General features: G+C 38.2%; 1 protein-coding gene and 1 pseudogene across 1 annotated transcript; one reads left to right on the top strand and one right to left on the bottom strand.

The window, feature by feature from the left end:
• Window positions 1–14,852: 14,852 nt before the first annotated feature.
• On the top strand, window positions 14,853–14,953 carry LOC111762528 (U6 spliceosomal RNA; annotated as a pseudogene).
• A 4,325-nt stretch (window positions 14,954–19,278) lies between these two features.
• LOC101440654 (killer cell lectin-like receptor subfamily G member 1) lies at window positions 19,279–34,495 on the bottom strand. The gene is made up of 5 exons (XM_058282751.2): window positions 33,839–34,495; window positions 30,153–30,254; window positions 28,287–28,456; window positions 20,871–20,968; window positions 19,279–20,011 (listed from the first exon to the last, which is right to left on the bottom strand). Exons 1-5 carry the CDS (start codon window positions 33,918–33,920, stop codon window positions 19,900–19,902), a joined length of 564 nt encoding a protein of 187 aa, XP_058138734.1. The 5' UTR covers window positions 33,921–34,495; the 3' UTR covers window positions 19,279–19,899.
• Window positions 34,496–72,089: the final 37,594 nt, after the last annotated feature.

Here is a 72,089-nt window from a genome sequence, read left to right as displayed (position 1 = left end):
TGGAAGAGACTTTTCTCATGGCTGAAGGCAGTCTCCTTCATTGACTTCCGATGTAATCAGCCATAGATGCAATCAACTGATTGATGATTTAAATCCAGGAAATATCCTCACAATAACTATCAGGTCAGTGCTTTCTTGACCAAACAACTGGACACCATAACCTGGCCAAGTTGACACATAAACATAATCATAACACAGAGATATACCACTTCTTCACTCCCATAATAATAACAGTAGTGATGATGGTGATGATGCTTAGCCAAAATTTACAATACTGAGAAGGGGGAGGGCCAGCATTCTCATCCATTGCTAGGGTGTGCATTGCTTCAGTCTTTTCGAAAAGTCATCTGGTAGTATCTATTACAATTTTAATTAGGAATACATTTTGTCCCATGATCCCCACTTTTAGGAATCTATTATACAGAAATATGTACAAGAATATTCACTGTAACCTTTTTTCCTACAACATTGCTCCCAAATCTTCTCCTAGCAAGCATGTTCCCTTATGTCAGGGCCCCACTCATCAACCGGATTTTCTCACATCTCTTTCCTTACCCAGAAACCACCCAGCAAACTCTCTACCATTTGATTTCTCTGTTATTACAACTACTCTGATGTGGCAGCTGCCAAAAATCATGCAATGTTGCAGACTGAAGTTACTAAAAATGTAAAAAGTATGGCCACCCACCTCACCTGAGTTCTCAATATTCCCCATCAATGTTGTGCCTATAGACAGACGTCTCTCTTTGTGATTGTTCCAAATTGTCACAAAATTCCATCTCTCATGGGTCTCCAAATCCATCACTTTCTCTCATTCTTAGCACATGACCTTGTCTTATTTTATTGAGAATATGGCGTTTACAACACCAGGATACACTACATATTCTTTCCCATCACTTACAAACATTAGACTCCTTATCCATCTTGCCCCGTGCCATTGGAAAGGGGACACACCTACCACCCAAGGTTATCTCTTCCAGTTGTTCTTTGGGTCTCATACTCATCTGTGGCCTCAAGGATCTTGGTCTCTTAAACATCCTCTCTCCAGCATGAATATTTTTAATTTCTCCCTTTCAACTGAATTTTTTCACCTCAAGTTATAAAATGTGCGACTGTATCCTATCTATATTTTTAAATGTAGTAAGAAAAAATAAAAATAAATATATATATATATAAATTGACAGGGAAAGGACATGATTCAAATGGTTGAGTGCCTGCTTTCCGCATGGGAGGTCCCAGTTTCAGTCTCCGGTGCCTCCTAAAAACAAATAAATAAATAAATAATAACAACTCAGGGGAGCCAATGTGCTCAGTGGTTGAGCACCAGCTTTCCACATATGAGGTCCAGGGTTCAATCACTTCTCTTAACCGTACCACAAAATAAAAAAAGAAAAACACTGAACCTACATATAACCTTTTTTACATAAGATTTATCACTTTCCTTCCTGTCATAACCAAACTCCTTAAAAGAACCTTTCTGAACTCATATTTTCCATTTCCTTACATCCTATTCGTCAGCTCACTGAAATTTCATATTTGCCACCAGCACACCAAGGAACCATAATGAATAAGACCTCCACATTGTCAATTTCATTGAATATTGACTTATTTTCTTATTATGTTACTTTTCATCTCCTTAGCATTTGATACTGATGCGTGATCCCTCCACCTTGAAAATCACTCTTTTCTCAGCTTTTATCAGAATCCTTTCGTACTCTCTCCTGTGGGCCAAAACTGTTTTCTGTTTCCAATTCCCACTCCTTTCCTATCTCAGTATGAATATGAATATAAAGACTTGGTTGCCATCCAAGTTTTGCAATGAGAGGAGATCATTACTAACAAGAGAAATAGTTACCTCATCGATGTCCAATCTGAAGAGACTGAAAGTCCTCCTGAGGAAAAACTTACTACCCTTCCAGATGGAGCCAGGAGTGAAAGTCATCGTTAGCGTGAGGAATCGGTAGTTCACCTCAAAGATGAAATGATCATATCGATTTCCTGCTTACAACCCTTCAGTGACTTTTTGTTATGTTCAAAATAAAGATAAAATCTTTAGCATAGCTGACAGTGCCTTACATGGTATAGTCTCTGTGTCGCCCTCCAGTCTTGTCTCAGCTTTTTAAGTATATCTCTTCTCCTTGCCTCAGTGCATGTGAACAAGCTCTTCCTGTGCTTGCTACCGTCCTCACTTACCTACTTAGTTAATCCTAGTCATCTGGCAAATACCAGTTCCCATCACCCTTCTCCAAGGAGAACATACAGCCAAGCCAGGTCTTCTTGTTTAGACTCCCATTACAGCTGACAGTTTTCTTTCACAGCACATCACAATTTGGATTACTACAATCAATTGATTTAAGACACTTTTTTTTTCTCATTTAAACGTCTCTAAAATCAAGATGCACATTACTACTGATAACATTCTTAAATGTGATGAAATAAACAATATATTTTATGTGATTATTTGTTAAATGACTACCTTTCACACTAGATTATAAACTTCACCAAAGTGTCTGTTTTGCAAACCCTTATTTTCCCCATACCCACAACAGTCCTTGGCATATCGAAAATCCTCAAAAAATATTGGTAAACTATGAATGAAAGAATGAACCTTGTGAACAATCCTCCAGAGGGCTCCCCAATGCCACTATAAAATTGGCACGCTGACAAGTTGTTTCATGCAAGTGTCATGATGCTCAGGGTTATATTTTGTTGGTAATGCAAAAATCTTAAGCCATTCTTAGTTGAGTAAGAACAAATTCAGTAAATTTTTAAGTGAATTTAAAAAAAGGAATAATTAATAAATATTAGGACTTCTGTCAATAATGTGTCAGGTTACCAGCAAAGAATAACATATTCTTAATATCCCTTATAAACCCATTTGTGTACTTATAAAGTTAGAAAATTCAAAGCTGGTTAGAATATTGTACCCAAAAGGCATATTAAAAGATGAATGTCAAATTGAAAGGAGTCCTTTGGTGGAGTATGTCAGGATTCGGGATATGGTCCTATTTGATTTGTTCAAAATTTTGGAAGTGACTAAACACTCGGATGTCATGTTTATCAAACAATATTGTGTTGAGAGCAACAACTAATGAACTAAATGTTGGAATTTGAGGTTACAATTTGGAGCTTGAAAGATACCAAGACAAAACATGATAGTAACAGACTGAAAATCATGACTTGGATTCAAAAATCAATTGCACACGGATATGGCTCAATTGATAAGACATCAGCCTACCATATGGGAGGACCTGGGTTCCATCCTTAGAGCCTCATGGTGAAAAAGAAATGAAAGCATGCCCACATGGCAAGCCAGTGCCCATGTAGTGAGCCGAGTGCCCATGCAGTGAGCCAAGTGCCCACACAGTGAGCTGAGTGCCCATGCAGTGAGCCAAGTGCCCACGCAAGTGCCCGTGTGGCAAGCTGAGTGCCCACATGGTAAGCCGAGTGCCCATGTGGCAAGCCGAGTGCCCACGTGGTGAGCAGTACCCTTGCAAGTGAGTCATGCAGCAAAATGATGACGCAACATAAAGAGAGAGGAAGGAGAGAGTCAAGGTGAAGTGTAGCAGGGACCAGGAACTGAAAAGGCACAATTGACAGAGAACCTCTCCCCACATCAGAGGTTCCCAGAATCAAATCCTGCTGAATCATAGAGGAGAAAGACAAGAAGAGAAGACAGAAAGAGAAATAGATACAGATCACATAGCAAATGGACACAGATAGCAAAAATAGCAGGGCGGGGGCGTGGGAGGGGTAGGGAAAGAAAAAAAATTTTTTTAATCAATTGCACAAAAATAGGGCAAGGATCATTTTTGTGTGAAAATGTTAATCAAACCAGAGTGGTATTAGCAAATCATATAGGCTTAAATTCTGAAAACAAGAGGTTTAATTTTTTCTAACTCTAAAGATGTTAGAATCTCACTTTTAAAAAACTCTGAATTGTGGTGGTATATAGCTAAAAATGTTAGACTGTAACAAGCCAGTTTCGATTTTTTTTTTTTTGATTAGAGGTGGGGCAAGATGGTGGCTGAGTGAGTGCACCTTATAGTCTCTACTGCAAAGAAGCGGCTGGGCAGCGTTAGAAATTCTTCAGGACCAGGCTGTTTTGTGATTTTGCAGGGCAGGAGGTGTCTGGACATGGATTTGGTGGGAAGGTAACAGAGAAGATTCGTGTAAAAGATAAAATTGAGGCTCTCTTACGTGGAGTTAGGGGCTGCACGCAGGACGCTCCCCCCTGGGGCGTGCAGCACCGCGGCACCAGCACCATGGCAGCGATTCCTGGAGGCTCTGCGGTGCTGGGGAATTCATAAGCCCTGAGCGGGCTATTCACGGACTTACAGGGCAGGAGGCCTTCGGAAACTGATTTGGTGAGACAGACGGAGTATTTTGCGAGGCAGGGAATTTTTGATTTCTCACATGAATAATAGCACTTCTGGCTGGAGCCCCGCCCCCTGGGCCTGGCTGCCGATCTGCAGCGGCCTTGGATAGCTAGCAGTGAAGAGACGTCACCAGGAGGCTGTTTCGGGGGCTTGCAGGGTGGGAGGCGTGTGGAAGACGATTAGGGGAATCTTTTGCGAGGCATGAGATTTTCGGTTTCTAACACTGCTATCGGCGCTTCCAACTGGAGCCCCGCCCCCTGGGCCTGGCTGCTGATCTGCAGCATCCTTAAATTGGCTGCAGTGTAGAGGTGCCCCCGGCTGGCTGTTTCGGGGGCTTGCAGGGCGGGAGGTGTCCTGAAGTCGAATTGCTGATACAGCCACAGAAGAGACCCTAGTGAGAGGGGGAATTGCGGGTTTCTGACACATAGGTCAGAGTTTGCGGATGTGACCTACCCCATAGGGCTGGCACCCAGCTGCAGGGATCCCTGAAGGCTGTGTTGCACTGCGGTGCTCCCAGGCTCCCTGTTAACCGGATTTGAGGTTTCCAGGTCTGTGTCCCCAAAACCCTGGTGGCCCACACCCCAGAGACTCACACATCTTGAGTCTGCAATATCACAGACTTTCCATCCCTGAACTCACCACTCCCTGAGGTCCATCTGAAGTCCTTGATTGTCCTAGCCCTCAATGTTTGCGTTTTTGTAGTTGTTGTTGTTGTTGTTGTTGTTTTGTCCTGGTTGCTAATATTGCATTATCTCCTAGGCTTTTCTCCCAGTGTATCCCCCAAGGTCTTTTTTTTTTTCATTTATTTAGGGGTTTTTTGTTGTTGCTGTTGTTCTATATCTTCTTTTCTTTTCCTTACTTGTTCCCCTCCCTTTTCTTTACCCGCCCCTCTTTTTCTTTCTTTCTTTCTTCTCTTTTTTTTTTTTCTCTTGTCCCTCTTTTCTTCTTATTTTATTTTATCTTAATTATACAATAGGTGCTTCAGGGAACACCTCACACTTGCTGGGCTTCCTCATCCTCCGTTGCCTCATTTCTGTGTGAATTGATTTTGGCTACCTACACTATCCCCTTTCCCCCACATCTTGATATCCTCCATCATCTACTGTCTCTCCTATATTCCACCTCCCTTTCTTTGATCCCCAAATTGTCTAACTTTTAATTTCTAATACCTTTGTTTTGTTTTCTGTCTTTTATCCACTCTCAAAACTATTGTCTTTCTTTTCTCTTTCCCTCTCTCATGAAAACATTAGCTTTTTAGTTCATACCATATTCCTCCCATATTCAGTTGACTACTTCATTATAGGTACTCTACTTACTGCTATAACTCTACACAACTTACATGAATCTAATATCCATCCTCCCAGATCTCATGTTGTTGCTCTGTTAACATTTATTACCAATACTACTTTACACATTTCCCTTTCTTACACAATTGCCTTTCCCTGCCCCAAATACTTTCCTTCAAAGTGAACTCAGCCAGCAATAAGAAATTAGAATAAGAAGAACAAAGTGACAAAAAGAAGATATAACACTTATGCAAAAACAACAGCTAATTAATCCCCAAGACTAGACAAAGAAGATAAGGAAATGATTAAACCCGTCAAGATAAAATGATGACCAGACAGCAACAGAAAACTACAAACCAAACCAGTAATCAAGAAAACATGGCTGAATCCAATGAACAAACTAAAATCCAGGAAGGGGAGCAGAACTTCACACAAGCAATTAGAGATCTCAGAACATATATCAGAGACAAATTTAATGAAGTAAAGGAAGAGGTTAACAATATGAAGACAACACTTGGAGAGGAAATTGCAGACATACACAAAAAGATAACAGATATGATGGGAATGAACACCACAGTTCAAGAGATCAAAAATACACTCACAGCAAATAGCAGCAGATTAGAAGAGGCAGAGGAGAGAATTAGCGATGTGGAAGACAGTACATCAGAAATCAAACAGATAGTAGGATTGATCGATAAAAAGATTTAAAAAATCCAGCTAGGACTTAGGGACATGAATGACAATGCAAAAAGCACAAACATACATATTATAGGCATCCCAGAAGGAGAAGAGAAGGGAAAAGGGTCAGAAGGAGTTTTGCAGGAAATAATGGCTAAAAACTTCCTAAATCTACTGGAAGAGACAGATGTACATATCCAAGAAGCACAACACACCCCAAACATCATAAACTCCAATAAGCCCACCCCAAGACATATACTTGTCAAATTATCCAACGCTCAAGACAAAGAGAAAATTCTAAAAGCAGCAAGAGAAAAGAAAACCATCACATACAAGGGAAGCTCCATAAGATTAAGTGCTGATTTCTCATCTGAAACCATGGAGGCAAGAAGACAGTGGTATGACATAGTCAAGGTACTAAAGAAAAAAATTTCCAACCAAAAATACTCTATCCAGCTAAACTAGCATTCAAAAATGATGGAGAGTTCAAAATATTCACAGATAAACAGAAATTGAAAGAGTATGCCAACAAGAAACCCCCCTTCAAGAAATTCTAAAGGGAGTTCTGCAGGAAGAAAGGAAAAAACAGGAAAGGCAGAGTTGGAGGAGAGTGTAAGAGCAACAAAAAAGACAAAAATAGAAGAAGAAAAAAACAAACAAAATATGACAAACACAAGTCCAATCAAAATATGGCTAACATAAATAATTCCTTGAAAGTAATAACACTGAATGTCAATGGATTTAACTCACCTATCAAAAGATTCAGACTGGGACATTGGATAAGGAAATATGACCCATCTATATGCTGTCTACAAGAGACACATCTTAGACCCAGATATTCATGGAGGCTGAAAGTGAATGGTTGGAAAACAATCTTACAAGCATACAATAACTGAAAAAAGGCAGGAGTAGCTATATTAATATCAGACAAAATAGACTTTAAATGCGAAACAATTGTGAGAGACAAAGGAGGATACTACATGTTAGTGAAAGGGACACTCTCACAAGAGTGAATATTTATGCCCCTAACAAGGGCGCCTATAAATCATAACAACATAAATATTTATGCTCCTAACAAGGGCACCTCTAAATACGTGAGGCAAAAGCTGAAAAACTAAGTAAAAGAATAGATGCATCTACAATTATACTGGGGGATTTTAATACACCACTATCAACTCTGGACAGAACATCTCAAAAGAGAATCACTAAAGAAACAAAATATTTGAACAGTATATTAGAGGAGCTGGATCTAATAGACATATACAGATCATTACACCCAAACACAGCAGGATATACATTTTTCTCAAGTGCACATGGATCATTCTCCAAGATAGACCATATGCTAGGCCACAAAGAAAGGCTTAATGAATTCAGAAAGATCAAAATCATACAAAATAATATCTCTGACCACAGTGGAGTGAAGCTGGAAATCTGCATGGGCCAGAGGCCCAGATCTCACACCAAGTTATGGAAATCAAACAGCACACTCTTAGAAAAACAGTGGGTCAAAGAGGAAATCTCAAAAGAAATCAATGACTACCTTGAAACAAATGATAATGATAACACAACATACCAACATTTTTGGGATGCAGCAAAAGCAGTACTGAGAGGGAAATTTATAGCCATAAATTCATACATCCAAAAAGAAGAAAGAGCAAAAATTGAAGAACTAACTGCACATTTGGAAGAATTAGTAAAAAAACAACAAAGTAATCCCACAGGAAGAAGAAAGAAAGAAAGAACAAAGAAAGGAGCAGAACTAAATAAAATAGAAAATAAGAAAGCACTTGAAAAGATAAACGAGACCAAGAGCTGATTTTTTGAGAAGATCAATAAAATTGACAAAACTTTAGCAAGACTAACAAAGAAAAAAAGACAGAAGATGCAAATACACAAAATAAGAAATGAGAAAGGAGATATCACTACTGACCCCACAGAAATAAAGACTATCATATGAGGATATTTTGAAAAACTATATTCCAACAAAAATAACAATTCAGAAGAAATGGACAAATTCCTAGAAATACATAAGCAGCCTATATTGACGAAAAAAGAAATTGAAGATCTCAACAAACCAATCACAAGTAAAGAGATAGAATCAGTCATTAAAAACCTCCCAACTAAGAAGAGCCCAGGGCCAGGCGACTTCACAGGTGAATTCTACAAAACATTCTGGAAAGAACTAACACCAATCCTGCTGAAACTCTTCCAAAAATTGAAACAGAAGGAACATTGCCTAACTCATTCTATGATGCCAACATTACCCTAGTACCAAAGCCAAACAAAGACACCACAAGAAAGGAAAATTACAGACCAATTTCTCTAATGAACCTAGACACAAAAATACTTAACAAAATACTTGCTAATTGTATTCAACAGCACATTAAATGAATTATACAACCAAGTGGGATTCATTCCAGGTATGCAAGGATGTTTCAACATAAGAAAATCAATCAATGTAATACACCATATAAACAGATTGAAGGAAAAAAATCACATGATTATATCTATAGATGCAGAAAAAGCATTTGACAAAATACAGCACCATTTCTTGATAAAAACACTCCAAAAGATTGGAATACAAGGAAATTTTTTGAACATGATAAAAAGTATATATGAAAAACCCACAGCCAACATCGTTTACAATGGAGAAATCATAAAATCCTTCCCTCTAAAGTCAGGAACAAGACAAGGATGCCCACTCTCTCCCCTTCTATTTAACATTGTCTTAGAAGTACTTGCTCGAGCACTGAGGCAAGAACCAGATATAAAAGTCATTCGAATTGGAAAGGAAGAAGTCAAAATTTCATTATTTGCAGATGACATGATCCTATACATAGAAAACCCTGAGAGGTCTACAACAAAGCTTCTAGAACTCATAAATGAGTTTAGTAAAGTCACAGGTTATAAGATCAATGCGCAAAAATCAGTAGCATTTCTGTACACCAATAATGAGCAACATCAGGAGGAAATCAAGAAACAAATACCATTCACAATAGTAGATAAAAAAAGCAAATAATTAGGAATAAATTTAACTAAAGATGTAAAAAACTTATACACAGAGAACTATACAAGACTGTTCAAGGAAATCAAAGAAGACCTAAATAAATGGAAGAAGATTCCCTGTTCATGGATAGGAAGACTAAATATTATTAAGATATCTATCCTACCAAAACTGATCTATACATTCAATGCAATCCTAATAAAAATCAACACAGCCTTCTTTAAGGAACTAGAAAAACTAACTATGAAATTTGTTTGGAAAGGAAAGAGGCCCCGAATAGCCAAAGACATATTGAAAAAGAAAAACAAAATTGGAGGAATCACACTACCTGACTTCAAAACATACTATAAAGCTACAGTAGTGAAAACAGCATGGTATTAGCATAAGGAGAGACACACAGAACAATGGAATCAAATTGAAAGTTCTGATATAGAACCTCATATAGATAGCCATATAATATAATATTCAGTAAAGCCACCAAACCCTCTCAGCTGGGAGAGAATGGCCTATTCAACAAATGGTGCCTGGAGAACTGGATATCCATATGTAGAAGAATGAAAGAGGATTACCATCTCACACCTTATACAAAGATCAACTCAAGATGGATCAAAGACCTAAATATAAGAGCCAAGACCATAAAGACCTTGGGAAGCACTGTAGGGAAACATCTACAAGACCTTGTAATAGGAAATGGCTTCATGAACATCACACCAAAAGCACGAGCAGCAAAAGAACAAATAGATAAATGGGACTTCCTCAAAATTAAAGCCTTCTGCACCTCAAAGGAGTTTGGCAAGAAAGTAAAAAGGGAGCCTACACAATGGGAGAAAATATTTGGCACCCATATATCCAATAAGAGACTTATAACTTGCATATATAAAGAACTCCTATATCTTAAAAATAAAAAGATAAACAACCCATTTAAAAAATGGGAAAAAGATTTAAGCAGACACTTCTCCAAAGAAGAAATACAAATGGCTAAAAAGCACATGAAAAAATGCTCCAAATCTTTAGCTATCAGGGAAATGCAAATCAAAACTACAATGAGATACCATCTTACTCCCATAAGATCGGCAGCTATGAAAAAAACAGAAGAATACAAATGCTGGAGAGGATATGAAGAAATGGGAACACTCATCCACTGCTGGTGGGAATACAGAAGGATCCAACCATTCTGGAGGACAGTTTGGCGGTTTCTCAAAAAATTAACCATAGATATGCCATATGACCCAGCAATTCCACTGCTGGGTATATACCCAGCAGAACTGAAAACAAGGACACAAACCGATATATGCACACCAAGTTCATAGCAGCATTGTTCACTATTGCCAAAAGTTGGAATCAACCCAAATGAGTGGATCAATAAAATGTGGTATATACATACAATGGAATACTACTTGGCTTTAAGAACAAATACACTACAAACACACATGATAACATGGATGAATCTTGAGAACCTTATGTTGATTGAAGCAACCCAGGCATTGAAGGACAAATACTACATGACCTCAATGATATGAAATAAGCAACCTGCCTCAGAGAGCTAGAGACTGGAAGATAGGCTTACAGGAAATTGGGGGGTAGAGGAAAGATGTAAGCTGACATCTACATGGGTGAAATCTATGATAAGCTGGAGGTAAGTATGTGTAAAAGGAAGGGATAAAATGAGGGCGTAGGGTTACCTTTGGGTGGGGCTTTGCAGGTTTGAGGAGGGCTAGGGATGGGCAGATGGGTAATATTGCCCAAGAAATTGGGGGGATGGTGGGGCAACATACAAACATAGGAGATTGTCTGGTGTTGGTTGAGAGTATAATGCCGAGAAAATCTTTAAAAAAATATAATAAGGAAAGTTACCTGTTTAAGATACTTAAAGGGGATAATCTGATGCAGGGCAGACTCCTAGGGAATATGTGAATGCTCATCTTGCCTGAGTGGGTTATACCATTGGGTAGAGACCCATATAATGAGAGTGAAGGTAGACCCACATCCTGGGGAGGACTAATGCCATCAAATAGAGGGAACTATATCTCTCAAGAGAAATGGTGGCTCCCAGGGCATTAAGGCAGTTGAGCAAGTCAAGCCCTCAACACTTTTGCAAGTATCTCTGAACATGACTCCTCGAGAAATGAAGATTGACTGTCACTGTGGGCCCCAAGGGGAGGGGGAAATAGATATTGAATAGACGGAACCAACGTAACTGTGAGGGCAATAGAAGTGTTTCACAAGAGTACACAAGGATGGATATAAAACATGTAATATTACACCAAAAACATATAGGGGATGACAGACTAATAATGTAAACCATAATGTAAAACATAGGATAACTAAAAATTTAGAAAACTGTATAGCCTAAAGTATAAACCACAATGTAAACACAAATGTTACCTTGTTTGAAAGCTATTGTCTCAATATCTGTACATCAGTTTCAGTAAATATCATATGAATAAGTTAAAAGATTATCGCTGTGGAAGGGAAAAGGTTTTATACTGGATATGTGGGAGTACTATATATTGTATATATGAATTACTGTGATCTAGGGCTCTTGTGAAGAGAAGCAATAATTAGGAAAAAAAAAAGAAAAAGATAGGATGTAGAATTTTTCCAAATCAATATATATCCTATATCTAACCTTTAAACTCATCGCTATACTCCATTTTACTATTAAGGGAACCTGGCATTATATTGGGCTTCACTTTTCAGGAAGTTTTGGATCACAGAGTGTTTCAACAATGGCAGCGGAGGAATACTGATATGGGATGTTATTGACAGGGGACATATGGTTGACAGGGAGTTATACAGGGCATGTGTCCAGGGTGCATGGAAATGTTTGGATATACTCATAGTGGAAACAATTAAAAACAGCAGCTGGGGAGGGTACTGGGTTTCTGGTTGGTGGGGGAGGGCTCTATCATGGTCCCTAGGGGAGCAGCGGCAGTCCCCCGGGTGCAACGGCAGGGACCAGGAAGGAATGAGGGTCCAACAGTGAGCCCCTGATACTAATGACTATGCTTGTGAGCCTATACACCTGAAATAAGAACAAGGCCTAGAGCAGCACTGTGCCTAAGAGTTCCCTCCTGACAGCCTCTGTGTTACTCATATGTGGCCAATCTCGAAGCTAAACTCAGCATGTAAATGCACTGCCTTTCCCCCAGTGTGGGACATGACACCCGGGGATGAGCCTTCCTGGCACCAAGGGATCACTACCAAGTACCAGCTGATGACGTAACTAGAAAATGACCTTGAATTAAAGGTTCAACATGGACCAGCAGAATATCCCTGTCTACATATAATAACAGGAGTTAAAAATGCTGTTTGACCTAATGTAAGGGGGAAATGGAAAGGACAAATGAGTTTATATGGCTATAAGTCTCTAAAAAAGAGTCTGGAGGTTGTCAGAAGGATTGCCCTTATGCACACGTGAGCAGAGTCTCAGAGACAGATAAAGTAGATACAACCCTACGTATTGGTTCTTCTGAGGGCTAAAGAGACCCACAGGTTTTATGGCCATGGCAGATGGAGTTCACTGCCATGTCAGTTGGCCCTTCTTTGGAGTTGGTGTTTCTGCGTGATGGAGCTGGACTCAGATGTGATCTCTTTTCACAAGCCTTTCATGCTACTTTACTGGAATTATAGTTGGTGCTGGGGTTTAAGATTTATCTAGGGGATTTGAATCTCTGGACTGACAATATGATACCCAGGCCCTGAGCCTCAACGGACTTCAGCTCCTACACTCTGATTTATTGGACTTACCCGACTCAGCTAACATGGAGTTGAAGAATGTCAACCACCACACCATGGAGCCAAGAGTGCCTATAACTGAAATCAGGAGGATTGCATCCAGTATCCATGTGGAATCTAAGCCCCCTCTTGACATAGATGTGGAATGGACACAACCAAGCCAAGGTCCACAGGAAGGAGGAATACAGTAAGGATTAGAGTGGACTTAATGATATTCTATTCATGAACTGTTGTGGTTAATAATCGAGAAAATGTGGCATTGGTGTGGAAAAAAGTGGCCTTGGTGGCTGCTGGGTGCGGGGAATGGGAAGAAGAGATGAGATGTGGAGGCATTTCGGGACTTGCAGTTGTCCTGGGTGGTGCTGCAGGGACAATTGCCGGACATTGTATGTTCTCCCATGGCCCACTGGATGGAACGTGGGAGAGTGTGGGCTATGGTGTGGACCATTGGCCATGGGGTGCAGCAATGCCCAGAGATGTACTCACCAGATACAATGAATGTGTCATGATGATGGGGGAGAGTGTTACTGTGGGGGGAAGTGGTGGGGTGGGTGTGGTGGGGGTGAATGGGGACCTTATATTTTTTTAATGTAATATTTTTTTAAAAAATGAATCAATAAAAAAAAAAAAGCCAGCTTCATTGTCTCCATGTCAAATATCATTTTTTACAAAATACCTATTTTTTTTCCAAAATATTCTGAAAGCTAAAGCAAGGAAAAGTTAATCAATCTGACTTTAGTGTACATCAAGGAACCGTTTTATGAGTTTCTTGTAAACCTGAGTATTCATCTGTCTAATATTGGTTTCAGGCTTTTTCACAAAGCCAAACTTCTATTTTCTAATACATCTGTCCTCCCACCTATCAATGCCATCACACTAATACAAACAAGACTCCTCAAAAGTCTGATTCTGTTTTGAAAGACATTTGAATTCTATGCTTCCAAATATCTATTAGGCGATTTAATTATTCTAGAATATTAGAATTCTAGAACTACCAAAGATTACATTAATAACGTATCTAAAAATTAAGTGGATTGAAAGCATTGTTCACTTGAGACATTTTTTCAAAGGTATTTGCCTCTGTCAGTGAAATAATTGACCAAACTTTTCTTTAATCACAATCTAGAAGAGATATATAAGTGCATGTGATAAACTTAGGAAGAATTTAACTTCCATCTACAAACAAAAGAAAAGAGTCTGGGGAAGTGGATTTGGCTCAACTGATAGAACATCTGCCTACCACATGGGAGGTCCAGGGTTCAAACCCAGGGCCTCCTGACCCACGTGGTAAGCTAGCCCAGAGGCAGTGCTGAGGCACATAAGGAGTGCTGTGCCAAGCAGGGGTGTCCCCCACACTCAAGGAGTGCACCCCATAAAGAGAGCTGCCCCATGTGAAAAAAACTACAGCCTGCCCGGAGTAGTGCTGTACACAGAGAGCTGACATAGCAAGATGACACAACCAAAAGAGAACACAGACTCCCGGTGCCACTGACAAGAATACAAGCAGACAAAGAAGAAGAGATAGCGAATGCACAGAGAGAGCAGACAACTGAGGGCAGGGAGGAGGGGAAGGAAGGGGAGAGAAATAAATAAAAAATAAACCTTTGAAAAAAAAGAAAATAATCTGAAGAAGTACTAGGTTGGGAGTTTGGCTCTGACCTTGGGCAAAATATTTTATGGCTCTGAAATTTTCAGTTTTCATATTAGAAAGCTGTAATGATCATCTGCCTTATGACTTCATCTTGTGAGGATTACATAAGCTAGTGTATATGAAAGCATTTTTATACTATACAGGACTCTAATACAGAAGATTAGCATGGCTCCTGCACAAGGATGACACACAAATTTGTGAAGCATTCCATATTTAAATATATATATATGGGATTCCCATATACCCAACCTTCCCCACCCTCCATACTTTCCCACCTTAATAACATCTTTCATTAGTGTGGTATATTTGTTATAACTGATGAACACATATTGAAGCATTGCTACTAACTAAGTCTGTAGTTTATAGTTTACACTTTGTCCCGCACAATTTTAAAGGTTTTGGCAAAATGTATAACCTGTATCTGTCATTGCAATGTCATGGAGGACAATTCCAATGTCTCCAAAACGCCCCTAAGTTACACCCATTCTTCCCTCTCCCTCCCCTCACAAACTCTGATTGCCACCACCTTTATATCAATGATGTAAATTCTTCCATTGCTAGAACAATTTGTCTACTTTAGCCCATAGTTGCATTCCCCCTTATGTTTGTTCATTCCTCAATCTTGAGGATTTGGGGAAGGTAATGCCCACTCTGTTTCTGATTGACACGGGACTTAGATCCCTTGGGGCAGATGGATGGAACTTGCAGTTGTAGATGCTCTGTTTTGGGGGATGGTGTTGTCCATTATCATTTTTTTGTTAGTTGTTTTGGGCAAGTCCAGTGAACTGGAGAGTAGGTGTTGCAACTCTGCTGAGATTCAGGGCTCAACCAGCATATGAACAGACTGAAGATTTAAGTCCTTTGGGACATATATTTTAAAAGTATAGTGCTAATTACAGGTTCAAATTAAAGGGGTAGAAGAGCCATGTGTAAGGAAATTATGAATGAGTCTAATTCTGTTACACTGGGGAGAATCTATTCCCGGGCAGGGCCCACTGACAGGGTGCCAAATTCCTGAGATTGTCTGCCTTGCCTGTAGTGTCTAAATGTCTCTAGAGCCCTCAGGAGTCCCACTGTTTTAAGGCATTATTTACTGTGGCACTCAATGATATCCTGCTGAGACTTGCATAAGTGTAACCTCTGCAGGGACCTCTCTACTCACTGGGAAATCTCTTATCCATAAAAACTCATTGTCTTTAATATTTCCCCTTTTTGGTCAAGGTCTTTTTCCAGATGCATCACTAGTTAGGACTTGGTAATAATCCCTCAGTGTCAGGGAAGTTCATCCCAGGGAGTAATGTCCCACGCCAGGGGGAAGGTTGTATGCTGAGTTCGGCTTAGAGAGAGGCCACATTTGAGCAACAAGGAGGTTTACAAGCGGTAACTCTTAAGCAATAGGTATAAATAGACTAGTTTCAATTTTACAAGAATATGATTCACAGTTGCATGCATACATTGAGGGTTTGACATATTAGTCTGTTTCTTTTATTAGACATTGACTATGTACTAGAGAGATTCTTGCTTTATTTGAGAATGTAGCAGGATTCTTCAGCATCCTAGGATCTTTGGAATGGTAAATGAGCACTGGCTTAAATTTAAGGTCACCAGCTGCATTAGCCCCATCGAGAGAGTTAGCCTGTCCTCTGAAGCTTTGAAGCCAGGCATTGACTTCTTCTCTCTAGCTATCAAAGTCCTAGATGGCATCTTTTTCCAATATAAGGCTGTTTCATCTACTTTGAAAATCTGTTGTTTAGTGTAGCCATCTTCATCAGATAGATCTTCTAGATAACTTGCAGCAGCTTTTACATAAACACTTGCTGATTTTTACCTTGCATTTTTATACTATAGAAACAGCTTCTTTCCTTAAACTTTATGAACCAACACTTGTTAGCTTCAAACTTTTCTTCTGCAACTTCCTTACCTCTTTTAACCTTCATAGACTTGAAGAAAATTAAGGCCTTGCTCTAGATTACGTTATGGCTTAAAGGAATATTGTGATTGGTTTGCTCTTCTATTCAGAAAGCACTAAACTTTCTCCATATCAACAATAAGTCTTTTTTTTTTTTATCATGTGTTTACTGGAGTAAGAATTTTAATTTCCTTCAAAAACTTTTCTCTTGCATTCATAGTTTGGCTAACTTTTGGCACAAGAGGCCTAGCTTTCACTTTTAATATGTCTTCCTCATTAAGCTTAGTCATTTCTAGCAATTGACTCTTCCTTTCACTTGAACAATTAGAGACCATTGTACCATTATTATTTAGCCTATTTTCAATATTGTTGTGTCTCAAGGAGAAGAGAAGTCAAGGAGGGGGAGAAAGATTCGGAATGGCCAGTCAGTGGAAAAATCAGCACATACACAATATTTGTCAATTAAGTTCCCATCTTATATAAGCATGGTTCATGGTACCCCAAAACAATTACAAGAGTAAATCAAATATCATCGATCATAGGTCACAATAACAGATACAGGCATACCTAATTTTATTGCACTTTGCTTTATTGTACTTCACAGATATTGCATTTTTTATTAATTGAAGGTTTGTGGCAACCCTGTGTCAAGCATGTCTATTGGCACTTTTTTTCCAATAGTATGTGCTTGCTTTGAGTCTCTGTCACTTTTTGGTAATTCTCACAATATTTCAAACTTTTCCATTATTAATATATCTGCTACCTTACAAGGATTATGCGGTCCTATTTCTTTCATGTTTCCTACTGAGCCCTCATGTATCATGTGGACTTGACCTCTATGGAGGTTTTTACCTTCTCTGGATTCTCATTTTGTTAATGCTTTGTTATTAACGTTACTAAATATCTTACTTAAAATGCTGCATGTCTTAGATGAGCTTATTGTGTGTTAGAGGAATCAGCTGTGCAAACAGGTGTGCAGTTGATGATTATAAAGTATATAGTTTTTTGTTTTACCAAACTATTTCACTAGACAAGGTAAAATAATTATGAAAACTGATCCTAGCCCCTAACAAAAATGTCCAAGGAATAAATAAATGCCTCAGAAATAAGCTGCCATTTCTAATGTACCATCCTTATAGGAGACAAAGCAGTGGAGAACTAGACCCAATTCTGATGGCAGGTGGAGAAAATCCTTATAAGAGGACTGAACCCTGTTCAGAGTGGAGCTGCACATCATTTAAAAGCCTACTATATGTGGAGCAGGTGGAGCTCAGTGGTTGAGCACCTGCTTTGCATGTACAAGGTCCCAGGTTTAATCCCCATGTACCTCCTTAAAAAAAACTTAAGGAATATCTGAATAAAGCATGTACTCAAAAAAAAAAAAAAAAAAAGCCTACTGTACTCCTTGATTTCTCTTCAAATAAGTAAATGAGATTGTCCATCCTGTAACAGCCAAGATATGGCCCAAGAGAAACCACTATCATTACATCTTTAACCAACTGGGAGTCACCATCATCACCACCAAAGGATAACCCCAATCCTTCCCCTCCCACCACAATGTAAGAATATTTTACTACAGAGCCAAAGGTGAGATATGATAGAGAATGAGAACCTGTTTCCATTACTTTCTTCTATGAGCCTTACATCCAGATTGAACTGGTCCTTTGTCTTTTGACAATCAGTAATTGAGTGCTCATGCAGGTAGGTTAGGGAAAATTAGGATACACATTTTTCTTGCCCTTAATTCCTCTAAGCAACTTGAGCTAAGACAACCAGAGTAGGAATTTTAAAATTCTAAATTTTTGTTCATTCATTCATTTATCTACTATTCACTGAATGTAAGCACTATCATAGATGCTTGAGATATTGAGATATAGTGGTAGATAAGATAAAATCCGTGCCCTAAAAGAAATATGGAAGAAAAAGACAAATGATTAGATTACAACCCATTGTCACTAGCATTTCAGGATTATTGTCCCTCCATTACTACCTCCCAGACCCTTAAACATTACCTTTCCTCCTTGTCTACGTCCAATCTGTATTAAGGAGAAATAACAAAGCCATTCTCATTTTTCAGGCATCAGAACCTAAAATAATTTGAGGGCTGATTTAGTTTCCAACCTGCTTAAAGAAATGCCATACAATGGATGGGCTTAATAACAGGAATTTATTGGTTGGAAGACTAGACAGTTTGCTTCCTTCCAGGACAGAATGTTCTTGCTGGTCAGAAATGTTTGGGGTTCCTTGACTTTTCTGTCACATGGCAATGTACATGGAGATGTCTTCTTTCCCTTCTGGTTTCTGTTGACTTCCAGCTTCTGGCTGCTCCCTCTGACTTTTTCCTCTGTGTCTAATTTCCTTAGCTTATAAGGACTTCAGCCATATTGGATTAAGGCCCACCCTCATCCACCTTAACTGATAACATCTTCAAAGGCCTTATTTACAAATAGGTTCACACCCACTGGACCAGCGTTTGGCCTGAACATGACTTTTGTGGGGGACAGGATTCAGTACCCAACAGGGGCCCAACCATGTAAACTCCTTCTGTAAACTTTCCTCCATGAAAATGCTTTACAAGATTGACTACTGTGGTGGAACTAATAGGCAACCACACACTCACAACATGGAAAAAATATGCTCACACACTGGTTTATTCAACCATAATTACGCTTACTCAGAAAAAACAAATTCAGGTAAGGCCAGGTTTCTATGACATAAAGAGCTGAGAACTGGAAAGCACTTCCTTGCCCTCACTTCCATAATTTATATTCTCATTAGCATTATTCTTTAGAGTAAAGCTTTATCTGCAAAGAGCCACTGTATGAATTAAAATATATTATTTGGAAGAAGAAACAGGATAACCCAGTTGTACACATAAAAGTCATCTATTATATTAGCAATAGTAAATATTTGAACAGATTTCATCAGATTACTGGGATTATAACAGAAAGAGAACTTTTTGACAGAGATGGTGGGGGATAGTGATGAGGGAAATAATAAAAACAAACTTTCCTATTTCACAAATTTGCCTAGATATTGCCTTTAAATCATTAACATAATATCTAAATAATCTCAAAGAGAATCCAGCAGTAAAGCATCAATTCCTGGGAAGCTGCATCACTCTTACATCTAATACCATATCATGGAAGGTTCTGCATTCATACATACTTGGGCTGCCCCAACTCTCAGTGGCCAGCTCCCCTTTTTAGGGAGCTATATAACAGATTTGAAGATCAGGACAGAGTGGCCATCCATCACAGTCTGGCCTTCTTACAGATCCATTGTAAAGAAACTTCACAGCTCGAGGCTTGCAGATCTGTTTTGCTGATGACCCCACACATCTGTACCAAGCTGTTAGTAATAATCCTAGAAGAAACCAGAAGAGTTAATTGCTTAAGGTGGCATGCAGAGTGAAGAAGTTAAAAGCCAGGAAGGGATAAACTGAGCACATTCTTTCTCCTTCTTCAGGACCCTAGTTCTCTCAGCTCTCTAAACAGCAGACTAAGAGGAGCCAGTGTGGATGAGTGAGTGCCTGCTTCCCATGTAAGAGGTCCCAAGTTTGATCCCCGATACCTCCTAAAAACAACAACACAGCAGAATAAGAACTGTTCATCAGCCTTTCTTTAATATGTCATCCTTTTTTATCCCTTTCCCACTTTTTTTTTTAAAGATTTATTTTTATTTCTCTCCCCTTCCACACCCCCATTGTCTGCTCTCTGTGTCCATTCCCTGTGTGTTCTTCTGCGTCCATTTGTATTATCATGCAGCACTAGGAAACTGCGTTTCTTTTTTTGCGTCATCTTGCTGAATCAGCTCTCCGTGTGTGCAACACCACTCCTGAGGGGACTGCGCTTTTTTCAGGTGGGGGCAGCTCTCCTTGTGGGGCACTCTCCTTGCACATGGGTCTCCCCTATGTGGGAGACACCCCTGTGTGGCACGGCACTCCTTGCGCACGACAGCACTGTGCATGGGCCAGCTCACCACATGGGTCAGGAGGCCCTGGGTATTGAACCCTGGTCCCTCTATATGGTAGGCAGATGCTCTATCAGTTGAGCCATGTGTGCTTCCCCCCTTTCCCACTTCTCATTCTCTTCCTTGCTTCGTAATTCCTGTCCTTCTAACCTTTTCTCTCCTTTCCATCTGCTATCCTTGATCTATTTCCCCAGGTATATAATGTTTCATCCCTTTTTCCCCTTTTTTTATGCATTCCTTTGAAGCCCCTTACCTTGATTTTAGGGCTGATCCATCTTCCCACTTCCAACCAGAATTATTCCTCAGGCCAACCCAATAAAAGTCATTACTGAGAAACTTTTTGTGCAGGTTCTATGGGAGAGATTGAAGATGATGAAAAACAAAACAAAACCAAAAGCTAAGAAAGATACAGAAAACCAAAGCAGAGTCGCAGTATCAAGGTTAAATAATTATTCTTTACATCCTCCCTCATCACTACCACTCTGAAAAATTAATCCTTCTTTTAATTTCTAATTCTAGAGAGCTGTTGATTACAGAGTGGAGCAGTTTCCTAGAATGGAACTTATGTCTATAATTGCATGCTTGAAACTTGTCAGATAAGATATTACCTCTCCCTTCCATCCCAACTTCCTCCATGATTCAATGGAGTACGTGATAGATACACAGATCTTTTCAAAAAAAGAACTAAATACTGCTGAGGAAACAGTCATCTTTCTCATCATTACTGAATACATAGATAAGGATTGAACTGTAGCAATATACTTTGTTTTGTCCTACTTGTGGCAGTTTCATATTATTTATGAATTCCCAAAAGAGATAGACTATGCTTGAAAAATGGTCTGGGCATGAGACCCTTTGATTGTATTGGATTCAGCTGATTAAATTATGTTATGGTTAGGGCTTTGATTTGACCACATCATTAGGGCATGCAGGGTTAAGTCCCGCCCCTTTAGCGGGCTATATAAACAGACATTTACTCAAGGAGAACACAGAAGTGGATATGCGAAAAAAGAGAGTGAGCTCCATAGACACGGAGGAGGATCCAGAGGCCCTGAAGAGAGATGAATCCTATGTCAGGTTAGGGAAGACGATGAGAAGAGAAGAGATAGGAAGAAGCTGGGACCATTGAGCCTTAGAGGAAGAAGAAAGGTTGAGCCCTAACAGACACTGGCAACCATCTTTGGGGTGAGGGTTAAGGGGAGAGAAATAAATAAATCTTTAAAAATAAATAAATAAAATAAAATAAAATAAGCAGCTCAATATTTGTATATGTTTTAGAATATGAATGTATATTCAGAAGTATTCATATTTGTCTTAATACCAAAACCTATAGGTTACATATGGTAGGCAAGCATGTGTACAGTAGCATTCATATGTATTGATAGCTCATGTCTTTGTAAGTCCAGCAAATACTACATATGTAATTAATGAAATAGTTGTTTGACTTCCTTTCTGTTCTCTACTTCTTATTCTAATTCCTTGAAGTCACTGCAAACTCCTTGTGAAATAAAAAAGGAAGTATTCAGATTATTTGTTTGTTCTTCTATTTTGTTTCCAAGAAGCTTGTTTCTTTGTGGTTTTGTTTGGTTGATTGGTTGGGTTGGATTGGTTATCTCTGAATTAGAATTTGATCTGAACGTTTTAAAGAAAAAGAACCATACCTTGGCCCCATGATCATATATTCTCTGGTTGATCATCTGGCTCAAGCCTCCTTCCTGCATTAATGCTTTGAGATAATCTGCCATTTTATCTGGCTGCAGCCATCACATAGAGCATCACATTTTCAAATTTGATGAACTAGCTTTTACCTCTCTCATTCTTCGATAAATTTCTCTCCCTTGGAGAAATAGATATGCAAAAATGGCAGTGACATATGTTATTTCACTGTAACTTAATGGTAGGATTTAAGGATTTGTACTAGAACACAAGGCTTCCATCTACTGATTTAGTCCATCTTTCTGCAACCCACCTCTCTCTTTAAACTGCACCCTCAGTAGCCCTGAAGAAATGGCTGAGACTCCTAAGCTGTGCCAAGTAACATGATCATTCAGCAAGGGAAGAAACTGTACATTCTTTCTTGTGAAACAGATCAAGATGACAGCTTAAGCATCTACTATAATGTTAGATTCCAGTCAGTTTCTTTCGGGGGCCTCTGCATCATATGCTGTGATATGCTAACACATCTAGTTTTTCATTGTACCCCCGGTCAGATCCCTTAAACCTGGGAATTTTGTCAGAAGAGAAACGCTATTATGTCAGACTATTACTGAATTTCTTTTGTGTATTTTCATTTCCTATAAAGGGTTTTGAAAATCCAAGAGATTTATTTGCATCTAATTTGCAGGATAGATTGCAACCATTCATGTATTTCTTAACTTGCTTAAAAGGATTACTCATATATTAGGAAAAACAATAGGTTTTCTCATTTCTCCACTGGAATTAGTAGCAAAGCAGTTCATTTCTTTTTTTCTCCTCCTTTCAAGGAAAGGAATGGCAGCAAATAAAGAACAGAAATGGATAAATTTTTGCTCAATTAGAGTGTGAAGAACTGGGATTAAATAACCTTCCACTTAACAAAACCCAATCCTGCCCTCATTTATATTCTTAAGACCCATACCACTCTAAGTCACCAGATCACAACAGCTTACTGCCTCTCATTGGTAAGACTGAATATTGAAATTTTTACTTATGTCACTTTGACTCAAAAGCCTTCTGTTACATTTATTCACTTCTTTTTTTATTGGTGTATCCTCAACATGTACAAGTGAATCTGGCACAATTATTGGTTAACTCCTGAGGAAGGAGGGACAGACTTGGCTAAAGACTTCCTCTTCCCACCTCCCACATTCCACCTCCCACCCGGAAGACACCTTCAAAACGAGAGTGCATTAACCACGTCCCATGTGCACGTGTTCATGTATTTATGTATATAAATGAGTGTAGAAACAGCAAGAAAAGCATAAACAAGGGTGTTAACTCAGCCCTCCTGCCCCCAGAGGATGTGGACAGGAACACATGAAGTGCTATGTCACATCAGAGTTTGTAACATTTGGTTGCATTTTAGAAAGAAAAATGGAAAACCTAAGAACAAGGTAAAGACAGAACCCAAACAAACAAAATCTCTCACTTTTTTATTAATCAATATTTATACCATACACACCCCCATAAGTCTTTGAAGTAATTTTAAAATTATAATTAAAATTTTGTTAAGGCAAAATAACATGTTTTATAGCTAAATTACTCCTATCTACATGAAGAACAATTAACAATATTAGCAAAACTACTAAGCTACACATAATGGAATGACCCCAAAGAAAAATAATTCATATAAATATGATCATAGTTGCATAAAAATTGTAAAGAAGTGACATTTTGCCCAAGAATACGATTATAGTTAAGCAGTAATGGAATAATACAGAATTTTAAAATATAAATACCTAAAATAATTTGATGCTTGGAAAAGCAGGAATGAAATAATGCTACACTATAAAAACAGAACACAAAATACGGGGTGCAAAAAAAGTATAAGAATATAGGACGAATATAGTTTTAAACAGAATGTCTATTATATTTTTAAATAATATCATTTTCATGTTTTTCTTCAATCTGCAGACAACTTTCCAAGTAAATTAAAGAAATGGGTATGAATATTAATCTGAAAAAAATACAGTATAGAGTAACAACAAGGTCTAAAAATATGAGGAAAAATAATATATTTATTATACTTTTTTCAGATTAGTAATTAAATCCACTGCTTTAAACATAGAAGTACTTTGCCTGGAAAGGTGTCTGAGATTGAATAAAAATTACATTCAGCATATTACTTAAAAATAGAAGTAACATACTGTTTAGAAATAAGTTTATCCCATATTTCCAGATTTTTCAGATATCCTGTAGTGTGTACACATTGATCGCCATCATTTGGAAACATGCAGATATATTAAGAGATTACAAAGAAAAATTTGACAGACTACAATCTACTGGGGCTTAATGTTGTCAAGAATGTTCCCTATAAATTGCATAAATGCACAACACTAAAAGTAAAAAGGCCTTGCTCTGTAAACCACCATTTGCTTTTGTTTTTGAAAGACAAGAGACAGATATCCTAGCTTACCACACCTTGGTGTAAAGGCCATACTGGTTGTTTGATCTGATGGTGCAGGGAGGGACAAAAAACAGAGACATTACTAGAGCTCCACCATAAAGCAATTCTTCTACCATTTACCCTGACTTTCCAGGCATTTCTTTCAACCTCCTGACACATCCTCTCAGATTTCCTCATAAATAAAACATACAACTCAACAAGTCATAATTTATTTGTAATACTTATTGTACCAAAATGTCATGTCTTGGGAGACAGAAGAGAAAAATGAAAGTTATTTTTGACCCTGGGCTTTATTTTGAGCAGCCAGGAGAATTAGTTGAAGCCTCCCAGTATGTGCAAGAACTTTCACATAGTTTTTCTTATTCTACATTCATCACAATTCTGGAAAGTTTTATCTCCACTTAAGACATGAAGAAATTGAGAGCCAAAGAAGTTAAGAAAAGTGCTAAAGTTCACATAGCTAGTAAGTATAGTAAAAATAAATCATGACTGTCTGAAAGAACACAACATCTTACCATTACCCGATTCTGCTAAAAAATATGGGGGAAAGTGACCATGTTATCATAGTATTTGCATTGCAATATTCAAAGAAGGAAACCTTGGATATAATTAGATATAAATCCTAAACATAAGAATAGCTAATATCAAAATGTTCCGTGAAATACAGACAGTCCAAGGTTACAGACTCTAACAGGGAAGATGCTTTAAGGAGAATGAGAGTTTGTCAAAAAAATTAAGTTCTGACAATATAATCTCGAATGATGCTAATGAGGAAGAAGGATGCTTCAAGGATGAGGAGTGTCAGAACAGATTCAAAGAAACCAAAGTAGTTCCATGGGGAACTCTCTAGTGAATTTATGTACCAAAATAACACAAAAATAACCTAAGAATACAAGTGCTATAATCCAAAATGAACTGTGCCTTGTCAAAAAGTGACAAAAAAAATCAAGAGTTTGAATCAAAGAGCAAAAACAACAAACAGCAGATGCTAAATGTTAACAGGAAATATCTGAGCAACTCAATTTCAATTTTGTTTTTATTTTCTCTCTCAAGAATAACCTTTACTTGAAGTCCACTGAAAAAGGGATAATAAGTGAGCATCTTGCTATTTTAAATATATTGAAATCTAAAGTGTCAGATAATGTACATTCCATATTTCAAATTCAAATAATTTTTGAAACATTTATAGAAAAGAAAAGTCACTAGCAGACATTTAATAAGAGAAAGTTATTTGGTTTTTCAAAGTTCATGAGATGCATTCTGGAAGCTGTCAAATGTAATATATCTATAAATGGCTTTCAAGATAGTCTGAGGTAGAGTTTCAAACCTGGTTCTGCCGCTTAAAAGACATGGCACCTGGGACATGTCCATTAATTCCTGAATTCTATTATATACTCATCAATAAAATGGAGATGATGAACTCTGCTTTGTAGGATTGCTGTAAAGATTAAGAATAATAAATATAAAACACCCAGCACATAGGAGGTATTCAACACCTGGTAGTTTTTGCTGTAATTGTACACTTTGCTATCATCGATCTGAGATAGGAAAGTGACAATACTTATGTATCTTACTGAAATATGATTAACAATATGAGATGGGTACTTCTTGTAGCCTTGCAGCCTCTAGCATGAAGCAATCTAATTTTCTAGCAGAAATATTCTCCATTAGTAGAATGTCAGTTTGAGATACTTCACTTTTAATAGTTTGGTAACTGCTCAGACCCACGTATGACACTGGGAATATCACACACACTTCAAAAAGTATGTAACTCTTGCCTTGAGAAAGGAAGAATGACAAAAGTACGGGAGCTTGAGGAGATCAGATATGTCAAGTAGGTTCTGCACAATCTGACAAAAGCTGCAAGAAAAAGAATTAGGCCAGAGAATCAGGCAAGATTCCACAGCCATTTCAGAAGCAAAAATTATCTGTAGTTGCTATTAAAACTAGCAGGGATATTTTACCCTCTCCAATACTGACTTAAACCAAGGAACCTTAAGAGAAAATAAACCTGTTTTAGAAATGCAGCCAATTTAACTCTGTTCAGCTTAGACAACTTTAGAGGCATGATCCAGGGAAAGTAAGGGGGAAAAAAAGAAGTATAAAATCCTTCCAAATCTAGACCCTCTATGACTCCTCCCTTCTCTGGGTATCTCTCAGAAACAGAAATAGCCCCAACTCCCATATATTCTATGCCTTATTCCTTACCCTTCTATACCACTTCATCTCGCATTTTCATACTGTGTAATCTCTATTAACCACACCACAATTTTCTGGGGCCATGTCTTGTTTTATGACTCACTGCACCTGTTTGTCGGTATCTCCCCAGCTCTGTTTTGAGCTCTTTCCTTGCTTCTGCTATTGACTTCAGTCAGCTTCAGTCTCCAAAAGCAGCTGTATCGGGGTAAGAAGAGGAGTTGCTACAGTTCCAACTCCTACCATGACCACAGGCCATAAAAGTAAGATTTCATATGTCTACTGAATACACCTCAACATCCTACCATTCAGCTTAGGGAAGGCATAAAGGAAATTAAAATTCTATCCAGAATTTCAAAGGGAAGAGTATTCCTTTGACAGAAAACAAGAATCTCAATGCTTTAATCTCTTCTTAAAATAGGAAGGTAAATATTTAGGGACTAAATGTTCTCCTCAACTGCTTTGGAGTTATTTGGATTTCCCCAAGGTATGTTAATACAGCTGAGTTCCCAACAAATTGTTCTCCATAATTTTATTCTACCCAAAACAGAAAACAGAAAGCAACAGCAAATGTAAAAATCAGCATGATATTAGCATTAAAAAACCAAACTAGGATTTATGCAATTTACAGTGATGAATTAGTTTTATTTTTGTACCAGGCTAGCTCAGGATGTCAGCTTCTGTGTCACCTTGAGATGCTCTAGGACTAATAGAGAGCTTTATTCCACGAAACTGCTTGGTAGAGTGAAGTACCCAAGAGACCTGTAGGAAGTAGAGCCCCACCAGCTGGAGTTTAAGATCACACACACACAGAGTTTCCTTTCTTATTTCCTCCTCCTGTCCTCCCTCTTGCCCCCGTTGTCTAACGAAGGGAAAACATATTTTAAAAACTAAAAAACAAACAAAAAAAGAAGGCATTTAAGCCTTCACCAGAGTCCCTCTCCTAGTCTCCATGATCTCGCTCTTCCTTTCCTCCCAAGCCCCACGGACTCTTATATAGGAATGTGCTGCCTCCTTGTTGTTAGAGTGAGTTTCTGGACCTGATGTTTCTTTTCATTAGACCGGTATTGCAGGTCTAATTCTTCTCTCCAATCCTCACCATCCTTTCATGTCTAACACACACACACACACACAGGTCCTGAGAGCCGTTGGGGTAGGTAGGGAAAGGGTAAGAAGTGGAGTGAGAAGAAGACAAGAGTAGAATAAAGAGGAAAGAAGGGGGGAAAAAGGGGAAAGGGGGAAAGGGAAAGGAAACAACACAGTGTCGTCCAAATCAGATTCCTTTTGTTCCACAAAAGCAGATACATGTTATGATTTGTACAACATTCACCAACAAACCACCCCACATTTCTAAATGCTTGCACTTACCATTTCCTGGTCGTCCCTAAGCATGAGGAGCTGTGAGTCTTTAGATAAGCAGAATTCCATGCTAGAATTCCAGGTCTTTTTCTCCACTGACAAGTAGTAACAATGGTTACCATACCCCATCCAGAGATCTGGGCAGCTGGAGCAGTTGGTACAAGCAGAGTAGCTGCAGCCTAGAAAGGCACAGTACCTGGTTCACATCTTTCTTGACACTAAGTCTTGGAAATGAAATGGGAGATAGAATGGAATATGACAGTTCCAGTGTCTTTCAGCACACACACACAAACACACACACAAACACCAACAATGAATGGTCTCAATTTGAAGACCTCACAATGCCCAGCTCCATCACTTCTACTGCACATGCCATCAAGCAAGGATGTGACTACAATTGAAGGAGCAGGGAAGGAAATGGGGCACAATGCGGCTGAGGACTACAGAGAGAGGACATTACTCTTACTAGGGTTCTTCATGCACATGAGATTTTTACATGTCAGATAAAATAACTGTGCTTTTGCCTGTTATATAACAGTATACTGTCTGCATCTGCTCAATGCATAAGTTATTTAAAAGCATAATGCGCATTGCTTAAAATGAGCAGACTCTTTCAGAATTCCCTGCTGCAGCCTGATATCTCATGATGGTACATAAGGAAAGGAAAGAAACTAGTAAGAGCAATCTTAATTAAAATGAAAGCTTTTACCTTTTTATTATCACAGATGCAATCGTCTGTTACCATTGAGGATATGACAGAAAACTTAAATTTCAGCAAAAAGAATTTACTATTGATATTAAAATAAAGTTTCTGACAGAAAAGAGTTATCATATAGTAAAGTGGAGAGTGACAGAACCCCCCTTGCTTTCATTTTAAATATAGACAGATTCTCATTTCTTTAAAATGGTTTGATTACAGTTCCGTCAAGTGAAAGGGAAACATTGGAGACGTAATTAATGCCACTGAATTGTACACTTAAAATGGTTAAAATAGTAAATTTCATGTTATATAAATGGGATCACAATAAAAAAATAAAGTGGGATATGGAACTTTTATAATTTAATAAATGAATAGGGCTATAATATCGGCACCTTTAAGATTTTGGGTATTTTCCATACCACTGTGGCCTTACTCAGCATGCATCAGAAATTCCTGCCTTGCCTGGGAATCTCTTTCTTCAAGGATAGGACTTGGGTCTGAGATAGAGGTCCTGGGACTGCACCCTTAGAATACTAATGAATAAACTCTGTTTATACTGCTGCTAACAATAATCCCCAGAAAACGAAATCTCAGATTAGAATTCTGGATTGTGAAACAATGAACTGAGGGTCCACTGGGTCATCAGATTTAAGGGGCTAGAAGAAATAAACCTAGAAAAGTTAACCTTACAAAATGTGAATGACAAAAATAAATAAATTAGGGTATGTTTAATTAAATAATTATATATTCATTAGGTGAAGAGTTAAACACCATTAATATTACGATTGTAATTTTTTGTTTATCATGACAAATGTGGCAGTAAGCAGGAAAATGTTTATGACAATATAAAAATTCTTAAAACAAAATACAAAATCATGCATATACTATGATCTACATAAACTATAAGAACTATATCTAGTTTTGTTTTAAAAAGAAAAAAATAGTGTATGGAGGGGCGGGTTAAAGATTTGTTTGCAATTCTGTAAAGAAAATAAGTAAAATGCATGGCGCCAAATACAAGAATAACCTCAAACAAGAAATAGTTGCGTAGGAATAGAGGACGGCTTTTGTTTGCATTATTTTGCATTTTTCAATTTTCTGTTACATTATATTGCTTTCATAAAATACAAAATAGAAACAATCCAAGATTAAATTTGCTTTAAGGTAGCACTTACCCTGAAACAGAATCCATTGGTATAGCAGTAAACTCATGAGAATTACAGTGAGAAGTCCCAAACCTATTGCCACGTGGCAAGAAAGAGAGCGCCTGGAAGATGCTGCAAGAACAGAAATCAAAGCAAAAATCTCACATCAGAAGAAAAGCTGAGGGAAAAGAACAGGTCAGGGAAGGATCTACGGGATCTAAAAGAAATTTGACCCAGTGGGAACTGAGATCCAAACCCTAGAGTTTCCCTGTCTGATCTGTCAGTGATAATCTCTCGAGACCAGGGTAACTACCCATACCTTTATTGGGGACCATACTGTATTTATCAAGTTAAAGTTTTCCCTTTGAAATTGTGGCCTACACACTTTGCTGGTGGGAATGTAAATTTGCACAACTTCTTTGGAGGACAATTTGGCAATGTCTACCAAAAAAAGCAAAGGCATTTACCCTTTGACCCTGCAATTCTTTCTCTTTGGGATATTTTTTCTACATGTGCAAAATGGCATATTTATAAGGCAAAATTTGTGGAAGGGAAAAATTAAATGCAACGTTAAATGTCTATCGATAAAAGGCCCACAAATACATTTTGATACATCACATCTATAAAGTGGGATGATATGCAGCTTCTAACAAAGGAGTAAAGACATACTTTTCATGCTGGTAATGAAAGATTTTCTAGATATATGGTTAAAGGAAAGGAACACTGCAGAACGGTGTATGCCAATATTTCTGAAAGTATTACAAGAATCTAACGTTTGCCTCTGGGGAAAAGATTTGAGTCACTGAGGATAAAGATAAGAGAGCAGCTTTGCACCTTATTTTCTTTCTTACCTCTTGTATTTTGAACCACGTGAATGGATTGTCTATTCAAATTTAATGAAATTTAAATGAGAAGAAAAGACCTACTTATCTCAGAAATGCTTCATAAACTGTCCTTATTGGAAGAACATTGTTTAAGTTGATGTCATGCTTAAGATGGCCTGGTGTGGCATTCAACCTGTACCTAGGAAAGCTGAGTTTCTTGGATTTTTGGTAGTTTTTCTGATTTATTTTGTTTTTTAATTCAAATATTTTCCCAAACTTTTATTTCAGAATCATAGAGGTCTCATTGTCTAATAGTTCAGGAGTCATGAGTGCAGAGAAAAAAATCTGTTAAACTGGATATTTAAGTTCTGGTTTTGACACGTCCTTTACTTAGGAATCTTTAATTAAGAAAGTAATTTTGCCTATTTGGCCCTCATTTTCCTATTTAATTTTTAGATAAATTATCCTGTAGATATGTGTGTCACTATGAAACATTCTGTCTGTACATTTTAAAATAAAAGAAATCATACTGAGAAATGTCTTTTAAAAGAACTGATCTTGAACCTGTAGCAAACAAGTGAAAAGAGAATTCTGCATGATAAATATTTGGACTGATGAATCCAAAACACTAGGTTTCTAGTGACAATTTTTTTAAAAGTACAATTTTACCTTACAAGAATAATGAAATGGGAAAGGTTCACTATTAGGCTAAATGAAAGAAAAAAAAGCCATCAAAAATAACTGAATATTTGTAGCCACCATCCCATTCAGGCAATTCAGTAAAATAAGAAATATTTTTAAACTTAACTTTAAAATACATATATTAAAAGTTCCTTAGTAGAATATATGTGCTGAAGTGGGCATAGAAAGAAAGGCAAAAATGTATCAAAATAGTGATAATGAAGTACTCCATGTCATAGAATGAGTAGTGATTTTTACCCTCTTACTTTTGCTGTCATATTTTCCATATTTTCTATAATTAACATGACACAGTTTGCTAAAAAGATTTTTAATGTTACTTTTAAAGTTCTGAATCTATTTTCCCTTTCCCAAGTAGAGCACCCTGGGAGAAATGGCCATTCTGGCAATAAACAAGAATGTACAATGTGCACTATATATAAATAAAACACAACTGGCCTAAAAATCAAAATTATTATTTTCAGGTTTCAATTTATCATTAGCTCACCAGTTGTATGACCTTAAGCATATACTTTAAGATGTATATTCCTTTTGACTTAATATTTCTATTCTTTAAAAATTAGCACAGATATAATCCAAAAGAAGGGAAATATTATACAAATAAAGATACCCAATGCTGCTTTATTTATAGTAATATGTACATCTATCTTATTTAGGTTTAGCAAATTATATTAAAGCTTTCAAATGACAACATTAAAAACTGCAATAATAAGACTATGTAACAACAACAGAGAAACTTATGCAACTGAAAGATGATTACAAAATACATGTATAAAGTAACTATACAAAATCATGTGGGCATAAAAACCAAAAGTAAATGAAACATGGAAAAAAGAAAATAATTTAACTACTGGTGGTAGAAATTGGGACAATAGTTTTCATTTCCCTTGTTTTTTTAAGAAGTTTATAAAATAAACTTCATGAATCTTTCTGTTACACAAACTTTTTAAAAGGCAATGTCCCTAGTTTAGTGGAGCATATGAAAAAAGCAGGCCTTTGACTAGTTAATTGATTTTGAATAGACTGAAGATTGAGGAGGTAGAACTGGCATGGCAAATTAGCTTACATTTTGCTAAGTAGAACATTTACTAAAGGAGGGCAGAGTATATGAATACCTATTATGAGATTTGATCTCAGAAGGTCCTCCATCTACCTCCCAAGATAAAGTTTTCTATACTAGTATCTGAAAGTACATTCAGGAAACTTAAGTTAATAAACAAGGAAAGCTGCACTAGAAAAGTATGAGAGAAAACCAACCACAAATTTCACAAAAATTTATGCTGTCCTACTTACGTATAACTGGCATTTTATTGTTGTTTTAAATTTTTCCAACTAACAATACTATGATCTGAGAGTTGGAAGGAGTCTGCTAATTCACTTAATCAATTCTACTCTTCCGTAATCTATGATCAATATCCTATATCTATCTTTTTCTTTAAAGTGTTTTAGGAAAGCAAATTACAGAACTTCCATATATAACAATGTTTATTTTAACCTGGAGATTAAAGAATATATCTTCTGGAAGTCTCCTGCCTAATATATAAAATATATATATTAATTTTGGCATTTACACTATTATATGGCTGTCTCAGATAGTTTTTTTTTTTTAGGGAATCTCTACAAAAAACAGTTTTTAAATTCTCAAATCCCCATAGAGTCACAGGTACTACTTCTCTGCTGTATTCTTGATACCCTCTTCCTCTGCCTGTCACCATTCTGGTCCAAAACCTGGGGAGAAGACTGGGGGAATCTAGATATGTGAATCAGTTTCTTTCCAGACAAAAATCATAATCAGCCATTAACAAAATTATTGATTGTCTTCTCCTTGCTTCATGATCAGAAAAAAACAGATATTTACAATTTAAACAGTGGATCCAAGGTCATTCCAAGATGACTAAAAGGATAAAGTTCTTACAACAAAGTTCTTGCTTTAATTCAGGAACAAGAAAGAATAAGGCCATAGCCCTACCTTCATTTCACAGATGGGATATGATAGAATTGAATGTTTAGGAAAAAAGTTTACCTGAGACCTAATTTTCATATTTCAACTGTGGACTTCAAACTGAACCAAAAGAATTTCCTCAAATTATCCCAGAATTGTCTCCACCCTCAACTCCTGAGTTATTTTACCCCCATTCATTCTTAGCCTAAGGTCCGTATACACAGTTTTCCCCAGTAACTTGGTTAACTCACCTTTTTGCTGTCCTCTAAAGTCACTCTGGTCTCGGGATGCAGTAGAAAACTCTAATATAGAATAAATGGTATCGTCAGTCATCGCCTAATATCTTTCACACTCAATTGAGAGAGTAAAATTATAAAAGTGTGGGGAGACATGCATCAACAAAGAAAAAGACCAATCTCTAAACTGCTAGCAGGAAACTTGAAGGTTATTAAAAAAAAAAAGAAAAAAAATTGACACCTCTCTGATCCAGCATGACAAAAGCGGAAGTAATTTATTCAAGAAATGATTCAACTTCTGGGGCTGCTGATAGAAATTGATATTCTAAATTGTGATTTTTCTTTCTTTTCTTTTTTTGCCCCTGACACACTCTCTAGGTGCTCATTAAATTGATTCCCCATCCCATCAAATTTTATTGAGCAAGGAAAAATTGCTCTTAAGTCCAGCAATTTTGATTATGGAAAATAGAACGAAAATGAGAGTGCTTCCTTCCTAGAATTTATCTCAGATTTAGTCTCTGTTTTGTTTTCCTGAAGCAACAGATGATACCAAATGGGACTGATTTTATGGTATTTTGGACCTTTTGCTTAGTGATAAGTGACAAAGAAATGAACTGTTGGCTGCATGTATGTGGAATCCTTGGAGAAATGTACAAGTGCCCAGATGTATATTTTGTGACATGACATATCCTTGTCTTCCCCCAAACATTTTGCCAGTTGTGCCTTAATCTTTACCCTGTACAATGTCAGAGATTCCATTAAGTTTCTATCCTAGTTGTCTTATTTTTATATGCAAAGATAACTATACAGGGCAACAAATTTTACAAATGCATACTAAAATGCTAACAATTTATTTCTAGTGGTGAAAAGTTAGTAAAAAGTTAAGGAAAGGAAAACAGAAAGAAAAAAAATTGAAACTCTGAGAACAGATAAGGTCACCAAAACAGAGCATAGAGAGATAGAAGCAAGGGCAGAGAAGAGAAAGAGGGAGAATATTAAAAACAAAAAGCAAACAAAAAACCCTAATATAATTCTTGTCCTAGTTTGCCAGTATGCTATGACAAATACCACACTGGGATGGCTTAAGCAACGGGAATTAATTGTTTCATGGTCTCAGGGACTAGAAGACTTGCTTCCTCCTGGGTTCTGTAGCGTTCTGGTGCCAGCTTGCCACAATCCTTGGAGTTCCTTGGCATGAATCTCTTCCCTGGGTCCTCTCCTTTTTCATGTCTGCTCTTCTGGGTTCAGCCAACTTCTGGCTTCTAGCTCTTGATACAGCCTCCAGTGGTGCTGATTAAGACCTTCCCTCATTCAGTTGGGCTACACCTTAAACAAAAATAATATGTTCAACAGGTTCTATTTACAATGGTTCACACCCACAAGAATGTGGATTAAGACTTGAACATGGCTTTGCTGTAGTACTTGATTAATTCCCTAACAGTTCTGCTTCCAGCTGTGACAGACCAGACGTGCCCTCTAGCCAAAATACTATGCATGCCAAAATACACGAGAACAATATGCAGCACTGTGATCCTTCAGAAAATTGAAGCACACAAAGGTGAGTCCTATGATCACCCTGGCCTTCTACCTAGGGTTACTTTCTGAAAAAAAAAAAAAAAAACAGGAAAATTCATCATAAACAGAACAATAGTCTAAGATGAGGAGGCAAAGATCAGGGTGTTGAGCTGCTTATGTGGAAAGAATTTGCAGGACAGAAAAATGGAAAGAGAGCCTGCACAGAGAGAGGTACCCAGAATACTAGATGGGAATTCAACATGAGTCCTTGAATAAAAGCTGGCCTCACAGAAGTAGGAAAGGCTCTGTGAGTCTCTAGCTGAGATGGTCTCCTGCAGGTCTGAGAGCTGAGTAACAAGACTATACCATGCTGACCAGCCCTAACAAAGAACAAAGCAAATCCTGACGGAACCAAAAAAATCTACCAGGACTTTAACTGCCTACTAGAACAAATTTTGATGCCCTTCAAAAGAAGCTAACATCAGAACCAGGAGTTCAAGAAATGGCTAGTTTTAGGGCCAGCAAAGGAAAAATACAAGATGAGCCTGAAACATCTTGTAGTGCCGGAAATAAGGAAGAGATTTAAAAAAAAAAAAAAGGAGGATATGTCAAAAGGACACAGAAACCAACCTGAAAGGGCTCTTAATGGTCAAAGATGGAAGATGGAAATTTTGAGTAATAAAATAAATAACAGTATTGAGTTAACATCCAAAGAATTGCTTAAAAATCCAAGAGTTCATATTGATATAAATGGTTGAATAAATAAATAAATCAGGAAGAAAGGACAACTATTCCTTATAGAAGATTCAAAATAATGTATGTGAGAATTCCCCTTTCAGGATGCTCTCCCCTTGTGAGTGGGCAAGACTTGGCAACCTGATTCCAATAAAAGGGTTTAGATAGGGGGACACAGTTCTTTACAGTGAAGAAACCTGACAATCACCACATTAACCAAGTGAACAAGTTAATATCAACAGTGATAAGTCTTGCTGATATCATCTACACCCAAACATGATGCAATGAGAAGTGCACCTAAACACTATTGTATTTTCCCCCAAACCCATAATCCCTATCTAAACATGAGAAAACATCAGATAACCCTAAATTGAGGGATATACTACAAAATATCTGACCACTACTCTTAAAAAATATCAAGGTCATAAAAAACATGGAAACACTGAGAAATTGTTACAGACCAGAGGAGACTAAGGAAGATGAGAGCCAATGCAGTGTGATGTGCTGAATTAGACCCTGGTACAGAAAAAGAACATTAGCAAAAAACTAGTGAGATTTGAATAAAGTCTGGAGTTAAAATAATGTAGGAATACTAATTTCTTAGAGTTGACAAATATGATGATTAGGTAAGATCTTAACATTAGGAGAACCAGGTTGGAGGCCAAACAGTAATGTATTACCTTTGAAACTTGTCTATAAATCTAAAATTCTTCCCAAATAAAAATTTTATTTTAAAAAAGAAGACAATATAATGCAGACTCCCTATAATGTATGAAACTTAATGTCCAGTATACAATAAAAAGTTTAGAATGTAAAGAAATAAGAAAATGTGGACCATGATCCAAGAAAAATTAGTAAGTAGGTAGAAAGAAACCTTAAAATGAAAAAGATGTTGAAATTAGCATCATCTATGAAATTAAAGAACTTTAATATCTATATAAATATGTTCAAAGTCTTAAAGGAAAATATGGTTTTAATGAATGAAAAGATGAAGAATCTCAGCAGAGAAATGGAAACTACAGAAAAGAACCAAGTGAATATTCTAGAAGAGAAGACAGCAATATCTGAAATGTAAAAATAACCAGATGGTCCTAAGAGCAACTTGGAGAGGACAGAAGAAAACTGCTAGAAATTATCCAATATGAAGAACAGAGGGGAAAATAAGATGAACAGAACCTCAGTAACCTGTAGGACAATATCAGGTGATATAAGAAAAGTGTAACTGAAGTCCCAGCAATTCAGGAGAGAGATAAATAGAGCTGAAACAGAATTTAAAAAACTAATAGTCAAATATTTCCCAAACCTGGTGACAAACCTATAGCTATTAGAAACATAATGAATCCCAATCAGTATAAACATAAAGAAAATCACATCTAGGAATATCATATTGAAGCTGCTGAAAACCAAAGATAAAGAGAAAACATTGAAAGCAGACAAAGAGAAAAAAATCATGCATTAATAAAGGAGAACAATGGCAAGAATGATAGTTAATTCTTCATCAGAAACCAAGAAGGAAAAAATAATGGAATGCCATCTTTGAAATGGTAAAAGAGAAGGACTGCCAACCCAGAATTCAATTTCCAACAAAAACATTAATCAAAAATGTAGAGTAAATAAAGACATTTTCAGAGCAAAGGAAACAGAATTTTTCATAAGAAAACCAGTACTACAAGAAATACTAAAGGAAGTTCTTCACACTGAAAGGAAATATGACAGATGAAAACTTAGATCTACAGGAAAGAATAAAGAGCAACAGAAATGGTTAATATGCACAAGAAAAGATATTTGTTTTCTCTTCTCCTCTTAATCTCTTCAAAAGAAAGAAGAAAGGTAAATAAAATAGATAAGACAATCTTTTTTAAAATAGCAAAATGAAAGACTTAAGACAACCACATCAATAATTCAATTCATCAAAAATGGACTAAATGCATCCAAAAAAAAATGATAATGATTGTAAGACTAGAAGAAAAAGCAAGAACCAACTTGATGCTGCCTATAATATACTCACTTTAAATATAAAGGCAAAGATAGGTTCAAAGAAAAGGATGAAAAAGATACATCATGCAAATGCTAAGCATAAGAAACCTGGAGTGGTATATTAATATATTTGTGGTAACAAATTACTACAAACTAAATGCTTTAAAAAGACATAAATTTCCTCTCTTACAGTTCTGAAAATTAAGGTGTTGGATGTACTGTTTCCTGCTGCAGGCTTCAGGGGGAAATCTCTTTCCTTAACTTTTCCAGCTTTTAGAGATACCCTGCACTGCTTGGCTCATAGCCTCTTCCATCTTCAAAGCACATCACTCCAACTTCTGCTTCCATTGTTACATCTCCTTTTGCCAACTTTGACTCTACTGCCTCCATCTTATAAAGACCTTTGTGATTATGTCTGACTCTACCTGGATAATCCAGCAAAACCTTCCCATCTCAAAAATCCTAACTTAATCACATATGCAAAATCCACCAGAGAAGCACCCTAGAAAAGATAGTCTGGAACAAAAGGGTAACTGCTGCCTCAGTTCACAAGACATGAAGAAATGTGAGAGATCCATGCAGAATTGCTTCCCGCCATTCTAAAACCTTATACTTTCATATATATATAGGCTAATTACATTCACTACTGAGACAATTATCTTAAAATGCTACCTAAAGCACCATGTATTGGGAGATGTTTTCATCTTGATAGGTGGGAACACTATTCCCAGCCCTGTGTGAGCTCTAGGAATTGTTCTGACTACTCCTCTGCAGCGGTTCAGATCAGTACTCAGCAAAAGACTTGAGAGGATCCCTCTGTAGATATGTGGCACTCTCACTCTGTCCGGCTCTCTTCTCTCCAGTACTCAGATGCACAAATTGGAACCATCTTAGTCTTCCCATACTCAAACTCTCTCTCCTAAGCTCAGTGAAACTGCTGGGCTCTGTTTGGGCTTCCCTTTCCTACACTGCACCCTGGAAATTCTCTCCATGCAACAAGCAAAAGCTATTGTAGGGCTCACCTTATCTATTTTTCTTCTCTCAAAACTCACTGTCATGTACTATCTGTTGTCCAATATCTGAAAACCATTGTTGCATATATTTTGCTCAGTTTTCTCCTTATTTAAGATGGGACAATAAATCTAGTGCCAGATATACCATCATGACCAGAAGCAGAAGTCTGAAAGGAAGAAGTGACGTTAGCAGACTATTACTGTCTATGTATAAGATCTTAAAGCATCTACAAACAACTGCTAAAACTGATAGTTACATTTAGCAAGATTACAGGATACAGGGACAATATATAAAAATCTATTTTATTTCTTGATGCAGCCACTGTGGAAACAATTTGGTGGTTCCTTACAAAGTTGATGACAAAATTGCCATATGACCCAGCAATCTTACTTCTTGGTATATACACAAAATAATTGAAAGCAGGGACTCTAACAGATATTTGCACACTAATTTGTACACAGCATTATTCACAATATCCAAAAGGTGGAAGCAATCTAAATGTCACCTAAGGGATAAGAGATAAACCAAATGTAATATATATGTACTATGAAATATTATTCAACCATATAAAGGAATTAAGTTCTGATACATGTGACCACATAAGTAAACCTTGAAGACATCATATTAACTGAAATAAGCCAGACACAAAAAAGACAGCTATTGTATGATCTCATTTATATGAAACACCTAGAATAAGCAAACTAATAGAGACAGAAAGTAGATTACCATGGGCTATAAGGAAAGTAAGGGGAATAGGGTATTATTGCCTGATGGGTACAGAGTTTCTGCTTGAGGTGAAAGTTGGGGTAATGGATTTGGCAAGTAGCCCAATACCGTGAATGTAATTAACACCATAGAATTGTACACTTGAAGGTGGTTAAAACAGGAAATTGTGAGTTATACATAATACACTATTTAGAAGATTTTTAAAAACCAAGTAACTATTACCAATTACAATATGCCAGCAGAAAATATTTGAAAAACAATTTTTTCAAAATAATACCATTTATAATAGCATAAAAAAATAAAGTATTTGGGATAAATGTAACAACGGACATGTAAAACCTCTGCTCTGAAAACTACAAAATATTGCTGAAATAAATCAAAAAAGACTTAAGTAAGAGTAGGTGAAACTAATCTATTTGAAAAAAATCAGAGCAATGGCTGCCTTTAGCCTTAGGAGCAAATGGTTAGGAAAAAAGAGCACGAGGAAATTTTCCTGGTGATGAAACCTTCTAAATCTTCATTGCAGGGGTGTTACAGTTTTGATGCATATATTAAAACTCAGCGGATTGTATACATTGTGCATTTCACAATTTATAAATTTTACCTTAACAAGGAAAAAGAACTTTATACAAATATTGAACTGTAATTAGTAGGTTTTTTTTTCATAATGGTATGGTTTATTGGTTATAAAAACAATTCCCTGTGTTTTTTTATTAGTGAACAAATGTATAAATACATTGAGTATAATGACAGACTAGTTTCTCACTCTTTAGTGATATATATTTATAAGTAAATAAATATATATTTCCCCCCTAGCTCTGTCTACTTAGAGGGACTAGTTCTTAACCAGGGTCCATGAGCTTGAATGGAAAAAATCTACTTACTATCTTTATTTTCTCTGACCTCCAATGTTGAGTGTCATAAAACTATCTGCCTCTACATTCTGAGAAAGGGTCCCTGGTTTTCACCTGACTGGAAAAGAGTTGCGGAACTAAAAAAGGTTAAGAACCCCTGGACTAGATGCAGTAACACACAAGTGGCAATAAACACACCTCGTAAGCAAATCTCGGTTTCAAAATACCACTCTCCACTAAAAGGATCCCTTGGAAAAATGTCCTACTCTAGGCTAGGGTTGAGGAAGGAAAAGTAAAAAACAAACTTGGAACACTTCATGTCCCCAAAAGTAAAGACGTGCTCAAGAAACGATGGTGACATGTCAAAATGACAAAGAACCCACCCTAAAAAGGTTCCTGCTGGTGGTTCAACAGTGGGCCACACCCTCCCACAACTGGTCAGTCACTTTTGGGTGGATTGCAGGTTCCTGTGGCAGGAAGCACACCTTCTCCACAGAAGTGTGAATCTCTAGCACTGCAGTTGGGGGAGGGAGCGCATCCTCCGAGTTTCTAAATACCTTGGTTAACAATTCAGCCCTAGAGAAGTAGCTGCTTTTGGCAGTGAGTACTTCTGTGTAACTTAGAATTCTCTTTTACCCCTTTAATAATTGATCGTTTTTTACTAGTAAGTAATTCTTTACATTAAATTTTCCTCTTCACCTCACTGGTGTGGTATCTCTTTTCTGACTAGACTTTGACTGATTCTAGGACATATCATTTTTCTCACATCTCTCTGCATGACCTAAATATAAACATGAAGAAACATCTTGCAAACCCAAAATGAAAGAAATTCTTCAAAATAAGTGGTTTGTACTTCAAACTTTCAAATTCAAGTAAGATAAAGGAAAAATACAACTAATTCCAATGTGTGATTCTGGCTTGGCTCTTCTGGGAGAGGGAAAAGGAAATAGATATTAAAAAAAACTCTTATTAGGACAATCAATGGAATTTGAATATGGACTGTAATGAGATAATAATATTGTGTCAATGTTATAACTCCTAATTTTTATAATTATACTGTCTTTATGTGAAAGCACATCCTTGTTCTTAGGAAATACACACTAATATATTTAGTGGTAATGAAGAACTTACTTTGAAATTGTTCAAAATAAACATGTATGTGTAGTATGTGTATACAAGAGTTCTTTGTACTATTCTTACATCTTTTCTGTAAATGTTAAATTATATTAACATTGGAAGTTACCAAAAACAAAAGTGAAAAAAAATATAGTGCTTAAGGTGGTGGTAGGGGGAAGAGAATCTTGATTCCATTGGGAATTTAGGTTTCATAAAATAATTGGGAAAATAGTTTTTTCCTGTTCTGCTGAAGTTTATTCGTGAATACTGTATATCTTATAGTGAACAGTGTAGAAACTAATTTTATCCAAAGAAAAATACCTGTAAATTAACATAATCTAGGTAAAGGTATAAAAATAAAGCAAAACAAAACCATAGTCAATGATCTCTAAAAACAGCTCTAGGTAAAATACTCATAATGAGATTAGGATCTGGATTGTAAGCTCCGGTAGCACTCACACTTATTCCTGGGCTCTAGTCTCTAATTGTTATTTAAAAACAGAATTTTTAAGTGCCGATATGATACCTGGAACTCAGAGATAAAAGTTAGTTAGCTCTAAAGGAGCTATGACTACACACAAAGAGTGGCCATAGAGGTGGTGCATGGCTAAGGCACTGGGCATCCCTATCAGGTATTCTTACCTCGTTCATATCATGCAAGATTGTGACGCCTGTTCACAGCTCCGACAGCGTTCAGTGCCTTATGGCAATGGGCATGTGCACGAAACCAACATACCCTTAAGGGACTGGCAAACAGATCCGTGCATTGAGCCCAGGCCCCAGCTACCTTACACGGTGTCTCTCCATTTGAGTTATTGGCATGGGCAGTTAGTACGGACCCTAAAACAATTCAATACAGGAATTTGCTACATCACCTGGCCATGCCCCTGAAGTGGATGGAAACACGCTGCTGCCAAAGACTCCTTTACCAGCTGGTGATAGCTTTACCAGTTGGTGATGGTTGGGTCTGTTTAGCCCCCCAGTGGATATTACCTCCAGCCTGGCTCTGTTTCATAGTGCCGGAGGGGACTATGCCACAGGCTCATGGAACACTGGAGTCAACCTACCTGTCCTCATGTGACGGACAGTAATATAGTATATCAACGGTGTGAAAGACAATATTGCAGGGGCAATAATTGCCAGAGCAATGCAGGTAGAACCTAAAGAAACACAACTGGCATTCCTCTCCAGGGTCACGTGTGTGGCATTGTGCGCTCTAATCTCGCCCTGCTCTCAGCAAATGTCCTAGGGCCTATGAAAGAGTCACTGTTATTTTACTCACCAGAGAAAAACTCCCCCTCCAGGTGCCTACTAAACATTTGTGCCCTTAGGCTTCTCTTCCAGATTTACACAGCTTCAGTCTAAGATCTTCCTTGCCTAGGCTGCCTCAGTGGCAACAAACCACAATTGGACTGCTGCGTGTGCAGCTCCAGTCTCCCCTGGAATATCCTCCCCTTATCTTTGAGGAAATTGGCTAAAGACTGCAAATAAGAATATCCCTTCTAGGTGGCAACTCCCAGAGCCCATGAGCTCCTTGTTGGAGAAAAATGGTGCTTACTGGGACATGGAGACTGATATGGCTATAGACAAAGAAAGTTTATTGAGAAGCTCTCCCAATGGAGGGGGTTTCTACTGACTAGAAGATAGTGGGTTAGAGAGTTATGGTTTCTTGGAATGCTGCAGGAGCAGATGTTTCTTTGTTCTATAGGGATTTTATCTCCCTCTGATATGCAGGTAGGGAAGGTTTCCATTTCCCTTTACTTCCATCTCTATGTGGTTTCTTTGTTTAACCTGTAGGGAAGTGCTATGCCCTTAGGCACGTAGGCTTATGGGGGATGGGGTTAGCGTTTCCCCAGTGCACAAGTTCTGGAGCTCGGTGCACATCCAGATACTTGATGAGGGTGGAACCAAGAAAATGGCCATCCGGCAAGCCTGTGGAAAGGGTGGGTGCCCTAAATAAGGCCCCAAAGAGAAGAAACCATCTTAAGAATGACTCTCAGACTGAAATCAAATGGAGGATGCCTTGAAGGTTTACTGAGCTGTAGAGAACCCATCACTCATGTTTCCCTCCCAATTTCTCCTTATTGAAATGAAAATGTTTATCCTTTGTCTGTCCATTTGTGTATTGGAAACAAATTGTTTTTAACACTTTTTTTATTAAAGTAAATAGATCACAAAGAATATTACATTAAAAAACATAAGAGGTTCCCATATAACCCACTCCCCACCCCTCACCCCCCCACCCCCATCATTTTTGTAAATATTTATTTATTTATTTATATATATATCCCCCCCGCCCCCAGCCTTGTGGCTTGTTCCATTCTTAGCTGTCTCTTCTCTGTGTCCATTCACTGTGCGTTTTTTCTGTATCTCCTTGTATCCATTTATTGGGTCATCTTGCTGCACTAGCTCTCCACAGTGCAGAGGCCATCAGCTCTCCATGGCGCATGGGCCAGCTTGCCATCATAAGGAGGCCCTGGGATGTCAACCCAGGGCCTCCCATACGGTAAACAGGAGCCCAACTGATTGAGCCACAGCCACTTCCCTAAATTGTATTTTTTTGAAGATAGATACATCTCAAAAAATGTTACATTAAAAAACATAAGAAGTTCCCATATACCCCCCACCTACCCATCCCATTTCTCCCATACCAACAACCTCCCCCATCATTGTGGCACACTCATTTTACTCAGTGAACATATTTTGGAGCACTGCTGTACCACATGGATAATAGTTTACCCTGTAGTTCACACTCTCCCCCAGTACATTCAGTGAGTTATAGCAGGATATATAAAGTCCAGCATCTGACCCTGCACTATCATTTAGGACAACTCCAAGTCCCAAAAATGCCCCCACATCACATCTCTTCTTCCCTCTCCCTACCTCAGCAATTACTGTGGCCACTTTCTCCACCTCAATGCAACAATTTCTTCTATTACTAGTCACAATATTTTTATAGCAGAATATCAGTAAGTCCACTGTAATCCATATTTATTCCTCCATTCTATGGATCCTGGATTGGTGATGTCCCCTCCACCTCTAGATCAAGAGGGGGCTTAGATTCCACATGGATGATGGATGCAGTTCTTCTGCTTGCAGTTACAGGCACTCTTGATTCCCTGATGTGGTGGTTGACCATCTTCACCTCCCTGTTAGCTGACCTGGGTAAGTCCAACAAACCAGAAAGTAGGAATTACAACTCTGCTGAGGCTCTGGGCCTAGCTGGCACATGGGCAGTCCAGAGATTCAAGTCCCCTAGGTATACACCAACCCCAGAGCCAACCACAGGTTCAGTAAAACTGATGGAAGATGCATGTGTAGAAAGGTCACATCTGAGTCTAGCTCCATCACACTCAGGAGCACAAATTCCAAAGTAGAGCCCTCTGACATGGCACAGAACTCCAAATCCATCGCCATGACCATATACGCTGTGCGTCTCCATAGCCTTCAGGAGAACCAGTACCTAGGGTTGTATCTACTTTGGATTTTTCAGGGGCCTGCTGAGGCATGCATAAGCACAACCCCTCTGATGACCTCCCAACTCTTTTTTGAAGACTCTTAGCCATATAAACTCATTTGTATTTGCCATTTCCCCCTTTTATTCAAGGTCAAAAAGCAGTTTTTAACACATGATCCTACATGTAGGCTGAGATATTCTGCTGATCTGAGTTGACCCTCTAATTCAAGGTCTTTTTCTAGTTGCTTCACAAGCTAGTGATTAGATAAATTGTTTTGTAAGTTTCAGAGGCCTATAGCAGACAGGACTTTGCCCCAAGACAAACTATATTTCTTTAAATTGATTATGGTATGATTTAGTACTTGCATTGTTCTGATTTAAGCTTTATTCAAATATTGTAATGTCTTTTTGGAGTTCAGAGGGTGGAGTGTAGCAGTTTGAGATGGTTATGAATTCCAAAAATAGATATTGGATTATGTTTGTAATCTGGTCTGTACCTGGGCATGATTGAGTTATGATTAGAGCTTTGATTGGGTCCTCGGTGAGTGGGAACTCACAGCTAAAAGGAATGGCAAAAGACAGAGTCGAGGGTTTTTGATGTTGGAGTTTGATGCTGAAGTCTTAAGCTGGAGCCCCAGGAAGTAAGCACACAGAGGAAAGAGAAGCAAGCCCAGGAAGGGAGGAACTCAGGAAGCCTGAAACTTCACAGACGTCAGCGGCCATCTTGCTCCAACATGTGAAAATAGACTTTGATGAGGGAAGTAACTTATGGTTTATGGCCTGGTATCTGTAAGCTCCTACCCCAAATAAATACCCTTTATAAAATCCAACAGGCTTCTGGTATTTTACATCAGCACCCCTTTGGCTGACTATTACAGTATACTTTGTTGAAAAACAAGCTTTCATTGTGAAGCAAATTATTCAACTTTCCACCTAATTATTTCTGCTTTTTAACATCTTGTTAAAAAGTCCTAAATATATTTTTTAAAAATAAACAAATAAATAAATATATAGTCCTTCTCTGAAAAAAAAAATAGCAGCTTTGTATGGCAGGCAAGGCATAGAGAGTTTGAGAGGTGATGAGTTTTGTTTGTTTGTTTGTTTTTTATCATTAAGGGAATGATGAAAGTGCTCTGGAAATGATTGGACTGATTAATTCACAGATATGTGATTACACCAAATACCATTGATTGTACTCTTTGGATGGATTTATGCTTTATTAATATGTAACAATAAAATTGATTTGTTAAAAAAAAAGTTCTACCCCACACTTAAATCACAAATAATTTTTCCTATAAGTCCTGTATTAGCTTTCTATTTTATATGTGGAAGGGATCCAACTTTGCTATTCCAAAAGTGAGTTTTTCCATTGTCAATTAAGCAATACCCTTTCTACCCTGGTTTATGAGTCCACCTTTAACATATATCAAGTTTTAATAAATAGAGGTTTATTTCTGAGTTCTTCAGTCTATTCCATTGGTTTACTTGTCCATTACTGACTGTGCAGTGTATCATTAAATCTGATAGGGTATGTCCTCCATCATTCTTTTTAAAATGTCTCCTCTTTGTCTTTACCTTTTTGTGGACCTTTAATTTTCCAATGTATATTTTAGAATATGCTTGCTAAGATCTTCAAATTGCATGTCCAATAATGAATGCAGAATATCTTTCCATTTGTTTTCCTTTTTTTTTAAAGATTTATTTATTTCTCCCCCTTCCCCCACCCCAGTTGTCTCTTCTGTGTGTCTATTTGCTGCATGTGTCTCTTTGTCCGCTTCTCTTGTCAGTGGCACAGGAATCTGTGTTTCTTTTTGTTGTGTTAGCTCTCTGTGTGTGTGGCGCCCTTCTTGGGCAGGCTGCACTTTTTTGGGGGCTGGGCAGTTCTCATTATGGGGCGTATTCCTTGTGTGTGGGGCTCCTCCACACGAGGACACCCCTGCGTGGCAGGGCACTCCTTGCGCGCATCAGCACTGCGCGTGGGCCAGCTCCACACGGGTCAAGGAGGCCCGGGGTTTGAACCGCGGACCTCCCATGTGGTAGACGGACGCCCTAACCACTGCGCCAAGTCCACTTCATTCCATTAGTTTTCTTTTAGTGCTATAGTTCTTTAGTAAGTTCTTAAACTTTTCTCCATAAAGTTCCTATGCACTCTTTGTAAGGTTAATTCTTAGATATCTATAGTTAGGTTCCCCAGCCCCTCCCCCCCCATGAATGCTATATTTTTTTTATTACATGTTCTAGTTTGCTCTTCCTGATACAGAGAGAAAATCTTATTTTTATAAGATGCTCTGTATCTGTATTAGTTTCATTAGTTTCTATGTCAATTCTGATGGGTTTTCTATGTAGATCATCTGAAAAGATGACCATTGCTTATTTTCCAATCTTCATTTAGTATTTCTTTTTATTTCATGACATTGATCAATACCTCTAGTATTACAGTGGACCGTGATAGTGAATATTCTTATCTTTTTCTGAATCTTAAAAATATGTATCTACAGTTTCTTTGTTAAGCATATTTTCCATAGGATTTTGGGATATAGACTTGCAGCTATGTAGCTGCCTAGCTTCTTTAGATTCTTAACTTTGTGAGTTTTTTTTAAGCATATTTGCTAAACTTCATCAAAGGCTAATAATGCATTTATTAAAATAATCAACTTTAATTCCTTAATCCATTAATATGCTTAATTACATAGAAAGATTTTCTGATTTCAACCCATTGTTGCATTATTAACTTTGAACCTGTTTGACTAAGGTGCATCATGTAGTAATAAATTTTTTGGTTCAGCTAATATTTTTCTAGGATTTCTGCATTTTTGTTAGTATTTTGATTTCCAGGATGCTAAAATATATTTCCTATACTGGGTTGGCTTAACAACATTGTTAAGCCAAGGATTTATTGGCTTCTTTCTCCAGCAATCTTTGGAGTTATTCTGTCACGTGGCAATGCACAGGGCGTGTCTTCTTTTCCCCTTCCAAGTTCCCTTGACTTCCAGCTTCTGGCTGCACCCCAAGGCTTCTCCTTCTGGATCCAGTTTCCTTTTGCTTATAAGGCCCATCCTCATTCACTTTGGGCACACTTTAGCTGCTAATATCTTCAAAGATCCTATTTACAAATGGTTTCACACCCACAGGACCAGGGGTTGGGACCTGAGCATGCCTTTTGTGGGAACTGATTCAATCCCCAAGACCTAATAAGTGAATTTTCTCCAAAACCCATATCCAACTTTTGAATAAAGAATTATTTGGGGAGTTCTTTCTCTTTCTCTATTTCTGGACAACAAATAATATAGTAGTTACCTGTTCCTTGAAAGTGTGTAAGAAATCATCTGTAAAACTACTCAAACATATAGGTTTACTCTGAGGGAAGTGATGAGGCTAGGCAAGGTCTTTATCATTTTCATGTATTTCATGGAGTTTTTGTCTTATTTTCTATGTGTGTGTGTAATTTTTGGGTTTTGGTGCTTATAGTAAATACTATTATTACTCTTGCCACTTCATATTTTCATGTGATTGAGACTTTTCCATCACTTTATATATTGTGTCTTCATTTATCTGAACAACCCACAACTCCAGAGAAATCTCTAGGTCATAATGACAAATCTCTGTGAGTCTCCATCACACACCGGTGTTTTTGTAAACCTGGATTAAAGGAACAGTTATTCCCAACTTGAAATGAGGAAGCTATCTTTGTAGAGAATCTTTGTGTTGTGTAAGACATAACCTTAAGGGCCTTACCCCTCAAAAAGATGAATATATGGGAAATGGAGAGCAAACAAAGTTGAAAGGTGAAAAACATTCTCTCTCTCTCTCTCTCTCTCTCTCTTTCTCTACCTTCTCTCTTTCTCTCCCTCCTTCTAAATATCCCGATTTTCATATTTCCCTACTTCCTGAAGACAAAAAGTACTCTACCCTCTACCCTCTCTATGACTTTACTGACTGCTTCAGCAACTGTTTTTTAGCATTGCAATCATTAGCTTTGACCACAAGAGGGCAACTACATCCAAGAACGAGATTATTAGACATCTATATTTAAAGTGGTAGCAAAAGAGAAGAAATAAGGGAGGAGGAAATGGAATAGAAAAAATTTAAAATGTTTTTAAGAAAAAACATAAAATTATTCATGTGCAGAGACCAATTAAGTTCTTTGGGTCTGTTCCCTGTTTCTGTGTATACAAATTATTTCAGAAAAATAACTTTTTGAAGTTAACAGAGAAGAAAAATGCACAGTATCTCACTTTCCAGTATTTCACAATATATACAATATAAGCTGGTTTCCTTTTCTCCTGTTCTCAGTAAAAGCAAAGAATAGCCACTAAAAGAAACAAAAGAAAAAATACAGAGAAAAGATAGGGAAGTGAAGGAATAAGCCTTGAATATAATTAATATTCTATTCAGGGAAACAGATGTGACTCAAGCAATTGGGCTCCCATCTACCATATAGGAGGTCCAGGGTTCGATTCCCTGGGCTGCCTGGTGAAGGCAAACTGGTGCACATGGAGTGCTGGCCCGAGTGGAGTGCTGGCACAGCAAGATGATGCAACAAAAAGAGACACAGAGGAGAGACAATAAGAGACAAAGCAGACCAGGAAGTTGAGGTGGAACAAGAGATTGAGTGCCTCTCTCCTACTCCAGAAGGTCCCAGGATTGGTTCCCTGTACCACCCAAAAGAGAAGACAAGCAGACGCAGAAGAACACACAACAAATGGACAGAGTAGACAGCAAGCTCACAACAAGGGAGGGGGCATTAATAAATAAATCTTTTTTAAAATATTCTATTCAGCAATCATGTACTTTAGATGTGTTATATAGTTGAACTCATACATTGCAATCAGGGAAGAGCTTTATTTTCCCATCAAGTACCTCAAAACACTCTAGCAGATCTCCCCTCCTGCCCCTGGACAACATATCAGACAAATTCTTTAACTTTGCTAAAATAACTTCTGGCTAGTAAAACAATCTTATTTGACTACCTGAAAAAGTATCATCTAAATAAAAATGTCCTTCTTACAATTAATTAAAAGTTTCCCTGCACTGTTCTCAGTTTGCATTTTTGTTTCCATAGACCAGTAGTGGGAAATGAGGCAGTTCTCCAGCCTCAAGAGATAGAAGAATCATGGGGTTAAAATGGACAAAGTCTTGCTAGGTTGGCACAGTTGTTATCAGGCTATTATTCGGTGTGGAAGATTCGAGCCACATCCACTCCCTTGTGGTGGTTTTTTGACGTGTGAAGTAGTATAAGCAATAGTCCCCAACTAGTCAATCAAACACTAATCTAAATGTTGCCATGCAGGTATTTTGTAGGTATGATTAAAACCCACAATCAGTTGACTTTAAGTAAGGGAAATTGTCCTACATAGTGTAGATGAGACCAATTCAATTAGTTGAAAGTCTTACGAGCAGGACTGAGGCTTCCCTGATGAAGAAGAAATTCCATTTGTGGACTGCAGCTTCCACTGGAGAAATCCAGCCTGCCCTTCCTGACAACCTGCCCTGCAGGTTCAGCATTCACCTAGTCAGCACCCACTATTGCTTTAGTCAATTACTCATAATTAATCTCTTAAGCTATATCACATACTAGTTCTGCTTCTCTGATTGAACCCTTACTGACAAATATATGAATACTAGTTATCTCTCATGGACATTTCTGTGGGTTTTAAGAGATCCCACCCCTGAGAAATTTCTGTACTGCATCATTTCCTGGTACATGTGGCATGCTCTCTGGAAGTCCTCTTACAACTTTACCTTAGCCCCCAAACTCTAGTAAAACACCCTATGATATTTTACCAAAGCTGATTTAACAAAGTACCACAGACTACTGGCTTCAACACAGAAATTTATTGTCTTACAGTTCTGAAGGCAGCAAGTCTGAAATCAAGGTGTTGGCATAGCCGTGCTTCCTCTTAAGGGGGAGAATCCATCCCATTCCTCTCCCCTGGCTTCTAGCGGGTGGTGGGGATCCACGGCATTCCTTGGCTTGTGGCAGCATAACTCAATTTCAGTTTCTGTCAGATGGTCAACTCTCTCTGTGTCCAAATTTCCTCTTTAGAAGGACATCAGATCTACTGGATTAGGGCTCACTGTAATCTAGTTTGTCTTCATCTAAACTAATAAAATCTACAAAGATCCTACTCTTTACAAATAAGTTCACATTCACAGGACTGGGGATTAAGACTTGAACATGTCTTTTGGTGAGGGCACAGTTCAAACCATAATACATCCCACATGACTTCTTTCTTCTAGAATTCCCTCACCTGGTAGAGAGTTCTATTTGGATAAAGCCCTTTGTAGATAAGTCAAGCCCTGCTACCTCCTTTTGCTTCCACTCACCGAACAGTGAAAGTGCACTTGCACCCTCTACATTACTCTTCTTTGCTCTGTTATCAGAGGCAAATTCTACCAGCCTCTTACCATCACATTTCTCTAAGCAACAATTAGACAGAGTTTCTATGTCCTGCACATAAGGGGACTCAAGTCAAGTTCTTCCAAGCACTGCCTTTACTCCACTTAACCAAAGAACCAAGGAGTAAGACTCTGTCCACCTCCAGCAAGCAGCCCGCAAACTCTCCAAAATCCCTCTAGTCTCCTCTCTAATTTGGCTTGGGGTAGATGGGGAAATATCCCAGCGATCTCTCTGACCAGAAATTCCTTTAAAGAATTTACCTCTTCCATCCATTTCTATCTTTTCCTTATGTGCACTCTTGGTAATTGTCCCAGACAAATTTGGAAAATCTTGTGGGGTGTAACTAAGGATTCTTTTTGGAATGTGGGGTTTCTTGCACCCATTATTCTCCGGTTTGGGTTTCAGTCAAAATTCTGTTGACTACAAAAAAAAAAAAACCTTCTAATATTCTATTACATTCTCTCCTGGATAAGCTTTTGCTCAGAGGTGAGCATCCACAGACTGTTCTAATCTCTCAACAGTGTTTTCTGCTCATGGTTCCAATTTTGGTCTAGAAATATTTAATGAGCCCATCAAGTGATAGCTTAGTGCTGTACATTGGTTCTTAAACCTCCCAGATGTAAACACTACACTTATTTCAATGTTTTCACTGGCAGAACCCCAATTTTCCATCCTTCTTACCACACAAATTCCAGTTAGCCCATGATGCTTCTAACTGTGCCATTCATTAAAGGGCAATGTCTTACTACTCTCTTCCTTAACTAAGTTAAAAGTTGTGGAAATTCAGGGCTTATTTTTAGCTTCTTTACTAATATATCCCCAGCTCCTAGTAGAGTGCTTGCCAGCTACTTGGTACTAATAAACAGTTCAATGAATAGATGAATTTCTCAATTTTCAAGACTTTACCCATTCATTCTCAGAAGAAATGAATAGAGTTAGACACAGTCCTATCTTCTCCTGGTGCTAAACAGTTCTCCCAACTTGCATCCTACAACCTCAAGAGAAACAAACTAAAATAAAAGAATATCAAAAGTGGAGTGAAATACCAGAAGCCACCATTCCAAAAAGCAAGCAGGAAAAAGAAGCAGAAATGGTCCTAGAAGAGCAAGAGGAAAAATGTATATCTTATCAAAAGTTAAATGTTTTGGCTTTCTTTTCGGGGAGATTTTGGATTGCAGAAGGGTTACAACTGTTGCAGGAGAAGAGCAGTGGTGCAGGTGTCACTGATGGGGAGATATGTGGGGAGGGATGCACCTCGGGCATGCGTCTGTGGACTATGAATGTGTTCATATGGTCGTGGTGTGTTTTCTTGGTGCCTGGAGACTCACACAATAACCAAAAGAATATTGAATTCCCATTCTAGGAAGTCCTGCTACATTCTCTAATAGAGTGGCAAGAATTCCTCAAGAATACTAGGCAGTGCCTAGTGAAGGAGGACAGAGCCATACACCAGGCCCTTGATATTGATGCTTGTCCTTATGAATCGCATTCTTGTGAAATTGAAACTTAGACTAGTAATATATATTTCTTAAGAATTACCTCCTGAAAGCCTCCTTGTTACTGAAATGTGTACTCTCTCTGAGCCAAACTCAGCATATAAGTTCACTGTCTTTCCCCACCCCCACCCCCACCCCCATCCCCTGGTGTGGGACATGAATCCTGGGAATGAACCTCCCTGGCACTGAGGAATTACTACAAAGCACCAGCTAGCAATGCATTTGGGAAAAGACCTTGACTGAAAGGGGAAAATGGTAAATAAAATGAGTTTTTGTGGCTAAGAGATTTCAAAGTAAGTCAGGAGGTCATTCCAGAGGTTATGCATATGCACATCTCAGGAGGATCTCGCTGACTGCCACAGTAAATAGTGATTCAAATAAGGGAGCTCCTGAGGGCTCTAGAAATATCTTGACCCTATAAGCAGGGCAGATAAACCCAGGAAATCAGCACCCCAGTGGTGGGTTTTATCTTGGAATATATCATAACTTATCTCCCCAATGTATCAGAGTTAGACTCATTTATAATTTTCCTACAAGTGGTTCCTATGTCCCTTTTATTTGAACCTAATATTAGCACAATTCCCACTAAATATGTGTCCCAGAGACTTAAATCTTCCAGCTGTTCATATGCCGATTGAGCCCTGAATCTCAGCAGAGTTGCAGGCAATACCTACTCTCCAGTTCATCAGACTTGCCCAGGACAACTAACAAAAGGATGATGATGGACAACACCCATCCCAAAAAAACAGAGTATCTAAAAATGCAAGCAAGACAGTTCCACCCATCTGCCCCATAGGATCTAACTCCCCTCTCAACTGGAAGCAGAGTGGACATCACCACCCCAAAATCCTCAAGATTGAGGAATGAACAAACATTAAAATGAAATGCAGTTAATGGAGCAAAGTAGACTTATTACTATTCTACCAATGGAAGAACTTTTAATACTGATATGAAGACAGTGGTCACCAGAGGTTCCGAGGGGAGGGAGAGGGAAGAAAAGGTGTAACATGGGACATTTTAGGGGCATTGGAATTGTTCTGCATGATATTGCGTTGATGGAAACAGGCAATTATACATTTTGTCAAAACCTATAAAATTGCATAGTGCAGAGTAATATAAACTATAGACCATGGTTAGTAGCAATGCCTCAATGTATAGTCATTAATTGTAACAAATGTACCACACAAATGAAAGATGTTTTTAAAGGTTGGAAGTGTGGGAGGGGAAGAGGGTGAGGTATATGGGAATCTCCTATATTTTCAATGAAACATTTGTATAATCTAAAGCTTTAAAAATAAAGGGGAAAAATGTCAATTATTTTAAAATGGGGTTGAAGCGATCATAATTTTGTTGACCACATTCATGAATTATAGATGGAACATGTATTGGTAGAATTGTGTGATGGTCTTCTGTAATACTTTACTTTTACATATCCCAGTCTCTGTATGTATCTACAAAAACAAAAGAAAAATCAAACTTCTGCTGTGCTTTTATTGAAGGGTTTCCAGGACTGTGTGTCTGCTCCTGAGCTCTTGCTTGCATTTGATATTAAAAATAAGAACAAGAACACTTTATTGTTGAGCATATTGGTATTGTACCCTTAATTTTTTCTCTTCTTGAGACATATGAAGCAAGTTATTCTTTTTCTATACCTTCTTCTTTTGTAAACTTTTTGTTTTGTTTTGTTTTAAAATGGCTTTATAAAAGGAATTTTATAAAAACCCCAAAAAACGTTAATTATTTTTGTTAATAAAAATAATAAGGGAAGCGGATTTGGCTCAACTAATAGGGCATCCACCTACCATATTGAAGGTCCAGGGTTCAAACCCAGGGCCTCCTGATCCGAGTGGTGAGCTGGCCCACATGCAGTGCTAATGCTCACTAAGAGTGCCATGCCACACAGGGGTGTCCCCAACATAGGGGAGCCCCATGTGCAAGGAATGAGCCCCGTAAGGAGAGCTGCCCCACGCAAAATAAGTGCAGCCTGCCCAGGAGTGGTGCCACATACATGGAGAGCTGATACCACAAGATGACGCAACAAAAAAGTGACACAAACTCCCGGTGCTAATCACAAGCAAAGAGATAGAATCAGTCATTAAAAACCTCCCAACTAAGAAGAGCCCAGGGCCAGACGGCTTCACAGGTGAATTCTACAAAACATTCCAGAAAGAACTAACACCAATCCTGCTGAAACTATTCCAAAAAATCGAAACAGAAGGAACATTGCCTAACTCCTTCTATGATGCCAACATTACCCTAGTATCAAAGCCAAATAAAGACACCACAAGAAAGGAAAATTACAGACCAATTTCTCTAATGAACCTAGATGCAAAAATACTTAACAAAATACTTGCTAATCGTATTCAACAACACATTAAACGAATTATACACCGCAACCAAGTGGGATTTATTCCAGGTATGCAAGGATGGTTCAAAATAAGAAAATCAATCAATGTAATACACCATATAAACAGATTGAAGGAAAAAAATCACATGATTATATCTATAGATGCAGAAAAAGCATTTGACAAAATACAGCACCCTTTCTTGATAAAAACACTCCAAAAGATCGGAATACAAGGAAATTTTTTGAACATGATAAAGAGTATATATGAAAAACCTACAGCCAACATTGTTTACAATGGAGAAATCCTAAAATCCTTACCTCTAAACTCAGGAATAAGACAAGGATGCCCATTGTCTCCCCTTCTATTTAACATTGTCTTAGAAGTACTTGCTCAAGCACTGAGGCAAGAACCAAATATAAAAGACATTCAAATTGGAAAGGAAGAAGTCAAAATTTCATTATTTGCAGATGACATGATCCTATACATAGAAAACCCTAAGAGGTCTACAACAAAGCTTCTAGAACTCATAAATGAGTTTAGTAAAGTCACAGGTTATAAGATCAATGTGCAAAAAATCAGTAGCATTTCTGTACACAAATAATGAGCAAGATCAGGAGGAAATCAAGAAACAAATACCATTCACAATAGTAAAAAAAAAAATCAAATACTTAGGAATAAATTTAAATAAAGATGTAAAAAACTTATACACTGAGAACTATACAAGACTGTTCAAGGAAATCAAAGAAGACCTAAATAAATGGAAGAATATTTCTTGTTCATGGATAGGAAGACTGAATATTATTAAGATGTCTATCCTACCAAAACTGATCTACACATTCAATGCAACCCCAATAAAAATCAACACAGCCTTCTTTAAGGAACTAGAAAAACTAACTATGAAATTTATTTGGAAAGGAAAGAGGCCCCGAATAGCCAAAGACGTATTGAAAAAGAAAAACGAAATTGGAGGAATCACACTACCTGACTTCAAAACATACTACAAAGCTACAGTAGTGAAAACAGCATGGTATTGGCATAAGGAGAGACACACAGACCAATGGAATCGAATTGAAAGTTCTGATATAGAACCTCATATATATAGCCATATAATATTCAATAAAGCCACCAAACCCTGTTAACTGGGAGAGAATGGCCTATTCAACAAATGGTGCCTGGAGAACTGAATATCCATATGTAGAAGAATGAAAGAGGATTACCATCTCATACCTTATACAAAGATCAACTCAAGATGGATCAAAGACCTAAATATAAGAGCCAAGACCATAAAGACCTTGGAAAGCAGTGTAGGGAAACATCTACAGGACCTTGTAATAGGAAATGGCTTCATGAACTTCACACCAAAAGCACTAGCAGCAAAAGAACAAATAGATAAATGGGACTTCCTAAAAATTAAAGCCTTCTGCACCTCAATGGAGTTTGTCAAGAAAGTAAAATGGGAACCCACACAATGGGAGAAAATATTTGGAAACCATATATCTGATAAGAGACTTATAGCTTGCATATATAAAGAACTCATATATCTTGAAAATAAAAAGAGAAACAACCCATTTAAAAAATGGGAAAAATATTTAAACAGACACTTCTCCAAAGAAGAAATACAAACGGCTAAAAAGCACATGAAAAAATGCTCCAAATCTCTAGCTATCAGGGAAATGCAAATCAAAACTACAGTGAGATACCATCTTACTCCCATAAGATTGGCAGCTATGAAAAAAAAACAGAAGAATACAAATGCTGGAGAGGATGTGAAGAAATGGGAACCCTCATCCACTGCTGGTGGGAATGCAGAAGGATCCAACCATTCTGGAGGACAGTTTGGCGGTTTCTCAAAAAACTAACCACAGATTTGCCATATGACCCAGCAATACCACTGCTGGGTATATACCCAGCAGAACTGAAAACAAGAACACAAACCGATATATGTACACCAATGTTCATAGCAGCATTGTTCACTATCGCCAAAAGTTGGAATCAACCCAAATGCCCATCAACAGATGAGTGGATCAATAAAATGTGGTATATACACACAATGGAATACTACTCGGCTTTAAGAACAAATACACACAAACACACGTGATAACATGGATGAATCTTGAGAACCTTATGTTGAGTGAAGCAACCCAGGCATTGAAGGACAAATACTATATGACCTCAATGATATGAAATAAGCAAGCTGCCTCAGAGAGCTAGAGACTGGAAAATAGGCTTACAGGAAATCGGGGGGTGGAGGAAGGATATGAGCCGACGTCTGCAGGGGTGGAATCTATGATGAGCTGGCAGTAAGTATGAGCACAAAGAAGAGATAAAATGGGAGCAAGGGGTTGCTTTTGGGTGGGGCTTTGCGGGTTTGAGGGGGGCTGGGGATGGGCGGATGGGTAATATTGCCCAAAAAATTGGGGGGGGGGGGAAGGGGCAACATACAAACATAGGAGATTGTCAGGTGTTGGTTGAGAGTAAAATGCTGAGAAAACTGTATCAAAATATAATTAGGAGGGTTACCTGTTTAGGATGCTCAGAGGGGATGGTCTGATGCGGGACGGACTCCTGGGGAATGTCTGAATGCTCATTTTGCCAGGGTGGGTTGTACCATTGGGTAGAGACCCAAGTAGTGAGTGTTGGGGTGGACCCACATCCTGGGGAGGACTAATGCCATCAAATAGAGGGAACAGTATCTCTCGAGAGAAAGGGTGGTTCCCAGGGCATTAGGGCAGTTGAGCAAGTCAGGCCCTGAACACTGCTGCAAGTATCTCTGGACGTGGCTCCTCGGGAAATGGAGATTGGCTGTCGCTGTGGGCCCCAAGGGGAGGGGAAAATGGTTGTTGAATGGATGGAACCAAGGTAAATGTGGGGACAACAGAGGAGTTTTGCGAGAGTACATGAGGATCAATATAAAACATGTAATATTACATCAAAAACATATAGGGGACGACAGACTAATAATGTAAACCATAATGTAAAAATTAGGATAACTAAAAATTTAGAAAACTGTATATCCTAAAGTATGGACCACAATGTAAGCACAGATGTCACCTTGTTTGAAAGCTATTGTTTCGGAGTCTGTACATCAGTTTCAGTAAATATGATATGAATAAGTTAAAAGTTTATCGCTGTAGAAGGGAAAAGGTTTTATGGTGGATGTGTGGGAGTACCATATATTGTATATATGAATTACTGTGATCTAAGGCTCTTGTGAAGAGAAGCTCAATAACTAGGAAAAAAGAAAAGAAAAAAATAGGATGTAGAATTTTTCCAAATCAATACGTATTCTAGATCTAACCTTTAAACTCATCGCTATATTCCATTTTACTAGTAAGGGAACCTGACATTGTATTGGGCTTCGCTTTTCAGGAAGTTTTGGATCACAGACTGGTTCAACAATGGCGGTGGAGGAATACTGGTTTGGGATGTTATTGACAGGCTATATATGGTTGACAGGGAGTTATACAGGGCATATGTCTAGGGTGCATGGTAATGTTTGGATATACTCATAGTGGAAACAATTAAAAACAACAGCTGGGGGGGTACTGGGTTCCTGGCCGGGGGGTGCTCTGTCGTGGTCCCTAGGGAAGCAGCGGCAGTCCCCCAGGTGCAAAGGTAAGAACCAGGAAGGAAGGAGTGTCCAACAGTGGGCCCCTGATACTAAGGACTATGCTTGTGAGCATATATGCCTGAAATAAGAACAAGGCCTAGAGCAGCACTGTGCCTGGGAGTTTCCTCCTGACAGCCTTCATGTTACTCAAATGTGGCCAGTCTCGAAGCCAAACTCAGCATGTAGATGCAGTGCATTCCCCCCAGCATGGGACATGACACCCATGGATGAGCCTCCCTGGCACCGAGGGATCACTACCAAATACCAGCTGATGATGCAACTAGAAAATGACCTTGAATTAAAGGTTCAATACGGATCAGCAGAATATCCCTGTCTACATATAATAACAGGAGTTTAAAATGCTGTTTGACCTAAAGTAAGGGGGAAATGGAAAGGAGAAATGAGTTTATATGGCTATGAGTCTCTAAAAAAGAGTCTGGAGGTTGTCAGAAGGATTACCCTTATGCACACCTGAGCAGAGACTCAGAGACAGATAAAGTAGATACAACCCCAGGTATTGATTCTTTTGAGGGCTAAGGAGACCCATGGGTTCTATGGTCATGGCAGATGGGGTTTATTGCCATGTCAGTTGACCCTTCTTTGGAGCCTATGTTTCTGCATGATGGAACTGGACTCAGATGGGATTTCTTTGCACAAGACTTCCATGCTTCTTTACTGGAATTGTAATTGGTGCTGGGGTTTAAGATATATCTAGGGGATTTGAATCTCTGGACTGACAATATGATAGCCACACCCTGAACCTCAACAGACTTCAACTCCTACACTCTGATTTATTGGACTTATCCCATGCAGCTAACAGGGAGTTGAAGAATGTCAACCACCACACCATGGAGCCTAGAGTGCCTACAACTGAAAGCAGGAGGATTGCATCCAGTATCCATGTGGAATCTAAGCCCCCTCTTGACATAGATGTGCAATGGACACAACCAAGCCAATGTCCACAGAGAAAATGTGGTATTGGTGTGGGAAGGGTGGCCATGGTGGCTGCTGGGTGCAGGGAATGGGAGGAAGAGATGAGAAGTGGAGGCGTTTTCGGGACTTGGAGTTGTCCTGGGTGGTGCTTCATTGACAATTACGGGACATTGTAGATCCCCCCAGGGCCCACTGGATGGAACGTGGGAGAGTGTGGGCTATGATGGGGACCATTGACCATGAGGTGCAGCGATGCCCAGAGATGTACTTACCAAATGCAATGGATGTGTCATGATGATGGGAGAGAGTTTGCTGTGGGGGGCGTAGGGGGTGGGGGCGGTGGGATTGAATGGGACTTCATATTTTTTTAATGTAATATTTTTTAAAAAGTGAATAAAAAAAAAAAAAAAACTCCCGGTGCTGCTGATTGGATGCAAGCAGACACGGAGGAACACACAGCAAATGGACAAGAAGAGCAGACAACTGGGGGGGTGGGGGGGCAAGGGGTGAGAAATAAATAAAAAATAAATCTTTAAAAATAATAATAAGCCCACCCAAAAAATTCCCCAGTGTGCAATGAAACTTTATATTCATAATGATTTTTAAAACTTTCTTTCAAAAAAATGTAAAGCCAGGTGTAATAAACACAACAACCAAGTACAACGCATAAGGCTTGATTAAATCTTGATCAAACCATAAAAAAGAGCTACAAAGGACAAGTCGGGGGCAACAGAGAACATTTGTGTATGGACTGCATGGAGGAAGATACTGATTTAATGTGGATTTCTTAGGGCAACTGAAGGTCTTATGGTGATACATTTGGTAATGAAAGTTTGGGAGGTTTTTTTTTGCTAAAGTATTTAGAGGTGAAGTGAGAAGTGATGTTTGTAACCTACTGTCAGATGGTTTGGTAAAAGAGAAGTTTCATGAAAGAAGAGTGGAAGAAAAGGGGCAGAGGAAGGGAGAAAAGAGAAAGGCATAAGAGGTAAAAGATGAGAGAAGCAGTTGCATTACGTGAGGGGAAATCAGTATTTATTGATTGTTCTTTCAACTTATCTGTGGGTTTAAAGATTTTTTAAATGAATCCACTAGCTATTGTCATTACCATATATTGAGCTTCTATTAAGGGTCAAATATTTGGTAAGAAAATATATCCAATATATACTCTTGACAACTTTCTGAAATAGGTATTATTTATGAACTCTGTCATTCATTTATTCATTCAAATACTCAAGAGATTACTCTAAGACAAGCCTGCTGCTGGGAAATAAAGTTGTGAACAAGATAGACAAGATACATCCTAACATGAAATTTACATTCTAATAAAAGAAAGTGACAATGAAGGGGAGAGAAGATGTGGCTCAAGCAATTGAGCACTTGCTTTCTACATGGGAGGTCCCAGGTTTGGGCCGGGTGCCTCCTCAAGAACAAAAAAAAAGACAATGAAGAAATATAAGAATCAACTATCAACTAAGAATCAACTGAAAAACTACTCAAGTAATAAGAAAGGTCAGTTAGAGAGTTTATACAAAATTATTAATGAGAATCAAACATTTATGTATATAAACAAAAACAACTAAGAAATATAATTTTTAAATTACCCTATTGACAATAGCAACAATAAAGATAAAATACCTTCAAATCAAAGACATCATATTGAGTGAAATAGGCCAGACACAAAAGGACAAATATTGAATGATCTCACTGATATGAAATAATTAGAATAAGAAAACTCATAGAGTCACAATCTAGAATATAGGTTACCAGGGGATAGGGTGGGAATGGGGAATGGGAAATTGGGTTTAAAATAGACAGGATTCCTATTTGGAACAATGGAAATGTTTTGATAATGGATGGTAGTGATAGTAGCACATTGTGAACATAATTAACAACACTGAAATGTATATCTGAATATGAGTAAAAGGGAAAGTGTTAGGTTGTATATATGGTAAAAGGATAAAACATTTTAAAAATCCATTGAACTACACTACACGAACAGTGAACACCAAGTTAAACCATGTACATAGTTAAGAGAACAATTATAAAAATGTGCTATCATCAATTGTAACAAATGTATCCACATCAATGCACAGTATTTATAATAGGGTGGTATATGGAATCCTATATTTTATGCATAATTGTTCTATAAATGCACAACTTCTAATAAAAATAAAATTTTTTAAAGTACTTTCAAATAAACCTTAAAAATTGCGATACCTATATGAAAAATATTTTTAAAACACTCCTGGAAAACACAAAGAATAACATAAACAAATGGAAAGAAGTAGCAAGTCCTTGACTAGGAAGAATCAACATCATAAAGAGATCCATTCTACCTACTTGATTCCAGCATGTATATATAAAAACAAACAAAAAGATCTAAGAAATTTCTGAAAAAGAAAAATATTAAATAGTTCTATTGGGCATGAAAATGCATTATAAAGTGATAATTTGGGTCCATATATACTCAATTATTTAATGGAACACAATAGAAACAAAGAAATAAGTCTACATAACTACATCTCAAATTAGTACAAAAAAGGTGAATTATTAATGGCGTAATGACAGTGAATAATCATTAATGGAAAAATTAAATTGGCTCCTACATCATAGTTAACAAAATAAATTTCAAAAGTTTCAAATATTTAAATAAGAAAAATGAAACCATAAATGTACTAAAGGAAAACATGGCAGTTTTTCATATAATCTTAGACTACAGAAGGACTTTCAAATACCACAAAATCCGGAATTCATAAAAGAAAATACTGATAAATTTGAAAAGTAAAATCCAAAACTTCCTACTAGAAAAAAAAAATCCATTATACCCAAAGTTACAGGAAAAAAAACAGAATATCTTCAACACACTGAAATAGTACTTTATTTAGCATACAAAGAGCTCTTTTTTAACAAATTGTTAAGAAAAAGAACAATCACCCAATTTTTAAAAAAAGATGAGGGCTACGAACTGTAAGTTCACAGAAAAGGAAATATAAAAGGCCCTTAAACATGTGAAAAGAGCTCAGTATCATTCTTAAGAAGAGAGAAATGCAAAATAAAAGAACGAGAACCCCTTTTTCAACCTTTGCGATTGGCAAAGACCAAAACATTGATGAAAAACCATGTAGATGAAGATATAGGGTAAATACAACTTCCATACATTGCTGGAAGGCGTATAAATTCATAGATCTACATAAGGCAATTTGGCAATGTCTACAAACATTTAAAATGTACAAAATTATGTCTGTAGGTATATAGTCATTGCAGCATTGTTTGTAAAGACAAAAGATAGGAAACCGATAGGTGATTACCTAAATAAATTATTATATACATAAAATAGAATTATATCTAGCCATTAAAAAGAAGGACACAGGACTTGACCCAATGGATAGGGCATCCGCCTACCACATGGGAGGTCCAGCAGTTCAAATCCTGGGACCTCCTTGACCCGTGTGGAGCTGACCCATGCGCAGTGCTGATGTACACAAGAAGTGCCGTGCACGCAGGGGTATCCCCGGCGTAGGGAAGTCCCATGCTCAAGGAGTGCGCCCCGTAAAGAGAGCCGCCCAGCGCGAAAGAAAGTGCAGCCTGCCCCAGAATGGCACCGCACACACGGAGAGCTGACACAACAAGCTGATGCAACAAAAAAGAAACACAGATTCCCAGCGCCACTGATAAGGAGAGAAGCAGTCACAGAAGAACACACAGCAAATGGACATAGAGAGCAGACAACTGGGGGGGAGGGAGAGAAATTTTAAAAAAATAAATCTTTAAAAAAAAAGGGAGGCAACTCTAGTGCATATGAACATATAAATATTGAGGATAAATTGCTAATTGGGAAAAAATTAAATTTCAGAACAGTGTATATATTATAGTACAACCTGAGTTAAATGTGTGTGCTCTGAGTGTGTACACAAATGTTTGTTTCACAAATGTTTGATAGATTGTATTTGAAAAAGTACACGAAATGTCAACAATGTTTTTTCCAGAGGATAACACTTGGATGGGAAAATAGACTCTCTTTTCCCGTACACACCTCTTTTGAATTTTACACTGTGAGCTTGCACATCTTCAAAACGTCATACACAATAATTTGAACTAAGTAACACATAAAGAAGATAACTGTATACTGTTACAAAAGTTTTGAAGAGAATAAGAAGATTGGTTATTTTAGATAGAATCATCAAGTAGGATTGCTAAGCTTAGGCTAAGGAAAGCAAAGAATTTTACCTAATGTCACACAACAATTAATAGAATAAGGATTTGATTACAGACTTATCTGATTAACTGCAGTCTCAGTACTCATCCTGCTATGTGCTGACTTCTCTCAAGTACAGACAAGGCATTTTTAAGGAGAAAAAGAAAAGTATGTCTTACTAGGAACCAGTGTAACCGATAGGCTTCCGGAAAGCATTTTACATTCTACACTTGCTCACAGCCAGTAGCATTTAGTTGCATATAGTTGGTTGTGAGCCATGCAGGGGTTTGCAGCCAGAGAACATTAGGCCAAACATGGGAAGGACTGAGAAAAAACCTGTTAACTCTTATAGGAGTCTTACAGAGCACATTCTAACCAATTTGTGGGTGCAAATCATGTATTTAGGAATTCATGTGGGGCCAAACTGGTGAATTATCCACAAGCTGTAGAGGGGCCAGAGTGGTCCCCGGCTGTTTCGTTCATTTGGGACAGCAGAATAGACAGACACACCAAACTACGCCAGTAAGGAGAAGAGAGTTTATTTGCTGGTGGGAAACTGGAAATGTCCAATCTCAAATCAGCTTCCCCCATCTGCAGAGGAACCCAGGAAGCCTGAACCCTGGCAGATGTTGGCAGCCATCTTGCTCCAACATGTGCCAACAGACTTCAGTGAGGGAAGTAACCTATGCTTTATGGCCCAGGAACTGTAAGCTTCTACCCCAAATAAATACCTTTGTAAAAGCCAACAGATTTCTGGGGTTTTGCATCAGCACCCCTTTGGCTGACTAATACAGCATCCATTACAGAATTTGAAATGTGAGCAATGAGGTCACTGATCCTGTATCCAAGTGGCCAATGAAGTACAGCCTTTTAGAGAAGAAGCAGAATATGTCCTTAGAAGGCAAAAGAGAAAATGCAACCCTGAGAGTAGGAAAAATTAAAAGAAGGGAGAACAAGGTGTATTAAGCATGATAATCCAAAGCTCAAAGAGGCAATGCAATTATAATCTACGTTTTCAACCCGCACTCCAGGAAAGCAAACTGCTGTCCACCTGGGGCTGAACTCTGCAGAAGTCCAAAGCCCAAATGAACAGGCCATCTGAGCTCTGCCAAGCCCCAAAAATCTCCTCACCTACGTTCTAAATTGACAATAGGGTTGAAGAGCGCAGGTTGGGGATTATTGTCTATTATTATCATTTTTCCTGTTAATAGTGGTAAAAGATGAAAACTTTCCAATTAATGAAAGTTTGTTCTACAGAATAAAGGAGAAAAAAAGTTGAGGTGATTAATTTAATCATTTTCTTATTGATAAATACTTGAATTGTTTCTAACTTTTCACTATTGGAAAAGTATAATCAAGTTCTTTGTACATAAATCTTTGTGCACTTGTACAAGCGTGTCTCTAGAATCAATTCTTAGAAGAAAAGGTGTGTGTACATTGGTGAGGCCACAGGCAGAAGAGCCATTTGCCATTAGTCCGAGTCAACATGAAACACCCATGCCTACCCTGATAACTGCCCATACTCTTGTCCCAGTCCTGACTGGGGCCTCCACAATTCAACTCCCCAGCAATAAAGCTTCTTGGTTGTGCTCACTGTAATCACTGCAACATTGAACATTACCCTTTATGCAGAACATTCCCTACACCTTTGCCTTCACAGCAACCCAACTGTTTTTTTTAAAAACAGTCCTGAGGCAGGTTAATGTCGGGAAAGAGGGAAAACAGCTGGGATTGTCACAAGGTCCTGCCCAGAAACCCCTGAAGGGAAGGCTGCTACTAAAGAACAAAGCTGGAAAGATGCTGGCCATGAGGTCCCATTTGGAACTCTTTCCAGGGACAACGGGAAGCCCCAGGTAACTCCAAATACGCCTCCCATTGCTCCCTTGAAAGCTCACAGGCAGGGATCGTAAAGCAACCAATCAGAACAGCAAATAGCTAGGACCCCTCCCCAACATTAGGAAGGGGGAGGAAGAAAGGTCTGCAAAGGCCTAACCAGGGCCCAGGTGCCCATCTCACCCTGGAGCATGCCTGCAATCCATGTCTCCAGTTGTGTACTTAGCTCTTTTCTTAGTTCTTCATAAACTCGTGACTCCCTTGCCTTTCCCATGGCATGTCCTTAAATTCTTTTATATGACATAACTAAGAACCTAGAAGCCCAGAGCATTCTACTAACAGACCTTTCAAAATGAGGCTCCTACATGATGCCTGTTTGTTTGGTAAGTTCACAACTTCTACTATACACTTATTGCTTATGTATGTTCATTCATGAATGATATACTTCAATAATTTTTTTTAAATGAAAATAAAAATGAGGCTGCAACATTTCCCACAAGGCTGGAAGAGGAGTGGAAGAGGTGAGAAGAGGAGAGTCTACATTTTTGGTGGTGCTGGTGGTCCCCTTGTTGATTCCAGACTCTTATTTCATCATCATATCAAAATGGCTCTTTTGAGGCACATGTCACCTGCTCACACCATCCTCTACCTCTTCTTGTCACTGTTATCCTCAGTGGCCTGTTCCCTCTTCACAATGATCCAGGACTTTGACCCAGTGTTCAGTTTCCTTCTCTTTTCCTAGTTAGACCAACATTCACAACAGTAAAAAGTGAATTCCAAGTGGATTCAAGATTAAAATAGAAAACAAAATAAAACTAACACCATAAACTTATTAGAAAAAAATTGGAAAAATCTATGTGTAATCCAAGGTAGGGATTCCAGGTGAACTCCAGAAGCCACGATGGAAAAATAAGTGAGAGATTTGACTTCACTAAAATTTAAAATGCATGAATAGATAGAAAAAACCTTCCATAAAGTTTCAAAAAAAATTGTAATTGACATAAAATATTTGCAACACATGTGACTGAAAAGGGTTATTGCCCCTAATACATGAAGAGTGCCTTCAGATTCATAAGAAAATAGACAAATATTCTATAATGTTCAAAGGAAATAAACAGGTAATTCAGAGGAAATACAAATAACTGGTTAATTTGAAAAGACCCTCAAAGATACTAAAGAGTGTATTGGTCAGGATTCTCCAGGAAAACAGAACTGGCAGGAGACGTATATATATACAATGTAAATGTTGTGAGATTTACTATAGGAATTGGCTGACATGGCCATGGGAATTGGCAAATCGAAATTCTGTATGGAAGGCCACAAGCTGGGAACTCTGGTGGTTATAATGAATTCTCCAAGAGAAACTGGGTGGTGGGAGAAGAGACAGAAATTCTTCTTTCTGACTGCTGAAATCATCAATTCTCCCTTTAAGGACTTCAAAGGATTGGAAGAGACTTTTCTCATGGCTGAAGGCAATCTCCTTCATTGACTTCCGATGTAATCAGCCATAGATGCAATCAACTCATTGATGATTTAAATCCAGGAAATATCCTCACAATAACTATCAGGTCAGTGCTTTCTTGACCAAACAACTGGACACCATAACCTGGCCAAGTTGACACATAAACATAATCATAACACAGAGATATACCACTTCTTCACTCCCATAATAATAACAGTAGTGATGATGGTGATGATGCTTAGCCAAAACTTACAATACTGAGAAGGGGGAGGGCCAGCATTCTCATCCATTGCTAGGGTGTGCATTGCATCAGTCTTTTTGAAAAGTCATCTGGCAGTATCTATTACAATTTTAATTAGGAATACATTTTGGCCCATGACCCCCACTTTTAGGAATCTATTATACAGAAATATGTACAAGAATATTCACTGTAACCTTTTTTCCTACACCATTACTCCCAAATCTTCTCCTAGCAAGCATGTTCCCTTATGTCAGGGCCCCACTCATCAACCGGATTTTCTCACATCTCTTTCCTTACCCAGAAACCACCCAGCAAACTCTCTACCCTCATCATTCCTACCATTTGATTTCTCTGTTATTACAACTACTCTGATGTGGCAACTGCCGAAAATCATGCAATGTTGCAGACTGAAGTCACTAAAAATGTAAAAAATTATGGCCACCCACCTCACCTGAGTTCTCAATATTCCCCATCAATGTTGTGCCTATAGACAGACGTCTCTCTTTGTGATTGTTCCAAAATTGTCACAAAATTCCATCTCTCATGGGTCTCCAAATCCATCACTTTCTCTCATTCTTAGCACATGACCTTGTCTTATTTTACTGAGAATATGGCGTTTACAACACCAGGAGTCACTACATATTCTTTCCCACCACTTACAAACATTAGACTCCTTATCCATCTTTCCCCGTGCCATTGGAAAGGGGACACACCTACCACCCAAGGTTATCTTTTCCAGTTGTTCTTTGGGTCTCATACTCATCTGTGGCCTCAAGGATCTTGGTCTCTTAAACATCCTCTCTCCAGCATGAATTTTTTTAATTTCTCCCTTTCAACTGAATTTTTTCACCTCAAGTTATAAAATGTGCGACTGTATCCTATCTATATTTTTTAAATGTAGTAAGAAAAAATAAAAATAAATAAATAAATATATAGAGAGAGAAAGGGAGAGAGACAGGGAAAGGACGTGATTCAAATGGTTGAGTGCCTGCTTTCCACATGGGAGGTCCCAGTTTCAGTCTCCGGTGACTCCTAAAAACAAAAATAAATAAATAAATAATAACAACTCAGGGGAGCCAATGTGGCTCAGTGGTTGAGCACCAGCTTTCCACATATGAGGTCCAGGGTTCAATCACTTCTCTTAACCGTACCACAAAATAAAAAAAGAAAAACACTGACCCTACATATAAACTTTTTTACGTAAGAGATTATCACTTTCCTTCCTGTCATAACCAAACTCCTTAAAAGAACCTTTCTGAATTCATATTTTCCATTTCCTTACATCCTATTCGTCAGCTCACTGAAATTTTATATTTGTCACCAGCACACCAAGGAACCATAATGAATAAGACCTCCACATTGTCAATTTCATTGAATATTGACTTATTTTCTTATTATGTGACTTTTCATCTCCTTAGCATTTGATACTGATGAGTGATCCCTCCACCTTGAAAATCACTCTTTTCTCAGCTTTTATCAGATTCCTTTCATACTCTCTCCTGTGGGCCAGAACTGTTTTCTGTTCCCAATTCCCACTCCTTTCCTATCTCAGTATGAATATGAATATAAAGACTTGGCTGCCATCCAAGTTTTGCAATGAGAGGAGATCATTACTAACAAGCGAAATAGTTACCTCATCGATGTCCAATCTGAAGAGACTGAAAGTCCTCCTGAGGAAAAACTTATTACAATTCCAGATGGAGCCAGGAGTGAAAGTCATCGTTAACGTGAGGAATCTGTAGTTCACCTCAAAGATGAAATGATCATATCACTTTCCTGCTTACAACCCTTCAGTGACTTTTTGTTATGTTCAAAATAAAGATAAAATCTTTAGCATAGCTGACAGTGCCTTACATGGTATAGTCTCTGTGTCGCCCTCCAGTCTTGTCTCAGCTTTTTAAGTATATCTCTTCTCCTTGCCTCAGTGCATGTGAACAAGCTCTTCCTGTGCTTGCTACCGTCCTCACTTACTTACTTAGTTAATCCTAGTCATCTGGCAAATACCAGTTCCCATCACCCTTCTCCAAGGAAAACATACAGCCAAGCCAGGTCTTCTTGTTTAGCCTCCCATTACAGCTGACAATTTTCTTTCATAGCACATCACAATTTGGATTACCACAATCAATTGATTTAACACACTTTTTTTTTCTCATTTAAACATCTCTAAAATCAAGATGCACATTACTACTGATAACATTCTTAAATTTGATGAAATAAACAATATATTTTATGTGATTATTTGTTAAATGACTACCTTCCACACTAGACTATAAACTTCACCAAAGTGTCTGTTTTGCAAACCCTTGTTTTCCCCATACCCACAACAGTCCTTGGCATATAGAAAATGCTAAAAAAATATTGGTAGAGTAAACTATGAATGAAAGAATGAATCTTGTGAACAATCCTCCAGAGAGCTCCCCAATGCCACTATAAAATTGGCACGCTGACAAGTTGTTTCATCCAAGTGTCATGATGCTCAGGGTTATATTTTGTTGGTAATGCAAAAATCTTAAGCCATTCTTAGTTGAGTAAGAACAAATTCAGTAAATTTTTAAGTGAATTTAAAAAAAGGAATAATTAATAAATATTAGGACTTCTGTCAATAATGTGTCAGGTTACCAGCAAAGAATAACATATTCTTAATATCCCTTATAAACACATTTGTGTACTTATAAAGTTAGAAAATTCAAAGCTGGTTGGAATATTGTACCCAAAAGGCAGATTAAAAGATGAATGTCAAATTGAAAGGAGTCCTTTGGTGGAGTATGTCAGGATTTGGGATATGGTCCTATCTGATTAGTTCAAAATTTTGTAAGTGACTAAACACTCGGATGTCATGTTTATCAAACAATATTGTGTTGAGAGCAACAACTAATGAACTAAATGTTGGAATTTGAGGTTACAATTTGGAGCTTGAAAGATACCAAGACAAAACATGATAGTAACAGACTGAAAATCATGACTTGGATTCAAAAATCAATTGCACACGGATATGGCTCAATCAATAAGACATCAGCCTACCATATGGGAGGACCCAGGTTCCATCCTTAGAGCCTCCTGGTGAAAAAGAAATGAAAGCATGCCCACATGGCAAGCCAGTGCCCACGTGGTGAGCTGAGTGCCCATGCAGTGAGCCAAGTGCCCACACAGTGAGCTGAGTGCCCATGCAGTGAGCCAAGTGCCCACGCAAGTGCCCGTGTGGCAAGCTGAGTGCCCACATGGTAAGCCGAGTGCCCATGTGGCAAGCCGAGTGCCCACGTGGTAAGCAGTACCCTTGCAAGTGAGTCATGCAGCAAAATGATGATGCAACAAAAAGAGAGAGGAAGGAGAGAGTCAAGATGAAGTGTAGCAGGGACCAGGAACTGAAATGGCACAATTGACAGAGAACCTCTCTCCACATCAGAGGTTCCCAGAATCAAATCCTGCTGAATCATAGAGGAGAAAGACAAGAAGAGAAGACAGAAAGAGAAATAGATACAGATCACATAGCAAATGGACACAGATAGCAAAAATAGCAGGGCGGGGGTGTGGGAGGGATAGGGAAAGAAAAAAAAATTTTTTTTATCAATTGCACAAAAATAGGGCAAGGATCATTTTTGTGTGAAAATGTTAATCAAACCAGAGTGGTATTAGCAAATCATATAGGCTTAAATTGTGAAAACGAGAGGTTTAATTTTTTCTAACTCTAACGATATTAGAATCTCACTTTTAAAAACTCTGAATTGTGGTGGTATATGGCTAAAAACGTTAGACTGTAACAAGCCAGCTTCGATTTTTTTTTTTTTTTTGGATTAGAGGCGGAGCAAGATGGTGGCTGAGTGAGTGCACCTTATAGTCTCTCCTGCAAAGAAGCAGCTGGGCAGCGTAAGAAATTCTTCAGGACCTGGCTGTTTCGGGATTTTGCAGGGCAGGAGGTGTCTGGACATGGATTTGGTGGGAAGGTAACAGAGAAGATTCGTGTAAAAGATAAAATTGAGGCTGTCTTACACGGAGTTAGGGGCTGGGCGCAGGAAGCTCCCCCCTGGGGCAGGCAGCACGACAGCACCAGCACCACGCAGCGATTCCTGGAGGCTCTGCGGTGCTGGGGAATTCATAAGTCCTGAGTGGGCTATTCACGGGCTTACAGGGCAGGAGGCCTTCAGAAACCGATTTGGTGAGACAGATGGAGTATTTTGTGAGGCGGGGAATTTTTGATTTCTGACAAATAATAGCACTTCCGTCTGGAGCCCCTGGGCCTGGCTGCCGATCTGCAGTGGCCTTGGATCGCTAGCAGTGAAGAGACGTCACCAGGAGGCTGTTTCAGTGGCTTGCAGAGTGTGATGCGTCTGGAAGACGATTAGGGGAATCTTTTGCG

Source organism: Dasypus novemcinctus, chromosome 20 (genome assembly GCF_030445035.2).
Source record: "Dasypus novemcinctus isolate mDasNov1 chromosome 20, mDasNov1.1.hap2, whole genome shotgun sequence".
Classification (NCBI taxonomy): domain Eukaryota; kingdom Metazoa; phylum Chordata; class Mammalia; order Cingulata; family Dasypodidae; genus Dasypus; species Dasypus novemcinctus.
Note: the sequence above shows the minus strand (reverse complement) of the source record. Positions and strands in the feature narration are given on the sequence as shown.

Coding starts and splice junctions, on each gene's coding strand:
- LOC101440654 (XM_058282751.2), bottom strand. CDS start 33,920: ATGACTGACGATACCATTTATTCTATATTAGAGTTTTCTACTGCATCC. Junction 28,457..30,152: donor CCAATGGATTCTGTTTCAGG/GTAAGTGCTACC, acceptor GTGCCTTTCTAG/GCTGCAGCTACTCTGCTTGT. Junction 20,012..20,870: donor GGATCAGCCCTAAAATCAAG/GTAAGGGGCTTC, acceptor GGTTTCTTCTAG/GATTATTACTAACAGCTTGG.